The sequence below is a fragment of the Crinia signifera genome, chromosome 5 (genome assembly GCF_055691185.1).
Source record: "Crinia signifera chromosome 5, ASM5569118v1, whole genome shotgun sequence".
Lineage (NCBI taxonomy): Eukaryota > Metazoa > Chordata > Amphibia > Anura > Myobatrachidae > Crinia > Crinia signifera.
The window spans coordinates 310,718,307-310,770,014 of NC_139221.1; the positions used below are offsets into that span (position 1 = coordinate 310,718,307).

General features: G+C 46.4%; 1 long non-coding RNA gene and 1 pseudogene across 1 annotated transcript; one reads left to right on the forward strand and one right to left on the reverse strand.

Moving 5' to 3' along the window:
• Nucleotides 1-2,091: 2,091 nt before the first annotated feature.
• On the forward strand, nucleotides 2,092-27,340 carry LOC146079757 (uncharacterized). The gene is made up of 4 exons (XR_014474731.1): nucleotides 2,092-2,407; nucleotides 8,330-8,452; nucleotides 20,182-20,254; nucleotides 26,944-27,340. It is a non-coding gene; the product is annotated as an uncharacterized LOC146079757 (long non-coding RNA).
• On the reverse strand, nucleotides 26,376-26,495 carry LOC146006006 (5S ribosomal RNA; annotated as a pseudogene).
• Nucleotides 27,341-51,708: the final 24,368 nt, after the last annotated feature.

Genomic DNA, 51,708 nt, shown 5'->3' on the forward strand with positions numbered 1-51,708 from the left:
GTGGTGTCAATTAGTGAAGAGAGAGAGGATGGTAAACGAGGGGACCAGCATCACACAGTGCACAAGCTGCGCATCATCCCCCACTGCCTGATGTACACAGCTGCTACTGAAAACGACACTCTCTCTTGGCGCAGTTGAAGAAGTGCCAGTATGCCATACTGCCGCATACCGGCCCACTTCTACCACTGCTCTGAAGTATAAAGGGGATGAGGTCATCCCTTCTGCTGGAAGTCAGAATGTTGAGGGCAGCATCCCAACTACCAGCCACAAGACCTGAGCTGGAATTCCAGCATTGATGAGGATGCAAATCCTGGAATCCTGACTGCTGCATCAAGATTATCAGTATGGCGGTGTAGCATTAGATCAGGGGAAGGGGGGAGTTAGGATTAGGTGCCAGCAGGGATCTAGGGTTATGTTGCTGGGTAGGGGGATAGGATGCCGGAAGGATAAGGGGAGGGCTGGAAAAAGCTAAGTTAGGGCAGAGTGACAAAGTTGAAATTGAGATATTCAAAATCGGCGAGTGAGGAAAAGTTGTGACTTGACCTGAATAAGAAACGTACAAAAGCATTTTGCTCTATGTCAATATCTTCTGTTCCAGCAAGACACCTAAAGTTTCGCTTTTTAAATGACAATAACTAAAATGTATGAGGAAGCTCAGATCTAGTTAAAATTATGTCAGGACGTCTTAGAGTGGTTCATTAATATACTTTAGCAAAGTAAAAAAGTGTACGAGGTAGTCCTAGTGCAAAGTTACTGACTTTGGTGGGAGAAAACCAGTTTGGTTTTGCAGTGTAAATGATTGACGCTTTAAAAAAACTGGAGACTTCTTCCCAAATCTCTCACTTTCTGAATCTCTCTTCCTATTAAATCTCACACATCGTGTCTTGCCGGAACAGAAGATATTGACTTATAGCAAAACGCTTTTGCACGTTTTTTATTCCGGTCAAGTCATAACTTTTCCAAACTACCCAATTTTGAATAACTCACTTTCAACTTTTTCACTCTGCCCTACTAAGTAATCTTAACAGACCCCTTTTATAATTCCCTGAATCCCTAGTGGGGAAGCCAGCATCAGTTTTTTGACTGCCGGAACCCCACTGCAGGTCATCCGGATGTACTGTATGTCCCGTATAAACAAGAGAAGAGGGAGGCTTGACAAAATGAGACACGAGAAAGCCTCAGAGAATAATTCAATATTGATAAGGTACACTGCTGTAGGGGTGTCACACAGTGCCCCATATGGTAACCAGAGTTGTTTATTGGATTAGCAAACAGGCACATTCTTTGGTGCTGCCCATCTCCTCTTATATATAGTGCAGAACTCCTGGGAGTGAGGTATACCACGCTTGGAGAGACCACGCCTGCAGAGCCTTCTATTACAGTAAGTAATCATCCTGCTCTGCAGCCTTCAGAAACGTCTTACTGTAGTAACATTGGAAAACTTTCTGATTAGGGGGGTTTTCAATCACTGGCGAGCATCTCCTGTCGGGGAGATGCCTGCCGGGCGCTATTCAATGCTGTCTTCCCCGACAGCATTGAGCAGGGTATCTCGGCAGAACGAGCCTGACATCCCAAACTGTCGGGCTCGTTCTGCAGAGAACGGCGGGGAAGTGAGGAGTTGCCGGCTGCAGCTCAATTCTTCTCTGGCCGCAACTCCCGGACACGCCCCCCTTCTCGTCCCGCTGCAGGCGGGACATTGAATCCCGCCTGCATGTTCTCGGTTGAGCTGACCGAGGACGGGACTGGGTCACGGCGGTCGAGCAAGCTCAACTGTCGTGACCCTCACATTGAATACCCCCCTAAGTGTCAGATTCATTCACATGCATTATCTGCAGAGCGGCTACAATGAGCTGGATTTATTACTAGTATTCTGTGTGTGTGTGTGTGTGTGTGTGTATGGTTATGTGTTACTGATCCTGCTGACTGGCACTTCTTATTTTCTGTTGCAGATACATTTCTCATATCAGGGGATATGGTCACCAGGGCCGCCGAGAGGCAGGGGGGGCGGGTACATTTTACCTGGGCCCGGGACTGTCAGGGGTGCCCGGGCCAGGGGATAGTCACACTTACAATTTTTTTTAATGGCAGCGGTGTAGCAGCAGCGTGGGCGGGAGAAGGGTTGGTGGCTGCTGGCCGGTGAGAGCGGATCAGCAGCGGCAGCCTGTGTCACTTTCACTCACTGTGTGTGGAGTGTGCTGCAGTCTGCAGACAGTGACAGAGGCCCCATCCACTGCTGCGGATCGTCTGCAGAGAAACTCTGTGTGTCTGCAGACTGCAGCTGCTTTCACAACACTTGACGTGAGAGCGAGGGGAAGGTCAAAGGTCAGGTGCACGAAGCGCGGCATGTGTCAGGGAGGCTGGAGCCGGAGGAGATCCTGAATCTACTGTCTGACTCGAGTCCTGCCCTGTAAGTGCATTTTTGTTCTGCCCTGCCTTTCTTAATACTAAATTGTTCTCCATATAAATGTATATATGTGCCTTCATCATTGGATCATCAATATATAGATATATATCTATAGATATATAGATATATATCTATAGATATACAGTATATCTATATATATATATATATATCAATATATCTCAAATTATATATATCTATAGATATATATCTATAGATATAGATATATATCTATATATTGATAATCCAATGAAGAAAGCACACTAGCAATTATGCAGAAATGACTGTATTAGCACCTACCGGTAGCACTTGCAGGGTCTCCCCCGTCCTCAGGGCGATACAGCATAAATACTGTATACACTCAAAAAGACATTACATTTCCCATATAAATACCCCCACTGTAGTCTCCGCTGGGCACCTGGGTCCATCATACTAAAAGTGCTTGGCACCATACTTCCCGTATCGCGCACAGTAGGAAGTCAGGGCACACTCACATTCATTCCACTGCTCCCCCTCCGCGTTCCACTGGCTGGCAGTACCCAGCTCATGACAGGCGGATCCACGGCACCCAGCTGTAACAGAAGAGGCGATTTTAAACCCCAGTGAATGAGTGCCGTGGATCCACTTTTATGATGTAGCTTGGTACTGCCGGTCTGTGGAACGCGGAGGGTGATCAGTGGAACTCGGGTGAGTGTGTCCTTACTTCCTATTGGAAGTACGGTGCAAAGCACTTCCGGTAGGTCGGACCCGGGAGCCTGGCGGGGATGGAGAGATGGGACTACAGTGGGGGTATTTATAGGGGTAAGTGAATATCTTTTTGTGTGTATATTTATTCTGTATCGCCCTGAGGACAAGAGAGACCCTGAAAGGCGCTGGCTAGGCGCTAATACAGTAATTTCTGCATAATTCCTTGTGTGCCAGTGCCTCCTTCATTGGATTACCTGTACAGACTTCTGGAGTACACCTGTTCCACTACCTTGGAAAGGTGGAGTGCCGACATAATAGTGGACTCACTCAGGACAAAATATGCGCTGACACTTGGAGACTACGAGAATACGTCTCCAAGTGTCAGCGCATATTTTGTCCTGAGTGCAAACAGCGTCCTACAGCGTATGCAAATTGTTATAGTGAGTGCACCGGAATCGCTGTTAATTTTGTTGGGAGTGCCGGGCCACCCACACACTATATATATATATATATATATATATATATATACATATACAGGTTGAGTATCCCGTATCCGAGTATCCGTTATCCGAATTATTCCGAAAACCATACATTCCAGAAAGTGAAAAAAAAAATATTTTTTTTGCTAAAAACTCACTGGGGACATTTGTAACAGCACTACTGGTGACATGATATGTAACTGGCACTATATATGTGCAAGAAAATGATTGCTTGGCATTCAAATTCAGTATCTGAGATAGTACACAAATTTTGTTTCATGTTTTGAAACCTTGTTTTTTGAACAAATAAAATATAGTTGTGTGTATTTTATGTGTTTATACAGCATACATGCAAGATACTTCAAAATACATGATTGAAATATTAAAATATTCCGAAATACGGAATAATCCGTTATCCAAAATTCTCCTGGTCCCGAGCATTTTGGATACGGGATACTCAACCTGTATGTATATATATATATATATATATATATATATATATATATATATATATATATATATATATATATATATATATATATATATATATATATATATATATATCTATCTATCCAGTATATGATATAAAGCAAAGGCAAAGGCATTTTGTATAGTTTTGAAGGCTGCACAAAAATCTACAGTAAAAAGGATCTGTATGTATATATGCTGTATATACAAATATAAAATATTTTCATCCAAAGACAGCAGCAATAAGGGACATTTTTAAAGAAATCTGACCGAGTGCTGCCATCTTTGGAGGAATATATATATATATATATATATATATATATATGTGTGTGTGTTCTCTAAAGCACCTTGATAAAGGAGCCTTGTGGCTTTGAAACTGTTGGTGGCCTGCTGTGTCTTCATTCTGAGTGCCGCCGCATCCCCTTAAGCCAGTGGTAGCCAACCACGGTCCTCGAGAGCTACCAACAGTGCCCATTTTCCAGACAACCTAACTGCTGCAAAGGTGCACTCATTACTAGCTGAAACATTTTAAAAGATCCACAGGTGGAGGTAAGTAAGTACTTCACTTGTGATTCTGTGAGGAGAGCTGGAAAAAATTAACTGTTGGCTACCCCAGCCTTAAGATATATATATATATACTAGGTGATTCATCGCGCCCTACGGGCGCTCTTCACACCGTCGTAAGGGGCTGCGCCCCCTTAATTTGTGAACGTTTGTATATGAGAAATATGGTTAGAATTGTATGAAAGATGCCCTGTATTGCAACTTAGGTGTCCGCGAATCGCGGGAGGGGGGGTCGCGGAGGGTGCCGCAAATTGCAGGAGGGGGGGTCGCGGGGGGTGCCGCGAATTGCAGGAGGGGGGGTTGTGGGGGGGTGGATGCTGCGAATCGCGGGAGGGGAGGGATTGCAGAGAATCGCGGGAGGGGGGTCGCGGGGTGGGTTGCCGCAAATCGCGGGAGGGGGGTTACGGGGGCGGGGTTTGTGGCGAATCATGGTAGGGGGGGTCGCGGGGGTGTGCCGTGAATCACGGGAGGGGGGGTCACGGGGTGGGGTGCCGTGAATCGCGGGGGGTGTGTGTGTGCCGTGAATCGCGGGAGTGGGGGTCGCGGCGGGGGTTGCGGGGGGGTGTGACACAAATCGCCACAAGAAAAAATCAACACAGAAAGGTCAACACATGTAAATGTTGACATAAGTGTGGCACTTCATTGGTGTCCATGTCGACACATGAGAATGAATATGAAAATATTCAAAAAATGAAAAAAAAAACTTCAAAAACTCATGTCAACCTTTTTCATTGTCGACCATAGCCATGTCAGTGTTTTCCATGTGCAATTTAATTCTGGAGCTGCCGCGAATCACGGGGGGTGCCGCGAATTGCGGGAGGGGGGGGGTCGCGGGGTTGGGTGCCGCGAATCGCGGGAGGGCGGGGTTCACAGGGGTTCCGGTGGGGGGTTGCGGCGAATTGCGGGAGGTGGGGGGTCACGGGGGGTGCCGCGAATCGCGGGGGGGGGTTGCGGGGGGGTGTGACGCGAATCGCCACAAGAAAAAATCAACACAGAAAGGTCAACACATGTAAATGTTGACATAAGTGTGCCACTTCATTGGTGTCCATGTTGACACATGACAATGAATATGAAAACATTCAAAAAATGAAATAAATCTTCAAAAACTCATGTCAACCTTTTTCATTGTCGACCATAGCCGTGCCAGTGTTTTGCATGTGCCATTTAATCCTGGGGCTGCCGCGAATCGCGGGGGGTGCCGCGATTTGCGGGAGGGGGGGGGTTGCGGGGGGTGGGTGCCGCGAATCGCGGGAGAGCGGGGTTCATGGGGGTTCCGGTGGGGGGTTGCCGCGAATTGCGGGAGGGGGGGGGGTCGCAGGGGGGTGCCGGGGTGCCGCGAATCGCCGGAGGGGGGGTTGCGGGGGGTGTGACGCGAATCGCCACAAGAAAAAAATCAACACAGAAAGGTCAACACATGTAAATGTTGACATAAGTGTGGCACTTCATTGGTGTCCATGTCGACACATGAGAATGAATATGAAAATATTCAAAAAATGACAAAAAAACTTCAAAAACTCATGTCAACCTTTTTCATTGTCGACCATAGCCATGTCAGTGTTTTCCATGTGCAATTTAATTCTGGAGCTGCCGCGAATCACGGGGGGGTGCCGCGAATTGCGGGAGGGGGGGTCGCGGGGGTGGGTGCCGCGAATCGCGGGAGGGCGGGGTTCACAGGGGTTCCGGTGGGGGGTTGCCGCGAATTGCGGGAGGTGGTGGGGTCACGGGGGGTGCCGCGAATCGCGGGAGGGGGGGTTGCGGGGGGGTGTGACGCGAATCGCCACAAGAAAAAATCAACACAGAAAGGTCAACACATGGAAATGTTGACATAAGTGTGCCACTTCATTGGTGTCCATGTCGACACATGACAATGAATATGAAAAATTTAAAAAATTAAAAATAAATCTTCAAAAACTCATGTCAACCTTTTTCATTGTCGACCATAGCCATGTCAGTGTTTTGCATGTGCCATTTAATCCTGGGGCTGCTGCGAATTGCGGGGGGGGTGACGCGAATCGCGGGAGGGGGGTGTCGCAGGAGGGGTGCCACCAATCGTGCAAGGGGGGGTCGCGGGGGGGTTCTTTTTGCCGCGAATCGCGGGAGGGAGGTCGCGGGGGGGTGTTTTTTCCGCGAATCGGGGGGGGGGGGGTGTCACGGGGGAGGGTTTGCCGCGATTCGCGGGAGGGGGGGTCGCGGGGTGGTGGTTATGCCGCGAATTGCGGGAGGGGTCGTGGGGGGGTTCTTTTTGCAGCGAATCGCGGGAGGGGGGTCGCGGGGGTGTTTTTGCTGCGAGTCGCGGTAGGGGGGGTCGCGGGGGAGCGGGTGTTTTTGCCGCGAATCGCGGGAGGGGGGGGCGCGCGGGGGGGAGGTTTTGCCGCAAATCGCGGGAGGGGGGGCGCTCACCTGGTGGCTGTGGAGTAGTAGTGCTGGGCAACATGGGAAGGCAGTGGGTGTCTGGCACTGTCTGTGGGCTCACTGGGCTGGTTCTCTGTCACATACCTCCCAACATGACCCTCTCCAGGAGGGACACAATGCTCTGTTTCTAGACTTCCCCTTAATGTATGACTGCCATCACCTGTTTTAAACAGGTTAATTTCTCAGAAAGGTGTTCAGCACAGATGAAGGCAATCACACATTAAGAGGAAAGTCCAGGAACAGAGCGTTATAGACACAGGCACCCACTTTGAGTGACAGATGTAGCCAAATATATAGGAGATATATATATATATATATATATATATATATATATATATATATATATATATATATATATATATATATATATTACTTATGACCCAGCTGCTGGGAGGCATGCATGCCACACTTCTGTGAGTGGGTTCTTCTCATGTGCTAAACACGCCCTTAACATGCCGTGGTCACAACCCCCCCCCCATGGGGGCCCCTGGAAGTTGATGTACCGGGGCCCAGGATTTCTCTTGGCAGCCCTGATGGTCACTAGGTCAACACCATTAAGGTTAACCACTGAAGAATGACAGGCCTAAAGGCCCCCACACACTAGAATGATTTTTTGGCCGATTGTCCGAATTCCGACTGATCGTCCGATATATCGGACAATCGGTCGGAAACCAGACAATCGGCCAAAAAATCGTTCTAGTGTGTGGCGGCCTTTAGGTTTCAAACAGACAAAATGTCATTGTGGCTAATGTCAACAGGGTCATACAGTCCACACATGCATTATGTCGACATTGGGAAGGTGGACAGTCAAAAGGTCAACCTGGGTCTTTTGCGTTTTTTCATGAGCCAACTTGTGGAATTTCATGCCCTACCATCCACTAGGGCTTGCAGGGAGAAAATAATAATGTGCCAAGCATAGCGAGGCACTGGGCCAGAAGCATGGCGACTTCAGCGAGCCATGCGAGGGTGTACCGATAAGGTGTCCATTTTGACTATGTTGATATTCCTGAAAAATCCCTGAAAACTCCATGTCAACCTTGTGAATTTTGACCTTCCCAATGTCCACCTAATTTTTGTGTTGACCTTTTGACCCTGTCAACCTTAGGCATGTTGACATTGTGTCTGTGTCGACCTAAGGCCTGTCATTGGTCGATCCAATGTATGTTAACCTTAATTTGGTCATCCCAATGACCCATATTTGATATCAGGCTGTCCTTGTCAGTTACAGCACCAAGCATCACCCTTCCACCCTGACTCAGAGACAGTGCAGCCCATCTAGTACTGCAGCCTGTGAGATTGTTATATTTTTTTTTTTCAGAAAACAGGAGACATGAAAACCATCGTACTTTTCGCTGTCCTAATGCTGGTGTCCGCGCAGGTGTTTGCCGCAGAAATGGGACATAACAGTGACAATGAGCTTTCTTCTAGGGACATTGTCAAGGTAAGAACCTCAGATTCACAATCCATGTAATAATCATCAAATTACTTGTGCTGGTGTACCTTCAAGGTCCCATCTACGTGGGTGATGGTAGGCAGCTGACGCGTTTCACTGTGTCAATGCAGGTTTTACAAAGGTCACTTTGGATGGGACATTGATAGTACACTGGCACTCTGTAACCAAAGTAGCCCTGGATATTAACTTTCTGACATGCACTAGGAAATTTCGACTTAGTGCATGTCAACCCTATGCTTGTGTCAACCAATTGCATGTCTACATTTTGTCATTGACCTACAGATGGAGCGGGTCTCAGCTTTGCAGGGGATGGCGGAAGATTCACCAGCTGCCATCCCCCGCCTGCCGCCGGAGGTGACGGGCGCACACGAGATGCGCACGTCGCTTTACAACGGGGCTCCCGCCGCCTTGCCGCACCCCCCCCCCCTAACCCTGTCCGTCTCCCTGAAGCGGAGATGGACAGGGTTCCCGTCCCCCCGCCGACAGAAAACTGGGACGCGCGTGCGTGTAAGACGCACGCACGTCCCAGTCTCTATCGCCGGTGCTTGCCAGTGCAAGGGATCTGGCAAGCGCAGGCAGAAGATTGGACCCGCTCCATCTGTATACAATGTCTATATAGACACTGTGGACCTTTTGAACCACATCCCATGTATTATACTAGGAGATTAGTGGCAGTGTACTAGACTACACTAAGCGATCATAGATGTATTACACTATGAGACTAATGGCAATGTATTACACTAGGGCACACGGTGCGATGCGCACTAGTAGAGACTTGAGTTAGGAGGGGCCCATTATAATTTATGCTATGGGGCCCACAAAGTTCTAGTTATGCCCCTGATTGTTACAATACCTCTGATTGGCCATTGGCGATGTTGAAATTGCTAAGTTAGTATCTCCTATTAATACCAATATATTAAATATCATTAAGTCCTTCCTTCCTGTGGTCCCACTGCCTTTAACCTCTTGAGTGGTGAGTTTTCCTGGGGCAGGCTTCGGCTGTTACTGACCACTCAGCACTCATGGTAGTTCAGAGCCGTATGGCGGGGGCACTTGGGTGTTTGGCCGCTTGGGTATTTGTGTGTTCAGGTGCCCAAACACACAAATGCCCAAGGGTTCCAGAGCAGCCCTGAACTTCCCCAAGCAGGGCTGGTGTGAATGGCATTGGTGGCAGCAGTAGTGGAACCTCTTCGATCTGTATTACAATCGCCGGGGTGGAGAGGTGGGGAGTTGAGCGAATGTATGCGGGTGCTGTGTGCTCCCAGACAGTTGTGCGCCAGTGGTGCACAGTTCGAGGCAACGCTGGCGCACAACTACTTATCAGTGGCATGCACAGAATTTTCTGGGAGAGCCAGCTCCTGCATACAACCAAAGTGATTAAAAGTCCAAGTCCAAGTGGCTACAATAGAATTCATAGAAAATCATTTCATTAACCAGTGACATCCAATATTGTGTAGTTGGGAAGTTTTTAGCTACCCTAATCCTGGCTAGACAGTCCTTAGCCAAGGAGCAGGGATCCATCATATAACACCTAGTCAGTGGTTTTAAAGTTTCCCCATGAAAGCTAGTAGACATACAGTGAGCGAGGGAACATCCTTGGGGATATTAGTACTCATTAAAAAGTCTATGATACCTGACTAAAAGTTTGCTGTATGGGGACACGATGATAAGAGGTGCCAAAAGGAACCATCATGAGCACCACACTTTGGGCTTTGCGGGGTAGATATAATTCCCATTAGAAACAGTTTCTGACGTGTAGTATATCCTGTAGATAATAAGAAACTGTCAAGTAGAGATGCTGGGACTGGCAAGGGCTAAAGCTGACCATACACTACTTCAATTTCTCGCAGCAGTGTTTGGTTAGCCAAACCCCAGAGAGCCACCCTGGACCTTTCCTGGCAGCAGGGTCTCATGCTATACATCACATGTGGTCCTTTCACATGTGATGGATTACATGTTCCCACTCCCGGGAGGTAGGTCGGACCGGAATGACAGTCCGACCACCTGAGGGAGCATCGGGCCTGAGGGGACATCACACGCACCTAGTTTGGGCCGATTTCTTGGCTTGTTCCCTCGAGAACAGGTGAAATCAGCCCAAACCACGGTAGTATATTGGGGCCTTGACAGTGACATGTATCATCTGCATCTGCAGGAGATGTGAGCGAACGTCCGCCCTGGAAGCCCAGGTCACTGATCTAGAGCGGAAAGTTCAGCGACTGAGGGATATTTCCAATCTCGAGCAAAGCTTAGATAGAACGGTGGAGGAGTTGCCAATGGGGCCACCGGTAGATGAGGATGATCAGGCAGCCAGTTGGGTCATGGTCAGAAAGAGGAAAAAGTGGGCCAGGAGGGACAGGCACGACATCTCGGATCTATCATACCCCAATAAATTCACCCGGTTGGACGAAGTTTCAGTGAAGGATAGCGACAAAATGACGGAGCTGGATGAGACTGCTCCCTCTAGCAACCAGAGGAGCGGTCCCTCTAGCTCTAACGGGATGACAGACAGGGAGGTGCAAAGTCAGATAGTGGTGGTAGGGATTCTATCCTCAGGAGAACATACAGGGCAATCTGCTATCAAGACCGTGACCGTACAGTCTGTTGTCTCCCGGGTGCTCAGGAATTGCACATCGCGGACCGAGTAGACAGATTGTTGGGAGGGGCTGGGAGCAACCCGGCGGTCTTGGTACACATCGGTACCAGTGACAAAGTTAATGGTAGGTGGGATGTCCTCAAGAAAGAGTATAGGGAATTAGGTATGAAATTAAAGGCGAGGACATCTAGGGTAATATTCTCAGAATTATTACCAGTGCCACGCACTAGCCCATGGAGGCAGAGGGAGATCAGGGAGGTAAATGTGTGGCTAAATGACTGGTGTAGGAAGGAGGGATTTGTGTTCATGGAACACTGGGCGGACTTCTCGGTCAGGTGCCATATTTTTTGCCATGATGGATTGCACCTGAACGAGGAGGGGGCTGCGGTGCTGGAGGGAAGGATGGTTAGAGGGTTGGAGGAGATTTTAAACTAGGCAATGGGGGGGGTGGGGATAGCTAGATACTATGGGACCCATAGTGAGAATAGTAGGATTGGGGTCAAGAATAAATTTGAGGGAGGAGGAGGGGGAGGACATAGTTACAGGCAATGTCCAGGGTACTAATAAGGGTAATATTGTGGGTAATTCATGGGGTGCTCCAGGAATATTATGTAATAACAGTAATCTTACCTCATTACAGCTCTTAGGTACAGATGACCTTAGGGTATGGGAAGGAGTAAACGACATAGGAAGAAGTTTAAAAACTGTAAATAGGTCGGAAAGTGCGAATGGTGGGAAGGCCTGTAGAGAGTCTACTAAGGGGGAGGTGGGTACGAGGAAGTTAGTAAGGAATACAAATAAGTCCAGAGGAGAAATTCAACACAATGTTAGGGACGCAAATAAAAACAAACATAAATTAAAATGCCTACTGGCTAATGCAAGAAGCTTAGCAGGTAAAATAGGGGAACTTGAAACTGTGGTCACTAGGGACGATTATGACATTATTGGTATTACAGAAACATGGTGTAATGAGTCGCACAATTGGGCATTATACATGGAGGGATATACACTCTACAGAAAAGACAATAGAAATGTCGGGGGGGGGGTGCCTATATGTAAAAATAACTTAACATCTTGTGAGAAAGAAATGAGCACAGGCACAGAGGAAGACTACACGGAGGCCATGTGGGCAGAGATAACCGACAATAACAAAAAACCTAATAACAGAATTTTAATAGGGGTATGCTATAGACCACCGAACATAAACGAAGGGGATGAGTCTCTTCTTTTAAACCAAATCAAACAATCATCAGATCAGGGTCAGGTATTAATTATGGGTGATTTTAATTTACCTGATATTGATTGAAAAAAATGAAACATGTAAAACAGCAAGAAGCAGTGGGTTCCTAAGCTTACTCAAAGATCAGTTTATCACACAAATGGTAGAAGCTCCAACTCGTAATAAGGCATTATTGGATTTGGTTCTAACAAATAACAGAGATTTAGTTTCAAACACAAAAGTAATTGAACACCTAGGGAATAGTGACCACAATATGGTTTCACTGGAAATCAACTTCAGTAAATTACATCATTAAGGATCGACAAAAATACTAAACTTCAGAAAAGCTAACTTTGAATTATTCAGAGAAGCCCTAAAAAAAATTGTGTGGGAAAACGTTTTTGAGGGGATAAAGGCTGAGGAAATGTGGGATATTCTAAAAAATGTACTCGAATCATTAACTATTAAATTCATTCCCAAAGTAAGTAAGGGTAAATTCAATAAAAAAAAGCCACCATGGTTGGACAAAAAAGTTAGGTCAACAATCAACAATAAAACATTTGCATTTAAATTCTATAAAAATAACTTAAATGAGGATTATGAAGAGCGCATCGCCACTGAAAGTAAAACTAACCCCAAGAAGTTTTTCAAATACATAAATAGTAAACGTATAATTAAGGACAACATACTGTAGGCCCACTAACCGATATCAATGGAAAAAGTTTTACGGACGACAAGGGAAAAGCAGAACTGTTAAATGAGTTCTTCTTATCAGTGTTTACTAAGGGAGAGCAGACTGTGGAATGCACACATACCACATACCACAAATGGGATGAACAAGCCGGACCTCAATATTGAATTCTCTACCGAGGAAATAATAATGAGTCTCAGCAGAATCAAAACAAATAAATCACCTGGGCCTGATGGGATTCATCCTAGGGTACTAATGGAATTAAGGGAGGAATTAGCTTCCCCTCTACAATATATCTTTGATAATTCACTATCATCAGGAAAGGTACCAAAAGACTGGAGAATAGCAGAGGTTGTGCCATTATTCAAAAAAGGAAAAAAGGAGGATCCCGCTAATTTCAGACCTGTTAGTTTAACATCAATAGTGGGTAAACTATTTGAAGGATTTTTAAGAGATGGTATTCAGAAATATTTAGACCTTCATAGTTTACTCAGTACTAACCAACATGGGTTCGTGAAAAATCATTCATGCCAAACTAATCTACTTGGTTTCTATAAAGAGGTTAGCAAAAACCTTGATAATGGAAACGTTGTAGATGTTGTAGATTTTGCTAAAGCCTTCTACACAGTACCAAAACAAGAGGTTGATACAGTAAATAAAATGTAGGACATGGGATTAGGGGCAAATATCTGTAGATGGGTAGGGAACTGTCTGTGTAATAGAGAACAAAGAGTGGTCGTGAACAGTGCCGTATCAAATATGATACCAGTACTAAGTTGAGTGCCACAGGGTTCGGTTCTTGGGCCCATTTTATTTAACATTTTTATTAACTATATTGGGATGGGGTTACTCAGCAATGTATTCATCTTTGCGGACGATACAAAACTGAGCAGACTTATTAAATCATCAGATGTCACCACGCTTCAAAATGATCTTGACAATCTAGGTGAGTGGGCAAAAAAGTGGAAGATGAGGTTAAATGTGAACAAATGCAAGGTCATGCACCTTGGGAGACATAACCAGTGTGCTAGTTATAACCTAAGTGGGGATGAATTTGGTAAATCAATACTCGAAAAGGATCTAGGAGTCCAAATAGACAACAAACTGGGGTGTAGTGCTCAATGCAATATAGCAACAAAAAAAGCCAACAAAATTCTAGCATGTATTAAAAGGGACATGGAAACTAAGGACTCAAAAGTAATTATGCCTCTGTACAAATCATTGGTTTGACCGCACCTCGAATATGCAGTGCAGTTCAGGGCCCCGCACCATAAAAAGGACATCATAGAATTAGAAAAAATCCAGAGAAGAGCAACAAAGCTTATTAGGGGAATGGAGAATTTAAGCTACGAGGAAAGATTAAACAATTTGGGACTATTTACACTAGAGAAAAGACGTTTAAGGGGGGATATGCTCAACATTTATAAATATATTAGTGGCCAATATAAGAAACTGTCAAACACCCTTTTTTTCTACTAGAAAGGAATCTAGGATGCGAGGGCACGAGTTTAGATTAGAAGAAAAAAGATTTTGTTCATCTAGAATAGTGGTTCCCTTCCCAGGTCCTCAAGTACCCCCAACAGTGCATATTTTGCAGGTCTCCACACAGACTCACAAGTGCTATAATTAGCTCCACCTGTGGATCTTTTCAAATGTGCCTAAATAATGAGTGCACCTGCTGGGTGACCTGGAAAACGTGCACTGTTGGGGGTACTTGAGGACCAGGGTTGGGAACCACTGATCTAGAAGAAAACATTTCTTTACAGTCAGAGCAGTCAAACTTTGGAACTCTCTTCCTGGAGAAGTGGTGTCGGCAGACACTATGGGCAGTATTCAATGAGAAAAGTTCTCCGTGTTTTGTGGAGAATTTGTGCTTTGTTCGCCTTGGACGGAGCATTTTGCTCTCCAAAAGCGAGCAACCCTATTCAATGTGAAATTCTCTCCGTCTTTCGAAGTGATTTTCTCCGTGTCTCTCCGTGTAGCAATTCTCCATCTTTTGATGGGGAGCTGGAATGTGAACTTTTAAACTAAACTTTTTTGGTGTCAAAAAATCATTTTTTTTTTTGTGAAGGGGCATGTTATTTTTATTCATGTGCTTGTAGCACATGAATATATATTTAATTTTAAAAAATATATATTTTTTAAATTTTTTAAAAAAAAATTTTACACAGTGCAGCCAGCAGGGGGCCGGAGCGCTCGAGCCGCTCATTACATATTCATATATTCACTGCACCCGATCGTTAATATGCACGATCGGGTGCAGTGAATACTGGGTCCCCCGCTGGCTATAGGGGGGCAGCCTGTGCTGCCTTAGTCTCGGAGAGCCCCCCTCATCTCCACATTCCTCTGGAGCAGCCAGGGAGACTATAATCTCTCTGGCTGCTTCCGGCTCCCTGAAAGCTCCCTGCCGCGGACGCTCGTCCGCTGCAGGGGTTAAGACTCGCCGCGAGTGGCGGCGAGTCTTAACCACATTGAATAGAGGGAGCAAGAGTGGCAGCGAGTGCATGGAGAGCGAAATAAAACGCTCTCCATGCACGGAGAACTTTGACATTGAATACTGCCCTATAAATACGTTTAAAATAAGGTTGGATAAACATTTATTGGTTACAAACATCCATGGGTACAAATAAGTAACACAATCTGTCTTTAAAATATCAGAACATACTATATAACAAGGGATAAGCTACTATAAACATAGGTTGAACTAGATGGATGCAAGTCATTATTCAGCCTCACCTACTATGTAACTATGAAAGAATACTAGGTATGAATCCCACTCATTTCTGTCAGAATGTGCTGATAGCTGGATATTAGAGTAGAGGTTAGACACAGAAGGCCAGATGCACTAGGCTTCAATAGTGGTAAAATGGAGAGTGATCAAGTCTGGAAAGACGAAACGCGTAGGGCCTCTACCTCCATCCAGTGCTAAAAGATAAAACTGATTTAATATAAACATCTATTCGCATGCTTCCGGGAATACCCACATCTTTCAATGGTCGCCGATCATCGAAAGATGTGGAAGGTGCACGCATATAACAGTGATTTTCAAGTGCATGCGTTTTATGCGTGCATGCTTGGATGGAAATGGGTGGGCAGCTGACATCTGGTGATGCCCCCCCACACACACACACACCCGCTTCACAGCCACATAAACATGAGAATGCCAAGCATGCTCATGGAAACGCCCATCAAATGCTGCCCATTCCCATATGGTGATGAGGCAGGCCGGCGCCCCACGCTTCTCTCTGTCCCCCACCAGCTATATTGGGTGCGTGCACAGGTCGAACAGACTGTTTGCCGTGGGCACATGCACCATACGGCCACACATGCGCAGAGACGCGTCTGTGTATGTGTAAACACACATTATCGGTCCCCTGTATGAATGCACAGAGGATGCGAATCAATGTGAATAACCCCCTAGTCTGATCTGGATATAGAATTGAGTGATAACCTGGTTCAACCTGATGGCAAGGATTTTAATGTCTGTAGACAGCAAAGATATCGAATGGTAGGACGCTGGGAGTGTGGGGTCCTTCCCTGGCTTAGGAATAAGAACAATTAATGCCTTTGACATAGAGGTTGGGAGGGCATCCTGTTCCAACAGCTGCTGAAAAAGAGTAAGCAAACAAGTCTAAATGTTTTTTATATAAATCCAAGGAAATACCATTAGGGGTACCCTCTAAGGGCAAGGGTGAGTCTAACAGCTGACAGGCATCCTCAGTTATGGAGGGAAGAGGAATATTATGAATATACATCCGCAGGTCATTAGGACCACAAGTTATTTTAGATTCATATAGGTGTTTGTAGAATGCCACACATAGAGCTGCTATATCTAGAGTGTGTGTGTAGCCAGGGCTGGATTAAGGGGAGCTCAGGGGGGTCAGTATCCCTGGGCTCCCTCCCCTCTATATTTCCAAATATATATATATTTTTTTGTGTGAAAAGTTTTGTGCATGGGAGTGGGGGTAGTGCTGCAGCTTCACCTATCTGCCAATGTGACAATGAATAATGGTGCTGAGCATCGGGAGTCAAGGCACAACGACTGCACAAGTGTGCAGTGAATTACTGGGAGTTGACTAAGTCCCATGCACAAGAGGTCAGAGGCTGAGACGCTTGTGTTGAGCTCTGATTGGTGCTTCTCTGGCCCATGCAGAACAGCAGCAGCGGCGGCCTCATCATGGGAGGGTATATAATTAGAGGCAGCGCTGAGCCTGTGAGGTCTCCTACAGAGTAAGGTACAGAGGGACAAACACAGGTTTTTCATATGGTGTGTGTGTATAGATATATATATCCCCTCCCAGATACCCATTGACCAAGTCTACACTAACATTACTCTGTGTTTTGAAAGTATAGTATTCTCCTGTGTAGTTTGCAGCCAGTAATGACAAGTGAGAAGGGGCCCTCCTGTCTAAAGTGACCCAGGCCCCAGATAGGCTTAATATGGCTCTGTGTGTGTAGCTCTAGAACCACCAGGATGTTGTAACTCAACTATGGTATTATAAGTACAGTCTCCCCATGCCAAATGAACAAGAAAACTGCCCAGCCTGTCCTCAATAGCATAAGCAGAGTGCAAAGCATATGATCGCTTATTTTTGGGCTTTAAGTGATCTTCAAAGTTTCTTGCTGACCATCAGGCTGATGACTTTTCTACTGTAATCTCAGTCAGTGATTCAAGGAGTCTGAAAGATCTGTTGAATTGTCTGTTATTTAGACATGTGATGTGATGACCTTCTGCAGTAACTTGCTGGGGTCCTGTAATTATTTTTATTATCTGATGGTGTCCCAGACCAAATAGTTTGAGGACCCCTGGTCTAAGCCATCAGATAAATAAAAAAGTTCAGCAACAATACAGGTCTGTTCTAACTCTTCCTCCTGTTTCCTGTAAAAGGTTTTCAGACCAGAAATGTTCAAAGGCTTTAAATGTGTCCCATAATAATGTTGATGATAACCCAGGGGTATTATTGGTGTAGCATTTTTCCCATTTAGCCTCCAATTCCTGTCCAGATCCCGAATGTTTGAGCTAGAATGGATTAAGCTTCCAAATCAATTGGCCCCTCTGACATTCCAAGCCAAGGCTCAACGTAATTGGTCACACATGCTCCTATTTTCGTACCTAACCTGACAGTATGCATGGTGGGAGAAGGGCCATTTCAATCCTCAAAAAGGAGGAATAGGAACGGGAGAAACAGAAATATTGTTTCACCATTAGGTGTTTTTCACTCCAGGCATCAACAACCCATATCCAACAGTAAATCCACGAAAGTGGATGGTCGTGTTTGCGGGTGGCCAATAGAAACACAGGTCCTGTCTAATTGTGGATTGAGAACATTATTTGAATCACCTAGACATATAGTAGGGGTAGCAGAATGTGAGGCCATAAAACTCACCAGTTGTCTATGCACCTTGTGAGCCAAAAGTGTAACTAGCATAGGTGCAAGGGGTGCAGCTGCTATGGGGCCAAGAGCTGAAGGGGGGGGGGCATGTTCCTTGTGTAAGTTACATGTGTTATATACATTTATCACCTTAGGTTGGGAAATAGGGGCCCTTACAAACTTTTGCAATGGGGCCTACAAATATCTATTTACGCACCTGTCATGAGCTTAGGGTGGTGGGATATATTGCAGCTAAAATAACAGAATTTCAATTAAGTTTGCATTTCAAGAAGACATATTGGCCCCAGGGCTGCCACTAGGAATTTTGGGGCCCGAGACTTCCAGTCCGGGCCCTGCGGGGCTCCCCATCTCTCCTCCCCCTCCTTCACTTACCTCCCGACTCTTTCCACAGGTCCCTTCAATGCAGGATGCCGGTGGCCAATTAAAATCCAGCCCCGGCTGGTAAACCAATCAGAGCTTGTGTACTGGCAGCCACTCTGATTGTCTAATGATACACAAGCTATGATTAGCTGAACAGCCAGTGCAACATTTTAATTGGCATTGAAGAAGCAGGCAGCACAGCGGAGGAAATTGGGGGTTTGCAGTTGGGAAAATGAGCTGCCCGGGCCCTTCCAGAGGCCGGGGCCCGAAACAGCTTTACCCACAGCACCCCCCCTGTTGGTGGCCCTGATTGGCCCCACAGGTCCGTCTGCACCAATTCTAAAGAGAAGGGCACAGTTTCACGTACCAGAACAGAAACCCCTCTAGAAGCAGAGGTATATGTGGAGTGGTATGCCCAACCTACCCATAATATTTTTAAGAGATACGATTTTAGTGCCCATTAAATGTGTTTACATTAAGCACACTATATCAGGAGCATACCTTTTAAATTGGCCCAGGACCAATGACCTTTTTAGCTTATCATTAATTCCACTTACATTCCATGTAAGAAAATGAAGTTTCCCCATACAGTATCTTACAGAGAAGAGTCAGATATTATACAGCTCACCACCCACGGCGTATACTCCCGACCAACCTGAGCAGTAAAATGTCTCCGTGGGGAGAAGAATAAAAAAAAAAGCTAATAGAGTATATAACCACAAATAAAAAATTAAAAAATGAAATATGTATAGAAATAAAATGATACAAGTCAATAAACGACTAGTCAGCCATATTTAACAAAGTAAAGCATCACTGGTGAGAGGGTTAGTATACTTATGCTGTAGAAGTATGGATTAGGCCAATATGGATCAATCATTGTCCAGAGCATACCTTGCCAGCTTATGGCGATCCAGCCAGGTGGCCGCTTCTTTGGGAATTTGAAATAATTGGTCACACCATCTACCTGCTAGGGGTGGAACCCCCCCCCAGTAAAATCCACAACCTCTGTTCATGTCCATGACTACACTGGCTTCTCTGTGACTTCCTATTTGTTGTCCTACCTTTCATGCACCTGCAGGAATGGATGTACCATTAGGAAGCAACTCTCAGCCTTTCGAATAGCTCTAGCTGGCTTATATGGGCTGTAGCCAATGCACAAGCCAAGCATATTGTAGTACTGTACCATTAATGCTGCTACAGTACTTCACATTAGCCAGTCCTATTGCCTGTCAGCTACATTGTGTAGTAGTCGGCACCTAGTCAGTGATGGGGACAAGCGGATGCCTTTACCCAAGCAGAAGTCAACACTACTTCCAAAAATGTTTCTGTCACTATCTCAAAAAACAATATACTTTGCTGGTTTCATCTGTTCAGTAGAAGACATTCCAACCAAGCAAAATGCAGGGCTACACGGTATCTGTCTGATGTAATGATCATACTGTATGTGTCTCTTTTGTACAGAGAACTCCAGTGCCCGGATTGACTCCTTTTCGTTACGCTAGGATGCATAAACTATACAGAAAGCGCAACAGTGGTAAGTCTATGGCAGTAGTGAGATGTTATATGTCTACGTGTGTGAATTTTTGTCGCATCTTTTTGTTGTAACAAGCATAATTATGATGTGCAGGTACATCATCAAATACCCGTCACCCTCGGTTCCGATACTGTTCCGGATAGTCTGTATTGCCAGATTAGACCTAGAAATACAGTATGTGTTTAGCTAGGTTCCCTTTTACTATATCTGTACCAGGTTGCAGTAAATGTGTATGCCAATGGCACAAGATAGGATTATTTCCGGTTACAACATAACTAAAAATTCAGTGTTTCTGTTTTAAGTAAAACAAAGACAAATTTTAAAAAATGAATCCGTAAAAAAACAATGAAATTATTAAATAAGGATTTTTTTTTAAATCCGGTCGGATCCCATTGCATACCTTAAGCTAAGGTATGCATTGGGACCCGATGGGCGCCGTGCTAGGAAACAAGTACCGAAATTCTTAAATGTTCAATATTTAATTATGATTTTTTAAATGACTGCCTAGAACCCCCCCCCCCCCCCTTCCCGTGAATCCATCGTCCCAGCTGTGATATTAAGCTGCCACCAGCAGACTAGTTTTATGGCTGCCGGCAGCTGCCTGCTGTCAGAAATGATGGATGCCTTTGGACTGATTGCAGGTAGGAGGAGCAAGAGTGCAACTCCATCTAATGATTTCTCGTTCACACCCAAGGTCTTCATCCATTCGCATGCCTGTGGGGGTTTGGGGGGGTGGGCGGACGGCTGTGTGGGTGGCAGGCGGCCCTTGGTGGACAGCAGTGTCCTGCAGTAGGGGATGCCAATGGGGGGAGATGCATAGCGGCCATTGACCACTGAAGAGATGCAATGAGCAAGCATAGCTCTGCCCCTTTTCAGGCCACCTGACAGGTCCCTATTTGAAAATGACTAAAGTTGAGATGTGTGTGTGTACAATATATATATATATATATATATATATATATATAAAACGATAAGGTCTTTTCGCGAGCGTATGGCAAATCATCGCTTTTGAATTAGGACAGCTATCTCCTCTGGTATTTCTGACAAACCGGTAGCCAAACACTACTTGGCAATGGGACATCAGATCGCAACTGTGAGATGTTTCCTTGTTGATCATGTACCCAACCCATCAAGAGGTGGAGACAGAAATCTGCTACTGCGTCGACTTGAGGCCTGTTGCATACACTGACTAAATACAGTTGCCCCTCGGGGACTTAATGAACATAATCCGCTTAATTGCTTTTGTCGACATAATCAGACCCAGTTGACCGGATTGTTGGCTGTCGGTAGTGGGTAACGATATACACTGGGTGACTGTTCACCAGTCTATGTGTTTGTGTATATTGAGATATAATGCTTTATGCATTGATGACTGGTGATTGACCATTGACTTATATATGTATAAATGTATTTTTCATGTACTGTATATTTGTTTTTTATTTGTTTTGATGTCTGTCTCTTATATGTCGAGTCATTTTTACTCTTTAAACATTGACCCTATGCTAGGCATTTGGTGGGCTTACCTGCACTCACATTCCTGAAGTCGCCATGGTCTACGCTGGTGACAGCTAATTATTATATATGTATGCTACCTTGTTATCATGTGTTTTATGACCATGTGCCCTATAAGTCATATATGTAGTAAACATTCACCACAATTTTGTTCTATACGACTTTGCCTATTTGTTTGTGCGTTCCACTGTAGTAATATGGAACACATGGGCACTTCCTGTATCAATATTAGTGGCTTTGCGCTGTTCCACAACATATAAGAGCCTGGATATGATGGTCAGGCGCATTAGAACACAAATCACGGAAGTTACTGGACGGTGGAACGCACCGCCATCACTTCCAGGTTGGTCACTTTCGGAATTCGGCAATGTCCGGGACCCGGCGACTGTTACAGTGTTTTCACACACTATAGAGATGGCGATATAGGTATGTGTTAGATTGAGCCATTTAGGCTTCCTTAATTTATTTGATTAGTGTGTCACAGCTGTATTCTTTAGTCTGTGTCAGTGACCTTTAAAAGGGACGACCCAGGCTCAGCACACCACACTTCCCCCTGCACTGCTGCTGAGCTGTTTGGCTGTTCTGATGACGTCTTGATAAAGGACTGTTTGCAGTCTGAAATGTTGACTGATTTTGTCATACTGGTGATGTATCAATAAATTAGTGTGTTGGCTTTTGGAGTGTGCTCTCTTGGACGACCTAGCGCGGTCAGCTTCTGGAACTGTGTAGGGTACACATAGTGGTACTTTAAGTGGTGCACCCCACTGTTGTGATATATCTTGATTGGGAGTGCGGATTCCTCTGTGTGTGTATGTGTGTGTGTGTGTGTGTGTATATATATATATATATATATATATATATATATGTAATCAAAAATAATGGGTTTTAGTTCATGAATGGATCAATGCATTTAAGCTTGCAGCCCATCACCGAGGGACCCCATTTCACTGCACTAACAACTGGTCTCTTAAGAACCTGGCAACTACAGACACATTATAACTAAGATGAACATGTGCTTGTTTCCTGGTTTAAAGCTCATTTGCCGAATACCTTTAAAGGTGAGACAAGGGCCATCACAACTCCTGAATTAGCACTAAGGGGGCTGCTGTGAAAGGTTTAAAAAAAAAAAGAGCTTACCTGCGGTGCATGAGAAAGCTATGATCACAGAATGGTTAATTAAAAATGAACCCGTTATGTGAGAAAATGTAGTTGAGGAAAAATGTCCAAAGCGCTGGGGAATGCAGTGATGTGGCGTGCAACCTGGCAGCTGCCACAATGGAGGAATGCCCACCTCCAAAATATAAAAGACAGTAAAAGGGAAAATGTGGGGCGCTCAGTGATTAGAACACACATTATACTAAATTAATTTAATGTTGAATTTAACTAAATCCCTGCATGAAAATGGGGCTCGCACTATGCAGCAGGGAGCTGCTGCTAGAGGCAGGAGAGATATTACCTTCTGTGCCGTATCTGGCACTAGCTGCCCGACCTGTCCTCTGTTCCCAGCGTGTGTAATCCAGCCGATGGTGAAAGCATCACTGCTGACAGCTTGCATATGTGATGAAGGCTCCAGCTATCGCAGTTGCTGGTGTGTGGATGAATGCATTGAACAGGTTCTGTTCAGTCACAAGCTTGAATCGGGGCTCATGGATAGCTCCCAGCATGCCCTATGACCAGCACCATCACTCTACACATGCACAGAGGGACTCCCAAGTCTCAGACTCGGAAGTCCAGGGACAGCGTTGCATCCCACCCCCCCTTGTGATACTGAGATACAGATTGTGAAAAATATGTCCCCAAGTCTTAGTGCATTAGTCCCTAAGTACCAACCAATCAGCCAATCAGTATCTAGCTGTGATATTTTAAACCCACTCTGTGACATTAACAGTTAGAAGCTGACTAGTTGGTACTATGTATAAGATCTACTAAGCCTTGGAGAGAGATAAAGTGGAATAAGACAGAGAGTGGAAGTCTATCTTGAGGGGGTCACTGTAATAGCAGATCATATTAATAATTATTTTTGCTCAGTATTCACTGCTGAAAGAGAGGGGAAGGGGCCACAGTTATTTTCCAAGTATCATCAGAAAAATGAGGGAGAAACAAGAATATTTAAAGAGGAGAAAGTCCTAACAGAACTCTCAAAACCGAAAGTGGATAAATCAATGGGACCAGATGGGATACATCCAAGGATACTAAAGTAGCTTAAAGGGGAGCTGGTAAAACCATTAACAGAATTATTCAACCAGTCACTAGCTACTGGAGTAATCCCAGAGGACTGGAAAACAGCAGATGTAGCACAAAAGTGGAAGCAAGGAAGAGGTAAGCAACTATCGACCAGTGAGCCTTACATCAGTAGTAGGGAAATTGATGGAAACACTATTAAAACAAAGAGTTGGATAATATCTAAAAAACAGCAATTTACAGGATCCAAATCAGCATGGGTTTACTGGGGGAAGATCATGTCAACCAAATCTTATTGACTTTTTTGACTGGGTGACTAAAGTAATAGATCAAGGTGGTGCTGTAGATGTAGTTTATCTAGACTTTAGTAAGGCTTTTGACACTGTCCCACATCGCAGACTGTTAAATAAACTTGGAAGCTTGGGATTGGATTCTAAGATAGTTGAATGGATAAGAGCGTGGTTGCAGGACAGAAAACAGAGAGTTGTAGTAAATGGAGTACAGTCAAAGGAGGGAAAAGTTGCACGTGGAGTACAGGGATCTGTACTTGGACCAGTGCTTTTAATATCTTTATTGGTGATATTGCAAATGGAATTGAGAGTAAAATGTGCCTTTTTGCAGATGACACAAAGGTATGCAACAGGGTAGACACACCAGGAGGGGAAAACAAATGATTGATGATCAAGGTAGATTAGAAGAATGGTCAAGAGCATGGCAACTACAGTTTAATGTGAAAAATGCAAAATCATGCACTTGAGTCTCAAACATCCAAAGACTGAATATAGTATAAATGGCACTATAATGGAAACTACTGAGGAAGAGAGGGATCTACAGTAGGTGTCACTATTTCAGGGGACCTAAAGGCAGGTAAGTAGTGAAGAAGACAAGTAAGATGCTTGGTTGCATAGGGAAATGTATCAGCAGTAGAAAGAAATAAGTAATAATGCCACTGTATATGTCATTGGTACGACCTCATCTAGATACTGTGTCCAGTTCTGGAGGCCATAGCTTCAGAAGGATATAAATAGATAAGAGACTGTCCAAAGAAGGGCAACTAAAATGGTGCATGGCCTACATCACAAAACGTACCAGGAAAGACTAAAAGGTCTTAATATGTATACTTTAGAGCAGAGAAGGGAAAGGGGGGACATGATAGAAACTTACAAATATATCAAGGGCTTTAACAAGGTACAGGTGGGAGACATTATTCACAGGAAGAGGAGCAGCCGAACACGAGGAAATGCACTGAAACTAGAGGGAGGAAGATTCAGGGGAAATTTGAGGAAAAATAACTTTACAGAATGGGTAGTGGATAAGTGGAATAGCCTCCCATCAGCGGTGGTAGAGGCAAATACAGTACAGCAATTTAAACATGCTTGAGATAAGAATATTGGTATCCTTACTAAAAAAATACAGATCAAATATGGTTTGAGGTAACATGTTTAAAAAAGGGGAAAGGTTGAGTCATAAGGGTGACAACAAGGAAGAACAAAAACGGGTTTTGGGGCTTACTTAACAAATGATAATTTGGATAATATTAAAATTAACTGTTATTAAACATCATAGCTAAAATGACAGTACGTGTTGAGAAGAAATAACAAACAAAAAATATATATTTTCGTCACAAATTGATATTCAAGCGCGAAATGACAAATAAAATCCCTGTGATCAAATGGTTTAAATTAATTTTTGAAACAAATTTCAATACATTTCTGAGTCACATGGGAGTCTTTGACGCATGACACTTGGGGGCAGATGTATCATAGCAGCGCTTATCGCGCCGCTATGATACTTCCTGCTTCGCTTCAATAGCGAGGCGAAGCAGGAAGGGACATCGACAAGATGTATTAACATCTTGTCTGCCGAAGCGGGGGAGCGTTAACTCCCCCCTTCGGCGATGTCCCTTTCTGGAGATAGCGCATCAGTTAATACTGATGCGCTATCTCCTGTCCCCCGGCCGGCCGCACTGGGCATGCGCGGGATCTCGCTGTTCACGCGAGATCCCCAGCGCAGCCTAGACGTAACAGCAGGGACAGCGCTGTCCCTGCTGTTTAGATAGGGCTTCGCCAGCCTGATGCTGGCGTAGCCAAAGCAGGCTTCGTGCGGAACGGTCAGCGATGCTGACCGTTCATACATTCGGCCTGCTATCATTTTGATAGCAGCGCCGATATGGACAGGGGCGCATAGCGCCCCTGTCCATTATCGCATCCCGGCCGCATCATACATGGGGGAGAAGCGGTATCAGTGCACATAACGTGCGCTGATACCCCTTCTCCCCCATAACGACACATCATACATCTGCCCCTATATTCCATATGTCAATTTTAATGCAATATAGTCCCAGTGGTAGAGTGGCTGAGTGCACGATTAGGAATAAAAAGAATAGAATGGCTCCTTCGACCGGTTTGTGGTGTTTCTGCTGTCTAGTGTGTTACAACTCCGGGTATTCCCTATTGGTCCCCCACACAAGTACTTGCCCGGCCATTCACTGCTTAGCTTCTGAGTTCGGAATGGGATTCAGGCGCACCAGTGATGTATGGCAGTAATTCCACCTTTTGATGAGAGGACACCTCTGTCTTCTGAAGAGAAGAATGTTTAAAAAGGGGGCAGACTAGATGGGCCAAGTGGTTCTTATCTGCTGTCACATTCTATGTTTCTATACTGTATGTTTCTATGAGATACACTACCAGCCAATCGGCTTCTAACTACAATATTACAGGCTGTGTTTGAAAGAGAACAGGGGCTGATTATTTGGTATTTTATCTGTCTATCTGTCTCTCCACTTGATAACTCTCCAGGATTTGTATATCTCCACCTTAACTTCTCTCTACTCTATCTCTCCTTAAGCTTTTATACATCTCACCTAAAATGTGGTACATGATCCTGAAGCTCTCCGTCTGTGGCCTTTTCAGATTTGCTTGATGATAAGACTGAAGCGTTGATATCTGTGTATAGTGCTTGTGTCTAACTGCAAATCTATTCTGTTTTCTTTATAGAATCTTCAGAAGGGGGCACGATAGATGATTCTTAAAGAAGAAAGAGAACCCCCGACTGTTTCCTTGGACAAAACTTATTCACTACACCGGAAGATGAAGTATAATATATTATATCCAGTATACAATTAATAGTTTGATTAAATTTATTTCAATTGAGTGTATTAGCTGACTAGGCATAAGTATAAATAAGAATCCTGCTTTTTTCCTGATTGGCTAAGTGTGACAATCTTTGTTACTGATTAGTTGTTCTGGCTTGCAGTATCAATCATTAATTTGAGCCAATTAGGGGCTCAAGGGGAGTGTTTTGTTTTTAGGGGTATATAAGTGGGGGCTGATCTTGCAGACAGCCTCTTTGGTGATTTGGAGTGATTTGTAGCATCTACTGGTCGCCAGGACCTCTCAGGATCAATTATAACTGAATAAAAAGCTTTTAGCAAAGTTGTCTTTGTGTCTATGTCATTATTTAATTTGGATAAGTTATGGTTAAATTTGGTTTAAGTTATTAGACAATTTTAAGGAGTAAATTGGGAAAAAAGCAATGGAGACATAAAAAAAACCCTTGAGATTGTGCAAAATGTCTTTGTTATTAGTTTGTACTTTATAAAACATTCATACATACAGGCAGGGCCGGCAACAGAAAACTTGGGGCCCCATACACTGATATCACGGAGGGCCCCCACCCTCTTAAACGCTACGAACTCCCTCCCATGCTTAAACCTAAACTGGATGCGCTCCCTTACCCTGCGGCCTCTCTATATCACAGGGACGCCAACCTTCAAACCGCAACCTGCGCTCTATCACACTCACACAATCCCTTACCCTGCAGCCTGTGCTCTATTACGCTTACACAATCCCCCACCCTGCGGCCTGTGCTCTATCACGCTGACGTGATCCCTCACCCTGCATTATGTCACACTGACGCCATTACTCACCATGCAGCCTGCGCTCTATCACACTGACGCAATCCCTCATCCTGCAGCATGCGCTCCATTACACTGACGCACTCCGTCACCATGCGACCTGCGCTCTATCACGCTGACGTGATCCCTCACCCTGCGACCTGCATTATGTTACACTGACGCAGCCCCTTACCCTGCGCTCTATCACACTGACGCAATAAATCCCTCACCCTGCGACCTGCATTATGTCACACTGACGCACTCCATCACCCTGCGCTCTATCACAATGATGCGCTCCCTTACCCTGCGACCTGCGCTCTATCATGCTGACCTGATTCCCCCCCTCCCCCCTCAAGCTAATAATGACACTCCCAGTCCCCACTAGTTCTTAACCCTCATACCCAGAGGCCTATCCGCCCCCCCTCACCAGCCTAACACACCCCACATAAATACAAACATACCGCTCACACTTACCTTTAAACCATCCGCAGAGTGCAGTCTTACTGCCTGTGTGGGCATGGAATTCCAGCAGCCTCTCCATTGTGTCCCCTCTGTAAAACCCCACCAGCACTAGGTATGCATACCTGCAGTAACTGTGTATAGTGCATCACACTTACTTTCCTCCGGCTGGTCATGGGTAAGGCACAGGTACCAGGGGGTCCCCTGAATAATTAGGAGTTTAATTACGCTTGCATTGTGGGAGTGGACTACAGGTGTCAGTGCAGTGCAGAAAGAATTGGGTGCCAGGCCATCTCATAAAACAGCAATAAACAGTTTATTGAACAGATAGCAGGGATATAGCGGGGATATAGCGGGGATATACTGTAGCAGGGATAACTTCTGAACACTCTCCACCAGCACACAGCATAATGGTTACATCAGGTCACTTATCACACCATCTCCTCCAGCACATTAATAATATTGGTTACATCAGTTACATCAAGGCACCTCCTCCAGCACATCACTTAATTGCAGTGGCACAAATATGGCGAACATCAGTTCATACACATCCTGGACCAGTAGTGCTACACATCACAGGTTATTGTCTCTCTCATACATAACAAGGACTCTTGTCAATGGGGGGGCTACTCAGCATGCCACGTAGCTTCGACCACTCACCCAGATACTGTACGTCCTCTCCTGAGACTTACACCTGGCACTCTTCTAGGGCACCTCTACAGCTGGGCATTACCCTCTCACTGGATTCTGAGTACTGCTGCTCTCACACTGCGATCTCTCTCTCTCTGTCAGGTGCCTTACTGGGACTGGCAGCACTCCCCACATGTGCTGTGAGGGGCTCTCACTGAGGCTGCATTCTCCTCATATTTCTCTGCAGAAAAGCACCCACATGTGCTGCTGCTCTCTCCATAGAAGGAGTGCAACTCATGACTGCTGTTTCCAAAGCTGGGGACCATGGAAATGACAGCTAGCCATTCCATGGTCCCAGCAACCATCCATGCACCTTCTTCTTCACTCCAGACTTGTGCTGAATCTGCTGCTTTCTAACTTACACTTCCTGTCTTCCCCCTCTGCAGGAGGCTTGCATGTCATCACTGCCTGATCTTAATAGTTCTCCCAATCAGTGCACAGGAAATAGCCCTAGCTATGCATGATAAAACTAAATAGTATTAACTCTTGCAGTACCAGGGTATTAAATATCCATAGCAAATCCAATAACTAGAGGAAACACTGAACTCACTGAACTTGAAGCAGCAGCTGCATAGCTCTGCCCATTTAGCCCTGCCCTCGGTGGGACAATTGTAGCTCCACGGTCCACCCACCCACCTAGCAAGGATGCTGGGCTTCTGAGGGGGAAGGCTAGGGGGTGAGTGCTGCTGTGGCTACTGAGAATCCAGGGACACGTGAGAGCCTCCTGTTCTGCTGCTGCTCCTGGAGGCTGTCACATATTCTCACACCACACAGCACTGCTGACACCTGACAGTGAGTCTCCTCGGGAGCAGGAGCAGCAGCAGCCGGGTATGTCTCACGACTCAGCCCACCACTGATGGGGGGCCTGTTCTCGGGCCCCTCAGATCGGCAGGGCCCGGGTTAGCTGTACCCATTGACCCCCCTGTCGCTGGGCCTGCATACAGGTACTGAGGGAAGGTGACAACCAGCAAGGAATCTGCCAGTGCAAGACTGGGGTGTAGTCTAACCATATCTTTTTCCAGGGCTGGCTCTACCAATTATGCAGATTTAGGGTCACCGGATCTGAAGGATGCTTCATAAAATTCTCTCTGCTCCAGCTGAGCAGAGCAGCGCTTCCTTGCTAGCCTAGTCTTTCTGTGTCATGAGCTTAAGCAGAACTGCTCAGGCATGCTGTTAAGGCCCCATACACTATGCGATTTGGGCACGATTTCACCCGATTCGGATGAATCGGGCCGTGAAATCGGCCCAAATCGCTCTTGCACACACCCCATCCGATCCGATGTGCGGTCTCGTGCACATCGGATCAGGGTCGGGAGGTCGGACGGGCTGCACATAAGATTTGCTAAATATTATGTGCAGCCCAGCGCCGGAGCCATGCGGGGATGACAGTGGGCGGGGGATGCCGGCTATTGAGAGCCGAGCAGGGGGAGGCTGCATAGGGAGCCGGGCAGGAGGCACTTGAAGCTGTTGTGGTGGGGTGACGGCGGGAGCAGGGTGCCGGGCAGGGAGGATGACGCTGGCTGCGGCGGGAGCCAGGAGGAACAGATAACTTGGGGGGAAAAAAAGCCCATACAGATGACTAGCAAGTCATTGATTGGCTGAGACCTCTCTCAGCCAATCAATGGCTTGCTAGTCATCTGTATGGTTTTTTTTTCCAAGTTATCTGTTCCTCCCTGCCCGACGCTCTGCTCCCGCTGTCACCCCACCGCAACAGCCTCCTCCTCCCCGGCTCCCTATGCAGCCTCCCCCTGTTTGGCTCTCTATTAGCCGGCATCCCCCGCCCGCTGATGTCCCCCGCATGGCTCCCTCCTCCTGCAGCTCCCCGGGGACTGCATATGATAAATCCATGCGATTTATCATATGCAAACCTTGGCACATCAAGTGCCTAATCGTGTGTCCCCCTCCCGGGGAGCTGCAGGGTGAAATCAGGTCCGACTTGTCCCTAGGACAAGTCAGACTAATGTATGGGGGCCTTTAGGCCAGACCGGCCCATCAGACCATTTGCCAGTCCGTCCCTGGTTATATGACATGCATTATCATCAGTGGCGTATCTATCAAAATTCCGCCCCCTCCTCCTATTTTGACATCCCCCAAGTAAAGATAACAACCCTCCCACTCCGCAGCCCATGCCCCCGTGCCTTACCCTATACTGTACATACAGTACTATTTATTAAGTTATAATAGAATATATCGTGTTTCATTTTGTTTCAAGCCTCCCCCTTCTCTTCTATTTGTGGAACATACATCTGGTTGACCTCCGGTGGGGTTCCAGCAGTCAGAAAACCAATGCTGGCATCCCCACTAGGGTTGCAGGGAATCCGGAAAGGGGTCAGTTAATTATACTTAGCTGACCCCCCTGTTGTTATTGTTATGTTCCCCACAGTATTACATATACCCCTGTCTGTTATTACCCTGTCTAATGTTATTACTATTATGTTTTGTGTTATTACTGTTATGTTCCCCACAGTATTACATATACCGCTTTCTGTTATTACACTGTCTAGTGTTATTACTGTTTTGTATTGTGTTATTACTGTTATGTTCCCCACTCTTATGGGATGATAACCACATCCCCTTTATACTTCAGAGATATAATGACAGTGCTCCAACACCTGACCCATGAATTCATTTTGACTACTTGCAATTACCCATGGCAACGTTGTTCTCAGACACTGTGCCCAAGTATACCTATTGATGAATGGTTCAAGACGTAAGTTGAAAGCTCAATTGAGACAACAGTGTTACCCTTAGAGAGTCTGATTCCTCATCATACTCAATCTAGACATAAATGGAAATAAATCAAATAAAAAGGACATAAATCCAGTCACAAAAAGATCATCTGTTCCCAACCTACATACAAACTAACTGAAATCCCCTAAATTCATATTGGAGTTAGTTATAGCTGCTGTGACAGATTTCCAGGAGACTCCATATTGGGCAACTAGACTCTTTTGGCCTACTTGAAAGGGGTGTTGCCTTATTGGGGAACTGTTTTCAACACTAAGGGAGCAAGTCTAGTAGCCCTGGAGATGCTGGCTGGCCCCAGAGATGGGACTGTTTGCAGTGCCGGGTATAAATCTGCGGTTGTTGAGAGCTACAGTGTATCATGCCAGCTTCTGTCACTGCAGAAGCACCGGCACTTTGATGTAACGACTTTTGAGGTAAAACCTGGGTGCATACTACGCCCCCTGTACCCGGATTGCAATACCACTTATAATTGGCATAGGTGTTATTGACATCCTTGCAGTCCTGACACTCTTTACATATTTAGATTGATTGACAGATGTCTAGATAGACAGTGAACATGTCGACACTCTAGGGTCAACATACATATGTTGAGCATGGTGAAATGGTCAATATCAACAACTGGTCAACACATGAAAAGGTCAGCACCAGTTTGTCATTACTTTTTTATTTTACTTTTTCATACATTATTGACATTAAAGTCCAGTCTAGTGATACTGCTGCATAAGTCCAGTCCATTGATACTGCCTTTAAAGTCCATTGGTAATGCTGTTAAGGTCCAGTGGAAAATGAGATTCAATGTAGATAAATGCAAGGTTATGCACCTCGGGAGATATAACCAATGTGCTAGTTATAATCTAAGCGAGGAGGCAGTAGGTAATTCAGAACTTAAAAAAGGATTTAAGAGTCCAAATAGATAACAAATTTGGGTGCAGTGCTCAATGTCATTTAGCAACTAACAAGGCAAATAGAATCCTGGCATGTATAAAAAGAGGTATGGAAACTAGGGACTCAAAAGTAATTATGCCACTGTACAAAGCACTGGTTAGACCACATCTTGAATATGGAGTACAATTCTGGGCCCCGCTATAAAAAGGCCATTATAGAACTGGAAAGAATCCAAAGAAGAGCATAAAAAAACCAAATAAACGGAATGGAGAATTTAAGCTACGAGGACAGATTGAACCAATTAGGATTGTTTTCGCTAAAAAATAGACGTTTAAGGGGGGACATGCTTAACATGTACAAATATATCAGGGGACAATATAAGGAACTTTCCAGTGCACTTTTTAATTCAAGGAAGGACTCTAGGACACGTGGGTAGATTAGAAGAGAAAAGATTTTGTTTCGTTAGAAGGAAACATTTTTTCACGGGCAGAGCAACCAAACTATGGAACTCTCTTCCTGGTGAGGTGGTGTCGGCAGACACAATAAATACATTTAAAAATAAGATTGGACAAACATTTATTGATTAAAAACATCCAGGGGTTCAACTAAGAAAAACAATATGTCTTAAAGTCCAGTGGTACTGCTATTAATGTCCAGTGCTACTACAGTCAGTATAGTCCAGTGATACTGCTGCATAAGTCCAGTCCAGTGGTACTACTGTAATATGTGTGTGCTATGGATTACCACAAACAAGTACATTTGAATGCCACCATCCTAGAAAAAGGCACAGAGGGAATAATTTGCATAGATATGGCAGAGGGATCAGAGACCATAGGACCCAATTGTACAGATTCAACTGTGTCAACTTTTGAATCTAATTCCACTGTATAATACTCTAGTGTAGCAAATAAAACCAAGAGGTATCTTCCAGAATTGTATTGCTCAGGTGAGTATACCACAATATCCTCTGAGGAAATACAATTGATGTTCCAACAGGCTTTGATTAGGTCTGGGGAATATAACCAAGGTACCTCACATAGACAGTGTTGATATTAGCCAAGATAGAGTGTAATCTATTATCTAAGATATGTATTTAGGTATTGTATAACAAATGTTTAACTGTAAAATTATAATGTTAAAAATAGGAATTTTGTACTCACCGTTGATTCCCTTTCTCCGAATCCATAGGGGACACTGAAGTCACTACGCTGGGGGATAGAGTGGTGCATTGGAGGAGTCAGCACTTTAAAAAATTGAAGAGTGGCATGACTCCTCCCCCTCTATCCTCCCCTCAGACCCCAGTCTTAGTTAACTGTGCCCGAGAGGAGAAAAGAGACCAGGGAATCTCAGACAGAGAGAGAGAGTAAAGAACAGCCAAAGTAACATAAGTATAACTGTAAACTGTAAACTGCAGACAATCGCATGCACAAACAAATAACACATGCGAACTGGACACACCCATAGCCAGAAAAGCACAGCGCCGGGAGGGTGTTCAGTGTCCCCTATGGATTCGGAGAAAGGGAATTAACGGTGAGTACCAAATTCCTATTTTCTCCTTCATCCAAGGGGACAGTGAAGTCACTACGCTGGGGACATCCCAAAGCCATCCCTACGGGCGGGAAGGCGCTGGGCATCCTGCAGCACAGCACGGCCAAAATTTGAAGAAGAGGCCGCAAAGGTATCAAACTTGTAAAATTTGATAAATGTGTTAGGACCAGACCATGTCGCTGCTCTACACAGCTGAGTCAGAGACACACCTCTAGCTGCTGCCCAAGATGGCCCCACTGAACGTATGGAGTGGGCCGAAACTTTAGAAGGCGGACCCTGAGCCGCTTGCACATATGCTTGCTTTATGGTAAGGCAAATCCATCTTGACAGATTTTGTTTGGAGGCTGGCCAGCCCCTCTTGGCAGTAGCATACAGAATGAATAGTGAGTCTGACTTCCGGATCTCCTTGGTTCTGTTCACATAAACCTATAAAGTGTGAACTACATCCAGTGATTTTGAATCACCCGTCAGTACCAGAACAACAATAGGTTCGTTGAGGTGATACGCTGACACAACCGTTGGAAGATAATCCATTCTGGTCCGAAGTTCAGCCCTATCCTGGTGAAACACCAGATAAGGGGACCTGCACGATAGGGCACTAAGATCAGACACCCTTCGTGCCGAGGCAAGAGCCAGAAGCATAATCGTTTTCCACGTGAAAAGATGGAGATCAATGGAGTCCAATGGTTCAAAGACACTGGACTTGAGATAATCAAGCACCAGAGGCAAATTCCATAGCTCCTCTGGGGCCCGAACAGGTGGCTGGAGCCTACGGACTCCATTAAAGAAAGTCTGGACCTCCGGAATGACTGCCAAGAGGCGATGAAAAAATATCAACAAGGCTGACACTTGTACTTTAAGTGAGCCCAGCCAGAGGCCCGCCTTAAACCCCACCTGTAGGAATCGGAGCAACCATGAAAGACAGAACACAGATGTGGGTAATTTATGGCGTTTACACCACGCCACATAAGCCTTCCAAATTCGGTAGTAATGTTGTGAAGTGACCTCCTTCCGAGCTCTGAGCATTGTTGGAATGACTGATTTTGGTATACCACGTCTGCTTAACAGCGCGGCTTCAATAGCCATGCCGTCAAACGCAGCCACGGTAAGCCTTGGTAGACGAATGGCCCCTGCAGAAGAAGATTGTCCCTTGGAGGAAGCTGCCAAGGTCGGTCTATCAGGAGCCCCTGAAGATCGGCATACCACGGACGACAAGGCCAATTCGGTGCCACCAATATGACTGTTGCTGATTCCCTCTTGATCCGTTTGAGTACACGCGACAGCAACGGAAACGGTGGGAATATGTAAATTAGAGAGTAATCCCAAACCGCGGTTAGGGCATCCGTTGCCACCGCCGCTGGGTCCCGTGACCTGGAACAATACCGGGGCACTTTACAGTTGTGCTTTGATGCCATCATGTCTATAAGGGGCATCCCCCAACGGTTGACAATCTGAGAAAAGACCTCCGGGTGTAGGGCCCATTCCCCTGGGTGGACATCCTGGCAGCTTAAGTAATCCGCCTCCCAGTTGTCCACCCCTGGTATGAACACAGCTGAAAAAGCCAGGGCCTGACATTCCGCCCACTGGAGAATTGGGCGTACTTCCTGCATAGCTTTGCGACTGCGGGTCCCTCCTTGGCAGTTGACATATGCCACAGCCATGGCATTGTCCAACTGGATCCTTACAGGTCTTCCCCACAGTAGAAGGTCCGCCTTGAGTAAGGTCAGATGTATTGCCCGAAGCTCCAGGATGTTTATCGAGAGCTTTGCTTCCTGTGGAGACCAACGCCCTTGGAAGTGCTGTTCCATCACAACAGCACCCCAGCCCCTGAGGCTGGTGTACATGGTGACTATGGTCCATTCCCAGACACCGAAACGGCAGCCCTCCAACAGATTTGGTGTATGGAGCCACCATTGCAGAGAAAGACGACTGCATGGCGACAGGATAATTCGCCTGTGCATGTGCACATGCGAACCGAACCACTGTTTCAGCAGATCTAGTTGGAATGTCCAGGAATGAAAGCGGCCAAAGGGAAGTGCTTCGAAGGAGGTGACCATTTTGCCTAACAAGTGGATGCACATATGTACTGACACTCTGTGAGGACTGAGAACCTGTCTGGTCAAATCCTGAAGAGAAAGAATCTTGTCCAATGGAAGGAAGAGTTTCTGTAGAGACGTGTCCATGATAAGACCAAGAAAAGAATCCGTCGGGACGGAGTCAGCTGGGACTTTTTGTAATTCAGAACCCACCCATGTTGTAGTAACACTTGACAACAAACATGAATGCTCTGAAGAAGTACCTTCTTGGACGGTCCTTTGATCAAAAGATTGTCCAAGTACGGGACAACGTTTAACCCCTTAGTGTGTAGTAAGGAAATCATCACCGCCATGATTTTTGTGAAGAGGCGCGGAGCGGATGCCAGGTCAAAGGGCATTGCCCAAAACTGAAAGTGATCTTCCTTGTTAGCAAAGCGAAGGAACTGTTGGTGATTTTCGTGTATTGGGACATGTAAATAGGCATCTTTTATGTCTAGAGAGGCCAAAAATTCCATTGGTTCCAGACCGGCCACTACTGATCTTAGCGATTCCATCTTGAACTTGTGGTAGGTTATGTACCTGTTCAAAGTTTTTAAATTTAAAATTGGTCGCACAGTCCCGTCTGGCTTTGGTACCAGAAAAAGAGGAGAATAATAGCCTTCTGTGCGGTTGGCTGCTGGGACCGGTATTATGACCCGAGCTGCCAAAAGTTTTTGAATGGCCTGTATCAGTAGTAATTGGTACTTTTCGACATGAGGGACACCTGTTGTGAAAACTGAAGTGTAGGTCTGCAAGCAAACTCCAGCTTGTAACCCACTGTCACAATTGACAGAACCCATTGGTCTGTACATGACATAATCCAGTGATGCCGCAACCTTCCCCCCACTCTGGGGTTCCCCAGATAAGATGGGAGACAGTCATGCTGCAGGCTTTTCTGGTTGCTTAGAGTCAGTGCGGCGGGCTCCCGCGGTTGAAGTAGTTGCCGCGCCTCCAAACCCTCTGCCTCTGCCTCGGGAAGTGGTAAAGACACCTCCAGGTTTCCCTCTAAACTTTGGTGCTCCACGAGGGGCCTTGATAAGGCTTTTTAGGAGGTGGAGTTGAGGTGGGCAGAAGGTGGACTTACCCCCTGTGGCCTGAGCAATCAGCTTGTCCAGCTCAGGCCCAAATAGTACATCACCTGTAAAAGGCAGACCTTCTACAGCCTTTTTTATGTCTGCCTCCGCCTGCCAGGATTTGAGCCACAAGGAACGCCTAGCTGTGACGGACAAGGCGGAAACTCTAGCGACCAAGGCTGCTGAATCTCTGGTGGCTTCTCCTATGTAGGCGGCAGATTCGCGCAGCCGCCAGCAAAGCCAGCTCTTCCATGGGCCTTTGTTCCTCTATTCCTTTAGCTAATTCCTCAGCCCAAGTTTCCATGGCCCTGCTAACCCAAGAAATGGCTAAAACAGGGCGTAGGGTGACTCCAGCGGTGGTAAACATATGTTTCAACCCCGCTTCTAGACACCTATCAGGCGAGTCTTTAAGTGCAACAGCCCCTGGAATAGGAAGTGTTGCTTTTTTTTAAAGCTTTGACACTGATGCGTCAGCACAGGGCGGATTTTCCCACTTAGCCCTTGCCTCTGGTGCAAAGGGATAAGTAGTTTTAAACCTTTTTGATAATTTAAACTTTTTCCCTGGAGATTTCCAAACATCCAATAAAGGTTTGTCTAACTCCACAGATTCTGGGAAACACTGCACCGCCTTAGGAGGGCGGCCAAAAATGGGGACAAAGGCCGGCGGTTCTGGTTCAGTTACATTCAAAGTAAACTTAACATCCTTCTATGATCTCTTATTCCCCCTCATCAGCCTGAGGGAGGGGATCATCCTGTACATCCACATCCCCTAAGGGATCCTCCTGTTCATCCCCAGAGAAATCCCCCCTTAAAAGCAAGGGAATACTCCTTTTTTTAGGTGGGGGAGGAATGCTTACGGGTTGAGAGGTAGTAGCTCTTACCAAAGAATCCACTGAGCTGATAAGCTCCCTGGCCCAGGAAGGCTCAGCTGAACCCATAGAAGCTAGATGGGAGTGTAACACCTCCCTGTCCCTACGGGATTTAGCCAGTTCTGCTGCCAAAGTGGATAAAACACTAGTGACCCCTTCCACATTGAGGAGAGGAGAAGGGGCATTGTCTGCTTCATCCCTCTCATAACAATCCTTGCACAGGGTTACATAGTTACATAGTAGGTAAGGCTGAAAAAAGACTTGCGTCCATCTTATTCAACCTGGTATAGATATCCATTGCTGATTTGGTAGGTTCTGATATTTTAAAGACAGATTATATTTCTTATTTGTACCCATGGATGTTTTTATCCAGTAAATATTTGTCCAACTTTGCCTTGAATGCATTTAATGAGCCAGCTGTTACCACCTCTCTGAGAAGAGAGTTCCAGTTAATGTGCTGAGTAAGCTGCTGAGTGCACTGGGTGCAGACAACCAGTTTTTGAGATGCCTTTGAAGTACTTTTTGCCATTGCAAACACTACCAAACTCACAGCACCTTAGCCTGTCACACACACAAGATTAGGTAGCAGTGAGGGAGAGAAAGAAGGTAATAGGGGGAGAGGAGCCCACCTTCCCCGAATTAAGCCCACAGTAAAGGATATCACTCCAAAGGGGATCCCAGCAGGATACCCTGTCACTCACCCAGCGCAGTGAACCAGCTGATGAGGAATAGGAGCAGCGCTCTAATGCCCTGTTCAGGAGATCCATTGAGGTGCACCAGCAGGAGAGGCAGCGTGGGATGTAAGATGGCGCCTCCGTGTAGCAGAGAAGGTAAGCTCCGCCCCCTCTGACGACCCGCTCAGCGCGCGCTGTGAACAGCGGCACTGCGTGCCTCTGCCCTCCGAGCTGGACCAGTGCGCTCTCTGGTCCAGACGTCACTCCTAGGTTAGCCCCTGTACCTCCGGCGGGTGACACGGTCTTGGACCCGTAACGCTGGCCGCGGGCGGCTGCGGCGGGTCCCCAGTGCCGATGCACTGGTGACCAGGGTCAGATGCGTGCGCCGCAAGCGGTGCCGCGCTGAACCCACCAGAGGGCATCCCACGGAGCAGGCAGCCAGCAGGGTCTTCTGGCTGCCTGAGACACTTCTTTAAATAGAAAAAATTAAACACTATAGAGCCCCCATAAGAGGAGCCCTAGCCCAGGGATCCGACTCCTCCGGGCACTTAACTAAGACTGGGGTCTGAGGGGAGGATAGAGGGGGAGGAGCCATACCACACTTCAATTTCTTAAAGTGCCGACTCCTCCAATACACCACTCTATCCCCCAGCGTAGTGACTTCAGTGTCCCCTTGGATGAAGGAGAAAAGACTATTCTATAGTGGATTTGGAATGTATGCCTATTGCGTGAGGACACACAAAATTCCAGCGATGGTTGCCACCGATGGCGATTCTGCACCCAGCCATCGATCAGTCATATATGTTCTTATTTGTTCAGCTCACTGTTCAAAAAAAAAAGTTTTAAAAAAATGACAATAAATGATTGTAAAACAAATTATGCTTCTTTATTAACAAATTACCCTTTTTTTCAAAGTCAGCCGGTGATCTGTTTAAAAGATCTGGATCTTTTCACAGAGTGATCCTCTGGGTCCCGACTCGCCGTAGTGACCCGTTTTGCCCATCTTGTTTCCTGTTCAGTGCTCATATGATGTTAATGGATTGATTTTGACAAGAGAGAACCATCATTCATGCTGTATAACCCTTGGCCGTCAGTCACATAAGGGAGAATCAGGTGGCTATAATTGTCCCTGTATTACCGATACATGTGGCTATTATATGCTCCATGTCCATTGCTTGTTCGGCAATTAGTAAGTAATTGGCAAGTGAAAACAGTCATTCAGACCATATGAGTCTATCTGTCAGTCCTAAACAGGAGGATTCTGGTAACTTTAATTAGCCCTGATATCCCACTGTATAAGACTACCATGAAGCTTAGCTTAATGCTGCACACACACATATATATAGCGGACAGTTTTAACGTGTCGGGCCAGTCACATCAGTTATGTGGACCTCGCCAATTCGGTCCTGACGTACGTTTCGCTTAAACGCCTAATCATAGGTCGAACCCGACTGTTGGGTTGAGGAAGGTTATATTGTGATCAATGACCATTCCAATGTTAGATCTTTTGAGTGACATGACCAGGAGCCAATTAAGGATCCAGCCGGCCATTCTGCCTATTATTTTAACCTATCAGACACATCTCTTTGTCCTATCTGGTTTAATTGAACAAGAACCACTTCCTCCTAGTGCTGAAGCTGCTGCCACTAGACGTGCCATAAAACATAAAATGCCATCAATGTCTGGCAAGGCCGATGTCCAATATTATCATAGAGGGCATGTAAAATCCCAAATACCAAAGTTCAGTAACGCAAAGAGATTATTTATTAAAAAAATTGGTAGAGAAACGTAAGCTTGCCAATATGCTATGACATGAGAGGCAAGGAATGGCTAAGGCCCTGGCCACATGATGATCTAAGCCATCCTCCTCCACTCCCCTGCTAGAAAATATAAAAGCGTTAAGCTGTCATCCAAAACACAGCAAAGATCTGTGCATTCTAAAAACATCAGAAATCCCCAAGGAGAGTCCAAGGGTGTTGGTAGTTGTGATTCTGGAACTTCCCATCACTGTGTGGGAAAAGGTGGCTCCTTCATCCATTTGCACGCCCTCTGCATCAGCCACACTCAAGTTTCTGAATATGAGCTTGAAGGTGTCAATGCTTAAGTACACCAGGAGGAGGATATTGATGTAGCTGGCACTGAGCAGGATGCTGGTGGGGATGTGGTTTTCTTAAAATAGGCACCAAGGGAGATAGTTGTAGTTTGTGGGATGGAAAAGCTAATTGCCATCCCTGGGCAGAAGAACAAAAAATCCACCTCTTTGGTCTGGAATTATTTTTATCTAGATCCGGACCACCGGTCTTGCCATATGTAGCTTATGTAAAGCTGCAATGAGCAAGGTTAAGGCCGTTGGCCACCTAGGGACATCCTCCCTTATTCATCACCTGAAGCTCGTTCATAAGTCTTGATAAGATAAGAGTTTTATTGTATTTCTATATAAACATTGATTTCATCATTCAGAATTCATTTCTAAGGGCTTCTTCAAGGATATATCCTGTTCCTGTCAATCAAAGACTAACATAGGATGAACTATAGATAACCCAGCATACATTGCATTGTAAAAAGTGGAAACCTATTACCTCAGCAGACTGAAGGAGAAACCTACAGAAGACTTGTCATCCATATATGAATGTGTTTTTAAATAGTTAGTTAGAGTAATCCCTTATATGTAAAAGCCCCTTTGCTGACTGTGCCCATAGTTAGTTGTTTTTTTTTTTGGGGGGGGGGGGGGGGCTAGGACTCCACCATCTGACAAAGCAGCTTGTAGAGAGATGGTCGGATGTCTGTATCCTGATAAATAAACTTAGCAAGGGAACCTTGGTCTCCTGGTTTCTCTCAATTTACCAGTCTCTATTTAGTTCAGAAACCGTGGCAAGGACTGTAAGCAGTCCCCTGACCGCAAGGTCACCCCCTCAAATTTTGGCACGTGCAGGAGCCCCGCAAAACAGAACACCAAAGTAGGGCGATATGAGCACACCCCAGTTGTACAAAGGAAATCATTTTTTTAAATACTGTATCTTATGCCTTGGGGAGTCACAATAATTGCCTGATGGGGTCCCATTGCAAAATGGCGTGTTCTATTGTTCTGGATGTTTTGTATGACATGTTCCCCATGATATCACCACGGTAGAGACTTATATTGAATCCAATTCCTGCAAGATCCGACACCGGGATGATGACATCTTTCCTCGATTTCGGATCCCTGAAGTTCTGATGGGCTTGGTTTCCTGGAAACTGAGCCCACACATCTCTAGTGTACAGTATACAGTGCTTCTCAGTGTAGCTCAGGTTCCCTGACATTGCTGGTGTCCGCTAACACCCGGAACTGCCACCTGACTCACAGTCACTATGTACAGTACACACACCGTGGTCACGGCATTATTACTGAGTACACTGATGGCTATCTATCTGCATGTCAATTTGCTTTATACTATGTGACTATATTTACTTCTGTCATGAGCAGCTCATTGCAAACACAATATTATCATACTTATATTTTGGAAGAACTTTTTTTGTTTTGCACAAAAACTGTGCACCCATTTTTTTTTTTTGTACTTTGGGGGGCAATTTGAATGGTTATGTGTGCCTTATCTCCTGTCTAAAGTTACAGGAGATGATCAGTAAGGGGGAGGGGGATAGTGGTGGCGTTATTTAACTTATTTGTTTTTGTGCAGTGATTGCAGCTCTGCAGCGCCGTGTTTAGCTGGGCAATATGGCTTATACCAACTGAAGATCTGGGTGCAATGTGAAAACTGGCATTTGGGCACCCAAATGGGTAATTTGTTTGCTCATTTCTGCTTACCAGTTTATGTTGGCTGCGAGCAGAAGTTCCAGACACCGCAGCTGTTCTTATCTGTATGGAACAACAATGACATTCTCCATCGGGCTGCCAACACTGACAGCTGCCAGTGCAAATATTTGAATTCCCCCTCATTTAAAATCAGCTGATTCTCAGCAGAGAAACACTAGTGACCACTTAGTGCCCGGTGACAGTGGATGGCCAGGAAAATAAATGTTTAGGGCTTCATTAGGTCTAAATCCACCTCCTTACAAGACCCCTGCCATTATATACAAATATCCATTTCGAGTACTAGGTGTCACCCTTTTCAGTCCAAGCTTCCATAATGACAGCAGTGCTGGCACAAGCTAACAGGAAGGTGGCTGTATATAAAATAGTATTGTATTACCTAGATATATATGCCAGCCCTCAAGGTTTGGATATGTATCCATATTAGTGATGAGCAATCCGAGTCAAGATCACAGTGGGGCTCAGTCGTTCACGCCGAACTTGGATCCTGGTTGGAACAAAGCAAAACGTCATCATCCCGCTGTTGGAATTTTTTGAGATGCAGACTTAATATATGTTGTGCCTCCTGCCTGCCATCTTCACTCCAGTCCTGAAGAGGGTAGTGAGAGTATGTGTCTTTCTAGTTTCTGTGGGAAAGTGGCATAGTGTGAGGTGGTGACCTGCTTTTCTGTATAATTTCAGTGGTGCTGTCCTGTGGTGAAAGTGGGGTGGTGACCTATTCTGCTGTATCAGTCCATTCCAATGGTGCTTTGCTGCTGTACCAGTCTGGGGGTGACCTCCTCTGCTGTATCAGTCCATTCCAGTGGTGCAGTGCTGCTGTATCAGTCTGGGGATGACCCGCTCTGCTGTATCAATCCAGTGGTGCTGTGGTGCTGTATCAATTTGGGGGTGACATGCTCTGCTGTATCAGTCAGGTGCTGTGGTGCTGTATCAGTCCATTCCAGTGGTGCAGTGCTGCTGTATCAGTCTGGGGATGACCCGCTCTGCTGTATCAGTCCAGTGGTGCTGTGTTGCTGTATCAATTTGGGGGTGACATGCTCTGCTGTATCAGTCAAGTGCTGTGGTGCTGTATCAGTCCATTCCAGAGGTGAAGTGCTGTTGTATCATTCTGGGGATGACCCACTCTGCGTATCAGTCCTGTGGTGCTGTGGTGCTGTATCGGTACTTGTGTAGTTTCACAGCGCCATTATGGCGCCGTGCGTCTGAGTCCCCTAGCGGTGCTCGCTTCGCTCGCCAACGATGCTGGCGCCGTGAAATTACACAGGTACCCTGTATCAGTTTTGGGGTGACATTCTCTGCTGTATCAGTCAAGCCCAGTTGTGCTGTGGTGCTGTATCAGTTTTCGGGTGACTTGTTCTGCTGTAGCAGTTCAGTCCAGTGGTGCTGTGCTGCTGTATCAGTCTGGGGGTGACCAGCTCTGATGTATCAGTCCAGTGGTGCTGTGCTGCTGTATCAGTTTGGGGGTGACCTGCTCTGCTGTATCAGTCCAGTGGTGCTGTGGTGCTATATCAGTTTGGGGGTGACCTGCTCTGCTGTATCAGTCCAGTCCAGTGGTGCTGTGGTGCTGTAACAGCTTTGGGGTCACCTGCTCTACTTTATCTAGTTCAGTCCATTGGTGCTGTCCTGTGCTGTATATTTAGTCCATATAATTTATACAGGGTTTGCCCTGTGTGGTGTAGGGACACACTCGCCTGTGCTGCATAAAATAACTCCAAATAAAAAAGGGTTATAATTAATCCAAATACTGAAAGTGGGGATAGTGACAATGGAGACATGGAGACAGTTACATCGGGTACACAGGGGCAGTTAAAGTGACAGCAGGGACGAAGGGACACAGAAAGTGACAGAAGGAACACAACCACAGTAAAAGTGGTTATGCAGGTGCAGTGACAGTGAGGACACAGGAACATTGATAGTGGGGATGCAGCGACTGGGAGAGTGACAGCGGGGACTACGGGGCAGGGAGCGTGGCAGCAGGGATGCTGGGAGAGTGACAGAGTGGCAGTGGGGATACCGAAAGAGTGCCTGCCCAACAGAGATAAGGATGCGGGTGGAGTGGGGGGAGCCAGGCCACCTACCATGTATCCATCAGCAGTGGGAGAACAAACCGGACTGGTGGTGTCAATTAGTGAAGAGAGAGAGGATGGTAAACAAGGGGACCAGCATCACACAGTGCACAAGCTGCGCATCATCCCCCACTGCCTGATGTACACAGCTGCTACTGAAAACGACACTCTCTCTTGGCGCAGTTGAAGAAGTGCCAGTATGCCATACTGCCGCATACCGGCCCACTTCTACCACTGCTCTGAAGTATAAAGGGGATGCGGTTACCATCCCGTAAGACAGCATGCTGGAAGTCAGAATGTGGAGGGCAGCATCCCAACCACCAGCCACAAGACCTGAGCTGGAATTCCAGCATCGATGAGGATGCAAATCCTGGAATCCTGACTGCTGCATCAAGATTATCAGTATGGTGGTCTAGCATTAGATCAGGGGAAGGGGGGAGTTAGAATTAGGTGCTAGCAGGGATCTAGGGTTATGTTGCTGGGTAGGGGGATAGGCTGCCAGAAGGATAAGGGGAGGGCTGGAAAAAGCTAAGTTAGGGCAGAGTGACAAAGTTGAAATTGAGATATTCAAAATCGGCGAGTGAGGAAAAGTTGTGACTTGACCTGAATAAGAAACGTACAAAAGCATTTTGCTCTATGTCAATATCTTCTGTTCCAGCAAGACACCTAAAGTTTCGCTTTTTAAATGAAAATAACTAAATGTATGAGGAAGCTCAGATCTAGTTAAAATTATGTCAGGACGTCTTAGAGTGGTTCATTAATATACTTTAGCAAAGTAAAAAATTGTACGAGGTAGTCCTAGTGCAAAGTTACTGACTTTGGTGGGAGAAAACCAGTTTGGTTTTGCAGTGTAAATGATTGACGCTTTAAAAAAAACTGAGACTTCTTCCCAAATCTCTCACTTTCTGAATCTCTCTTCCTATTAAATCTCACCCATCGTGTCTTGCCGGAACAGAAGATATTGACTTATAGCAAAACGCTTTTGCACGTTTTTTATTCCGGTCAAGTCATAACTTTTCCAAACTACCCAATTTTGAATAACTCACTTTCAACTTTTTCACTCTGCCCTACTAAGTAATCTTAACAGACCCCTTTTATAATTCCCTGAATCCCTAGTGGGGAAGCCAGCATCAGTTTTTTGACTGCCGGAACCCCAATGCAGGTCATCCGGATGTACTGTATGTCCCGTATAAACAAGAGAAGAGGGAGGCTTGACAAAATGAGACACGAGAAAGCCTCAGAGATAAATTCAATATTGATAAGGTACACTGCTGTAGGGGTGTCACACAGGGCCCCATATGGTAACCAGAGTTGTTTATTGGATTAGCAAACAGGCACATTCTTTGGTGCTGCCCATCTCCTCTTATATATAGTGCAGAACTCCTGGGAGTGAGGTATACCACGCTTGGAGAGACCACGCCTGCAGAGCCTTCTATTACAGTAAGTAATCATCCTGCTCTGCAGCCTTCAGAAACGTCTTACTGTAGTTACATTGGAAAACTTTCTGATTAAGGGGGGTATTCAATCACTGGCGAGCATCTCCTGTCGGGGAGATGCCTGCCGGGCGCTATTCAATGCTGTCTTCCCCGACAGCATTGAGCAGGGTATCTCGGCAGAACGAGCCTGACATCCCAAACTGTCGGGCTCGTTCTGCAGAGAACGGCGGGGAAGTGAGGAGTTGCCGGCTGCAGCTCAATTCTTCCTGGCCGCAACTCCCGGACACGCCCCCCTTCTCGTCCTGCTGCAGGCGGGACATTGAATCCCGCCTGCATGTTCTCGGTTGAGCTGACCGAGGACGGGACTGGGTCACGGCGGTCGAGCAAGCTCGACTGTTGTGACCCTCACATTGAATACCCCCCTAAGTGTCAGATTCATTCACATGCATTATCTGCAGAGCGGCTACAATGAGCTAGATTTATTACTAGTATTGTGTGTGTGTGTGTGTGTGTGTGTGTGTGTGTGGTTATGTGTTACTGATCCTGGCACTTCTTATCTTCTGTTGCAGATACATTTCTCATATCAGGGGATATGGTCACTAGGTCAACACCATTAAGGTTAACCACTGAAGAATGACAGGCCTAAAGGCCCCCACACACTAGAATGATTTTTTGGCCGATTGTCCGATTTCCGACCGATCGTCCGATATATCGGACGATCGGTCGGAAACCGCACATTCGGCCAAAAAATCGTTCTAGTGTGTGGCGGCCTTTAGGTTTCAAACAGACAAAATGTCATTGTGGCTAATGTCAACAGGGTCATACAGTCCACACATGCATTATGTCGACATTGGGAAGGTGGACAGTCAAAAGGTCAACCTGGGTTTTTTGCGTTTTTTCATGAGCCAACTTGTGGAATTTCATGCCCTACCATCCACTAGGGCTTGCAGGGAGAAAATAATAATGTGCCAAGCATAACGAGGCACTGGGCCAGAAGCATGGCGACTTCAGCGAGCCATGCGAGGGTGTACCGATAAGGTGTCCATTTTGACTATGTTGATATTCCTGAAAAATCCCTGAAAACTTCATGTCAACCTTGTGAATTTTGACCTTCCCAATGTCGACCTAATTTTTGTGTTGACCTTTTGACCCTGTCAACCTTAGGCATGTTGACATTGTGTCTGTGTCGACCTAAGGCCTGTCAACCTTCATTGGTCGATCCAATGTATGTTAACCTTAATTTGGTCAACCCAATGACCCATATTTGATATCAGGCTGTCCTTGTCAGTTACAGCACCAAGCATCACCCTTCCACCCTGACTCAGAGACAGTGCAGCCCATCTAGTACTGCAGCCAGTGAGATTGTTATATTTTTTTTTTTCAGAAAACAGGAGACATGAAAACTATCGTACTTTTCGCTGTCCTAATGCTGGTGTCCGCGCAGGTGTTTGCCGCAGAAATGGGACATAACAGTGACAATGACCTTTCTTCTAGGGACATTGTCAAGGTAAGAACACTTAAGATTCACAATCCATGTAATAATCATCAAATTACTTGTGCTGGTGTACCTTCAAGGTCCCATCTACGTGGGTGATGGTAGGCAGCTGACGCGTTTCACTGTGTCAATGCAGGTTTTACAAAGGTCACTTTGGATGGGACCTTGATAGTACACTGGCACTCTGTAACCAAAGCAGCCCTGGATATTACCTTTCTGACATGCACTAGGAAATTTTGACTTAGTGCATGTCAACCCTTTGCTTGTGTCAACCAATTGCATGTCTACATTTTGTCATTGACCTACAGATGGAGCGGGTCTCAGCTTTGCAGGGGATGGCGGAAGATTCGCCAGCTGCCATCCCCGCCAGCCGCCGGAGGGGACGCGCGCACACGAGATGCGCACGTCCCTTTACAACGGGGCTCCCCCCCGGTCCCCGCCGCCTTGCCGCACCCCCCCCTAACCCTGTCCGTCTCCCTGAAGCGGAGATGGACAGGGTTCCCGTCCCCCCGCCGACAGAAAACTGGGACGCGCGTGCGTGTAAGACGCACGCACGTCCCAGTCTCTATCGCCGGTGCTTGCCAGTGCAAGGGATCTGGCAAGCGCAGGCAAAAGATTGGACCCGCTCCATCTGTATACAATGTCTATATAGACACTGTGGACCTTTTGAACCACATCCCATGTATTATACTAGGAGATTAGTGGCAGTGTACTAGACTACACTAAGCGATCACAGATGTATTACACTATGAGACTAATGGCAATGTATTACACTAGGGCACACGGTGCGATGCGCACTAGTAGAGACTTGAGTTAGGAGGGGCCCATTATAATTTATGCTATGGGGCCCACAAAGTTCTAGTTATGCCCCTGATTGTTACAATACCTCTGATTGGCCATTGGCGATGTTGAAATTGCTAGGTGAGTATCTCCTATTAATACCAATATATTAAATATTATTAAGTCCTTCCTTCCTGTGGTCCCACTGCCTTTAACCTCTTGAGTGGTGGGTTTTCCTGGGGCAGGCTTCGGCTGTTACTGACCACTCAGCACTCATGGTAGTTCAGAGCCGTATGGCGGGGGCACTTGGGTGTTTGGCCGCTTGGGTATTTGTGTGTTCAGGTGCCCAAACACACAAATGCCCAAGGGTTCCAGAGCAGCCCTGAACTTCCCCAAGCAGGGCTGGTGTGAATGGCATTGGTGGCAGCAGTAGTGGAGCCTCGGCGATCTGTATTACAATCGCCGGGGTGGAGAGGTGGGGAGTTGAGCGAATGTATGCGGGTGCTGTGTGCTCCCAGACAGTTGTGCGCCAGTGGTGCACAGTTCGAGGCAACGCTGGCGCACAACTACTTATCAGTGGCATGCACAGAATTTTCTGGGAGAGCCAGCTCCTGCATACAACCAAAGTGATTAAAAGTCCAAGTGGCTACAATAGAATTCATAGAAAATCATTTCATTAACCAGTGACATCCAATATTGTGTAGTTGGGAAGTTTTTAGCTAACCTAGTCCTGGCTAGACAGCCAAGGAGCAGGGATCCATCATACAACACCTAGTCAGTGGTTTTAAAGTTTCCCCATGGAAGCTAGTAGACATACAGTGAGCGAGGGAACATCCTTGGGGATATTAGTACTCATTAAAAAGTCTATGATACCTGACTAAAAGTTTGCTGTATGGGGACACAATGATAAGAGGTGCCAAAAGGAACCATCATGAGCACCACACTTTGGGCTTTGCGGGGTAGAAATAATTCCCATTAGAAACAGTTTCTGACGTGTAGTATATCCTGTAGATAATAAGAAACTGTCAAATAGAGATGCTGGGACTGGCAAGGGCTAAAGCTGACCATACACTACTTCAATTTCTCGCAGAAGTGTTTGGTTAGCCAAACCCCAGAGAGCCACCCTGGACTTTTCCTGGCAGCAGGGTCTCATGCTATACATCACATGTGGTCCTTTCACATGTGATGGATTACATGTCCCCACTGCCGGGAGGTAGGTCGGACCGGAATGACAGTCCGACCATCAGACCTGAGGGAGCATCGGGCCTGAGGGGACATCACACGCACCTAGTTTGGGCCGATTTCTTGGCTTGTTCCCTCGAGAACAGGTGAAATCAGCCCAAACCACGGTAGTATATTGGGGCCTTGACAGTGACATGTATCATCTGCATCTGCAGGAGATGTGAGCGAACGTCCGCCCTGGAAGCCCAGGTCACTGATCTAGAGCGGATAGTTCAGCGACTGAGGGATATTTCCAATCTCGAGCAAAGCTTAGATAGAACGGTGGAGGAGTTGCCAATGGGGCCACCGGTAGATGAGGATGATCAGGCAGCCAGTTGGGTCATGGTCAGAAAGAGGAAAAAGTGGGCCAGGAGGAACAGGCACGACATCTCGGATCTATCATACCCCAATAAATTCACCCGGTTGGACGAAGTTTCAGTGAAGGATAGCGACAAAATGACGGAGCTGGATGAGACTGCTCCCTCTAGCAACCAGAGGAGCGGTCCCTCTAGCTCTAACGGGATGACAGACAGGGAGGTGCAAAGTCAGATAGTGGTGGTAGGGGATTCTATCCTCAGGAGAACATACAGGGCAATCTGCTATCAAGACCGTGACCGTACAGTCTGTTGTCTCCCGGGTGCTCAGGAATTGCACATCGCGGACCGAGTAGACAGATTGTTGGGAGGGGCTGGGAGCAACCCGGCGGTCTTGGTACACATCGGTACCAGTGACAAAGTTAATGGTAGGTGGGATGTCCTCAAGAAAGAGTATAGGGAATTAGGTATGAAATTAAAGGCGAGGACATCTAGGGTAATATTCTCAGAATTATTACCAGTGCCACGCGCTAGCCAGGGGCGGATTGGCCTGCCGGGAAACCGGGCCGTTTCCCGGCGGGCCGGCACATATTACAGCTGACGGGGCCGCCCTAACTACCTGTGCCGCACCAGCGTCTCCGTGCTGGGCCGCGGCACTGTGCCCAAATTAAAGATGGCCGCGGCCAGCATCAAGTTCTCCCTAGTCCCAAAGCCAATATGGCCGCGGGAGGCTGGTGCGCATGCGCGGGCGCACTCAGCTGCTCCCGCGGTACGAAGGAAGCTGCGCTGGCGCTGCCCCCACATGATCCATCCCAGCAGCGCGCAGGGCTGGATGAGATCTGATGGGCGGCGGCGGCGGCAGGAGCAGGCCAGGCAGCGGCACCACCTAACGTAAAGGTACGGCTACACCCCCTGCTCATAGATATGGATGGGGGGGGGGCGGGTCTAGGGAGCATATGCAGGCCTAGGGAGCGGACAGCACCCACTGCATTAAAGGGCTGGTGGCATCGGGTGGGCGTCTAAAGTGAGTAGGCTGAATGTTGACAGTTAGTAATGCCAGGGGTGGGGGTGGCTGGTACTGCAAATGTAGGAGGGTGCAGGTGGCAGCACTGGGGGGGGGGGGGGTGCAAGGAAGTCTTCCATCCATGTGCATGTGAGGCTGCTGCTGATCACAGGTGACCTGTTGGCTGCTGCAGAACCTCTTGCAGGTCACTGTTGTCAATCATCTTGGAACTTTGTAAAAGTCACTCTCTGTGTATTATTTTCTGAAGTCTCCACTACTTCTTCGACATTGGCATCCGTTGCCCATTACTACAAGGCATGCGGTAAGGAGGGTGGGTCATGCCTGGCACACCTGGCAGCAAGTGTTGCCTCCACTGCCCCTTCTGCGAGGCTGAGCAGGGAACATCTCTACACATGATGTTGGTGACTTTTTTTATTTAGAAAAATATGCCAGGAGTCGCTGCAGCAGCAGGAGCTGCCCATCCTGTACAATTAGCATGTTCTCTGTCCCCTATAGGTATGGGGTTTGCTACTAGAGATGCTGCAGCAAGTACTGGCTCATCAGGGGCGGATTGGCCCTGCCGGGAAACCGGGCTGTTTCCCGGTGGCCAGGCATATTTTAGAGTGGAAGCGGCCGCCCACCCTCCTTAACAGGGTCGGCTGCGGCATCTCCGTGCACTGTGAACTGATTAAAGATGGCCGCGGCCGGCCTCGCAATGTCCC